The 60,948-nt window shown below is 44.3% G+C and overlaps 3 protein-coding genes and 1 pseudogene across 5 annotated transcripts; 2 read left to right on the top strand and 2 right to left on the bottom strand.

The window, feature by feature from the left end:
- The first annotated feature begins 744 nt into the window (after window positions 1-744).
- Window positions 745-4,965, top strand: LOC110152751 (pulmonary surfactant-associated protein A). 2 transcript variants are annotated; one of them, XM_020916532.2, is made up of 5 exons: window positions 745-853; window positions 1,678-1,872; window positions 2,142-2,261; window positions 3,002-3,079; window positions 3,533-4,965. In XM_020916532.2, exons 1-5 carry the CDS (start codon window positions 766-768, stop codon window positions 3,907-3,909), a joined length of 858 nt encoding a protein of 285 aa, XP_020772191.2. In that variant the 5' UTR covers window positions 745-765; the 3' UTR covers window positions 3,910-4,965. The 2 variants fall into 2 exon arrangements, with proteins under 2 accessions (XP_020772191.2, XP_020772192.2); XM_020916533.2 differs by lacking the exon at window positions 745-853 and adding an exon at window positions 1,307-1,462.
- Window positions 4,966-8,980: 4,015 nt separating this feature from the next.
- Window positions 8,981-14,215, top strand: LOC110152752 (mannose-binding protein A-like). The gene is made up of 5 exons (XM_020916534.2): window positions 8,981-9,148; window positions 11,469-11,658; window positions 12,051-12,167; window positions 13,043-13,117; window positions 13,756-14,215. The coding sequence occupies exons 2-5, from the start codon at window positions 11,478-11,480 to the stop codon at window positions 14,127-14,129; spliced, it is 747 nt and encodes a 248-aa protein (XP_020772193.2). The 5' UTR covers window positions 8,981-9,148; window positions 11,469-11,477; the 3' UTR covers window positions 14,130-14,215.
- Window positions 14,216-19,980: 5,765 nt separating this feature from the next.
- On the bottom strand, window positions 19,981-24,670 carry LOC139036076 (2-iminobutanoate/2-iminopropanoate deaminase pseudogene; annotated as a pseudogene).
- A 2,879-nt stretch (window positions 24,671-27,549) lies between these two features.
- On the bottom strand, window positions 27,550-37,435 carry LOC110152750 (pulmonary surfactant-associated protein D). Of its 2 annotated transcripts, XM_070470934.1 has the most exons (8): window positions 37,328-37,435; window positions 36,705-36,906; window positions 32,266-32,382; window positions 31,877-31,984; window positions 31,448-31,555; window positions 30,970-31,086; window positions 30,263-30,346; window positions 27,550-28,124 (listed from the first exon to the last, which is right to left on the bottom strand). In XM_070470934.1, exons 2-8 carry the CDS (start codon window positions 36,901-36,903, stop codon window positions 27,748-27,750), a joined length of 1,110 nt encoding a protein of 369 aa, XP_070327035.1. In that variant the 5' UTR covers window positions 36,904-36,906; window positions 37,328-37,435; the 3' UTR covers window positions 27,550-27,747. The 2 variants fall into 2 exon arrangements, with proteins under 2 accessions (XP_070327035.1, XP_070327036.1); XM_070470935.1 differs by lacking the exon at window positions 31,877-31,984.
- Between the last annotated feature and the right edge of the window lie 23,513 nt (window positions 37,436-60,948).

The raw sequence follows: 60,948 nt of genomic DNA, 5'->3' as shown, positions 1-60,948 counted from the left end.
AAAGATATCGCCACTGTGGGTCATTAGACATCACCATGGTCAAGACAGAAACCATGGCTTCCTGCCCTGCCTCCCTACCACTGAGCCGGCCAAGGCAAAGGAATGGGGACCCTACCAAGGGTTCACCTGTGCCAGTGAACCACGTATCCATCAACTCAGCCACAGACCCCAGAGGCAGGAGTTGGGAGGCTCAGTAGTGAGCCATGCCCCTTGACAGACAGCTTGTTCCAGCTCAATCTGATGATCCCTTGGCTTGAGACATGACCTCTGCGTGGTTTAGAGCCACAGGAATACTTCTAAGAACCAAAGAGGCTCTGGAACTGGAAAGGCCCCAGCAGACAGCCCTTTACACCACTGATCTGTCTCTCTGCTCCCCTGGGTAAAGAGTCCAGCCCTGGTATGTTCTCTCCTACTGGTGGATTTTGTGGGGGTAGTGATCCCAGGAGTGTGAACATGTCACTAGCCAGGTCCAGGGGGCTGAGACCCAGGAGGAGGAAGACTTCCTTTGCCACAGGCCTCCTTGTAAGTGCTCTCGTCCTTCACTGTGTGGGAAACTGGATGGATGGAGGGAGAGTGGGTGACCTCTGGCCCATGGGAAATTTCCCTTCTTATCGACCTGGAGTTTCTCGTTAGCAGGTTTTCTAAGTGCCTCTCCAGCCTGAGTGCCTGTGAGGAAATGTTACTGAGTAAACAAGATGGCAGCTTCCTGCCTGGCCCTTCTGGTGTAGAGGCCCTTGTGACAGGAGCCTCTACAGGGTGGAGAGGATGCCTGGTGGCCTACATCTGTATAAATGGCACCATCCACCTGGCCACCCTGCTCTGGAGGCAGGGAGCACGGGCTGTGTTCTTGCAGGTGAGTTTAGCCCCATCCTCTGGGTCTTCCCCAGGGTGAACCAGCCCACCAGGCACAGGCTTCACTACAGGTCAGGTGGGAAGGAGGGTCCTCCCCTATACTACTAGGAGCTATTCCACAGAGTCCTAACTATGGGCGCAGGATGATAGGCTTGCAGATATCCTCATTCTTCACTGTGCTCCTAGGCCAGGTCCCTTCTCCCCAAGGACTCAACAGGGCCTGCAGGGTGGGGTCAGGGGAGAAACAGCCTGCCAAGGAGAAAGGGACACCAGAGCAGGGAGGAGGGGACTCCCCATCATTGACCAACTGGGAATGGCCAAGCCGTGGGCCCTGGTCATTTCTCCTCATCCTCAGGATCGTGATCCCTCAACTCAAAAGGAGGGCACCTGAGAGTATGAGGGACAGAGAGAATGAGTGAGTGAGTGACCACTTCCTTCCTCCCAGCAGCCTGGGAGGTCCAGGCCAGGATCGCCTCCAGGGCAGACGTGTTAGGGGAAGCCAAGAGAGGTAAAGTGACTTCCCTGTGGTCACACAGCGAGGAGCAGAGACTCTATTAGAATCCAGGTCCTCTGACTCTCCAGAGCTCTTTACAACCCCTCACCTAACCAGGTACCATACCACCTTCAGCCAGGGGGATGGGGCATGAGACCGTGTTGGGTACCAAATGATGCTGGCAGTTTCCAAGAAAAATTTGGGTCTTTCCAGAGTTCCTGTCTGTACCAACCCAGCCCTCAGGCCCCAGCATGTGCTGAATCTTGACAAAGCAGAGCAAGAGGAGACCCTCATTAATGCTTCAGAGGGTCCATGGCCCTTCTCTTCTGCAGGAGGAGCTGCTGGAGCAGGCGCCATGCTGCTGTGCTCTTTGACCCTTACCCTCCTCTGGATGGTGGCTTCTGGCCTCGAGTGTGACATGAAGGAAGCTTGTCTTGGAAGTCCTGGCATTCCTGGCACTCCCGGATCCCATGGCCTGCCAGGAAGAGATGGGAGAGATGGTATCAAAGGAGACCCTGGGCCTCCAGGTACTGAGTGGGAGCTGGGGGACAGTGACCTGATTTCAAGGGGACCACCTGCCCAGCTGAGTCCAAGGGTCCGGGCTGGGTCCAAGGGTCAGCTGGTTGGTGGGTATTTCCTGGGACCTTTAGACTGGAACAGCCCTGGATGGTCTATCCTCACGGTGCCCGTGGAGGGATAGGCAAGTCAGCCTGGCTGAAATGGAGGTCCAGTCACATCAGCCCCTACTCATTGTGGGTGACAGATACCATACATCCTCCTCTCCCTCTCTCTGCAGGCCCCATGGGCCCCCCTGGAGGAATGCCAGGCCTCCCTGGGCGTGATGGGATGACTGGATCCCCTGGCCTCACTGGAGAGCGTGGAGAAAAGGGAGAGCCTGGTGAGAGAGGTCCTCCAGGTGAGCTGGATGGGGCCAACAGGCAGAGGTGACTGGACACTGTGCCCATGTGTTCAGTTACATGAGGAATGATGGGGGTCAGACAAAATTGTGCAAGTTCCCAAAGGGCATCCATCCCAGAGGTGCCTGTGGTGTGGGTCATAAGTGCAGAGTCTTGTGGAAATTGAAAGTTTTCTGTGCATTACAACTGCTGACAGGGAGATACAGGACATCAGGTGTGGGAAAAAGAATGGTGATGGGAGGAGGGGAGACACTTCCTAGGGCTGAGGTATATGGGATCACATGGACCAAGGAGCTGACCGATGATGAAATTGGGGACCCTGCTTGCCCAGGGGACCTCTGGAGTTCTAGGTTCCTTACTATTCCTTATAGCAGTAATCAGGGTTCATCAGAGTACAGAAAGAACCACATTTGCTCTTAATGGAGGGTGGGAAAGGGGCCCTGCCCAGGAACTGGAAAACTCCACAGACATGGACAGACAGATCCATGAAATGACATGGAAGGGAAGAAGAGCAGGGAAGGGGCAAGCAGGTGCAAGGCTGCACTAAGGGACAAGTGTGTAGGGAATATGGAAACACACTCTGGCCTTGTGGACCCTTATGACCTGGGGCCTGGGCAGTGGCTCTAGACAAGTGACGGGCAGAATTCCGGGCTCGCAGTTGATCTCAAATCTGCTTGGCAGCAAGTGGGGTTGTTGTTGACCTGTTGATCCTCTCATCTTGCTGTGGATCTCTCTACAGGCTTTCCAGCGTATCTAGATGAAGAGCTCCAGGGTACACTCCATGAGATCAGACATCAAGTTCTGCAGTCACAGGGTGGTAAGGGATCCCCCTTGGGGCTTTATATGGTAGGAGGTCTCCCATTAGTTCTCCTCATCCTTAGAACCAGGCTCCAGAATCTAGAGACTTGATGAACAAGTGTAGATGTGGAAGTCATGTTTTAGATGTTCTTAAATGGCCAGAGGTGAGAGAAGTAGGCACGAATTAGCTCCCTATGTCCTGGGGAAGCAAGGTCCCTAGCAATATTGCTTTCTTTGAATCCCAGGAAATTGCACAGTTTATGACACATAATAATAAGTAATTGCTAAATGGGTGAATGAATAAATAGAATCATGAGAGCATAGTGGAGAATCCAGAAAGACTGGAATTGGAAGAGGGGGGGATGACAGAGACAGGCAAAGATAAGGAGATTGGGGAGAACACAAAGGTGGAGAGCCTGAAGGGAAGGAAGCAAAGATGTCAGTGGCCTGACCTGGGTTCTTCTGCTGTCAGTCCTCAGTTTGCAGGGGTCCATGCTGGCAGTGGGAGAGAAGGTCTTCTCTACCAATGGGCAGTCAGTCAATTTTGATGCCATTAAAGAGTTATGTGCCAGAGCAGGTGGACAGATTGCTACCCCGAGGAGTCCAGAGGAGAATGAAGCCATTACCAGCATCGTGAAGAAGCACAACACTTATGCTTACCTGGGCCTGGTCGAAGGCCCCACCGCTGGAGACTTCTATTACCTGGATGGAGCCCCTGTGAATTATACCAATTGGTACTCAGGGGAGCCTAGGGGCCGGGGTAAAGAGAAGTGTGTAGAGATATACACAGATGGTCAGTGGAATGACAAGAACTGCCTGCAGTACCGACTGGCCATCTGTGAGTTCTGAGCAGGCACCAAAGCCACAGGATGGACAGAGTCCTATCTTTCCTTCCAGCCTCCATCCTGGGGATCCACCTGGTCTACGGATCAGGTGCTATAACTCCTTTGTGGCTATCAGAATTGAAGGCACTCTTGAGCATTCCACTCCTGGGTGGATCCTGACTCCTCCCCAATGATCACTAATCAGTCTGACTCCCCTGGAAGCCCTTCTCAGCATTGCACTCCTGGCAGCCACTCTAACTTTGCCCTTCTGCAAGGGACAGAGGTTTCTTTCCTCTTCTTCTTGTCCAGTTCCTTTATTTACAGATGGCAACAGGAAGGTCCTGGGGTGAATGTTCCCTCCAAAGCACCACACAGGGTGCCTGCTTCCTGGCCCCCTCTACTCTGTCATTGCAGCTCACTGCTTGCCCAGCCTCATCAAGATTTAGCAGTTCTGCTCAAGCACAATGATAGGTGGACTTCTGGGAAATTTCACACATGTGGAGCTAAGGATACATTTGGGTTTATCTATCAACCTGAGGTCTGTGGGGAGGCATCTTGTTCGGCTATGAAGTCAGAGGGCCAGGTGATACTTCAGCATGGTGGCGGCCAGCTCATTCCGAGTGATTGGCATGTATTATCCACTTCCTTGAGTCTTGGGTGTCAGCCAGCACCTCTAAGGAAGATCTCACCCCCACCTTAGACATTACCCAAATAACTGCCTGCTGATGAACACATTCCCCACCTCTTCAAAACTCAGTGAGGAGTTCATGCCACTTGTCACACCACCATTTATTGAGCACATACTATATACCAAGCACCATGACATGCACTTCTAAGACATCTTATATGATTTAATCTTCACACAGTGTCATGGGATGGGCATTATTTTCCCCAATCTTTTATACAAGGACACTGAAATTTAGAGAAGTTAAATGTTTTGAATTTTTTTTTTTTAACTTGAAGCAATTGGCAGAGGCTGGTTTCAAACCTATCTACCTGGACCTGAAGCTTGTGCTCATAACTACCCCGCCTTCTCATTGAACAGAGATGATTCAAGTGTAATAAATCATGAATGTGTTAACATGAGTTTCCACTGCTTTGGTTTCAAGAAACATTTCTGTATTTTTAGAAATCAAGTTAACTCTGGCTCTGAACCCCTACTTACCTGAAAAGTGGGAAGTTCAATCTCAGGTTAAACTTTCTTTGTTGGGTGATAGGGGCCACCTGGTTCCATCCTGGAAGCATGTTGGGCACCATCATTCTCTCTACCACCCACACATGCAAAAAATAAGAGAAAAAGTTACTGCCTACCTTTCACTTTAAGAAGCCACCACTCTATGGCCAGGGTGGTGATGAATCAGAAATTAGACAGATTTTAATGACAAAGCTAGGGGCAATAATCATTTGGACTATGTTTTAAATCAACCCCAGAAAGTTTGCATTCTTAGGAGAAATATATGTAAATAATTTTGAGACTGTGTATTAGTTTGAGGAAAAGAGTGAGCCTCAAGTCTTCAAAATTATACCTATCTATAAGATTATTAAGATTCTTGAACTTGTTATAAAATTAGTGAGTTACATGGATACATTTCTTAATGTTGAAGAATTGCATTCCTGGAATATATCCAACTTGGTCTAATGGCTCATATTCGCATAACACTTACTATGTGCCATATATTATACTTGTACTAACTCATACAATCCTCATTAACCCTAATATATAGATGCTATCATTATGCCCAATTTAAAAATGAATCAGTTCATTTGCTCAGTTGTGTCCGACTCTTTGTGACCCCATGAACTGCAGTATGCCAGGCTTCCCTGTCTATCACGAACTCCCAGAGCTTACTCAAACTCATGTCCATCGAGTTGGTGATCCCATCCAACCATCTCATTCTCTATGGTTGCCTTCTCCTCCCACCTTCAAATCACTCCCAGGACCAGGGGTCTTTAAAAATGAATACTGAGGCACATATAGGTTAAAATGACTTTCCAAAGATCATGTAGCTAGTTCGTGGCAGAAATGGGCTGTAAATACAGGAAGTCAGAGTCCAGGGACTGGGCTATTAACCATTGATGCATGACTAGATTTTAATAACTATTTTTTACTTCAAGCTTCCTTGGGGGCTTCATATTTTCCCCACATCATTTAATTATCCTGATATTAGTGGCTACTTGGGACATATTCTTCTCACATTTAAAGCTGCTGTTCCCTGAGTATCTGCTCATGGTCACAAAGCCAAGTCAAATACCAAAGGGGTTGGGGTGTTCACTCCACACACTCTAGTGGGAGATGCTACAAGGTACCATGGCAAAGGGCATGGCTATGTATCTCTATGAAAAGAAGGCATGGAAAAACAGGAGCAATCATTCAAGCCACTGTGGACCTATCTGCCAAATATATTTGATTCTCCAAAGAACAAGGTTTTTGAAATTTTATTAATAGCTCTATAGTTATTTCCTTCTACTAGCTCATTAATTCCACTGCTAAATTTTTACTTATACCTTTATTATTCCTTATTTATTCCTTACTTACACTTTTACTTTTATCTTAAAATTTATTTACTTATTTGGCTGTGCTGAGTCTTAATGGCACATTAAGATGTGGCACATGAGATGTTCAACTTTCATTGTGGCATGTGAATCCTTACTTGCCGCATGTGGGATCTAGTTCCCTGATCAGGGACAGAACCTGGGCCCCCGCATTGGGAGTGCAGAGTCTTAGCCACTGGACAAACAGTGAAGTTCCACTTATACTGTCTTTTTAAAACTGTCTGTTTATCTGTTGTCCAGGGTGACAGTCTTCAGAGGCCTATTTTTGAGTCTTGTATCAGTCAGATTTCACTCTGCTTACTTCTCACTGCGTTTGGTAGTTTTTACAAGGTAGATTCAAACTGACCTGACCTCCATCTGGGAAAATTCTGAGTGCCTGGGTTAAGGGTAAGGTCCTTGATTGTTTTTATGTCCCCACAGTACACTAGATTGTGATGAACTGCGACACTTGAAAAACAGTTTTTCATCTTGGCATAAAGGGAAAAATTCAATAATAATAATCATAGCAAAATAATACTAATAAGCATAAATTCAAATGCCAGATCTATGAGAGGACAGGCTTATGGAATCCTCAAGGGAGGATCTTTATTCCTTCCAGAGTCAAGTATTTCTTATTGTCCCTTTGCTCACAGTGCACACCCCTCCCTCCTCCTGTTCCAAGCTCTCCCCTCCTTCTATAGCTACCTTTCCTCTAAATCTGTAGCACAGATAGGGTCCTGAAAGTGAAAGTGTTCGTCACATAGTTGTGTCCAACTCTCACAACCCCATGGACTGAAGCTGGCCAGGCTCCTCTGTCTGTGGAATTCTCCAGGTGAGAATACTGGAGTGGGTTGCCATTCCCTTCTCCAGAGGATCTTCCCAACCCAGGGATCAAACCCAGGTCTCCTGCATTGCAGGCAGATTTTTTACCATCTGAACCACCAGGGAAGCCCACATATAGTGTCCTAGTTGTATGTAAATCTCTGTTTCAGATTTCCACCTTTCTGGGAGGTCTGCTCATTTGCTGTAAGGTTTAAGTGTTCTTTGTCCTCTGAACCTAAGGGCCCTTCAGAGTTATGTCAATGGCATCAGGAAACACAATCCTGGTGTGTTGGTGGGAGGCGGCAATGTTCTCTACAGTGGGTTCCTCTCAGCGACTGGCAGGCTCCTTGATGACAGGAATCTGGGAGGCTTGCTGAACAGGGCACGGTGACTTGAGTACACAAGGACCAATGACCCTTGAGGAGCCAAATCACCAATCACGAAGTAGAGTCAACGGGAAGTGGCCCCATCCCCTGAGACAAAGCAAACCTCTAGAGTTGCTTTAGTTGTTAGAATAAGTGTTTCAAAGAGTGGGTGTAAGTTTGGGGGAAGGCAGGAATTAAAAGTTGCATCAGGGACTTGAAAAAGGCCGTTTGATCAGGCTCTGGAAATAAGAACCGGATGCTCCTGGAAACCCAGGTGCGGAGGAGCCATGGACTGGTCTGGTGTCTGCCCTGCTCAAGGTCTCTGCTTCTCTCCTCACTCTGTCAATGGATCCTCTCTGTGTGCCCAGCACTGAGTTACACCCTGGAGACAAGGAGGTGAATCAAAGGCAGCTCCTGCCCTGGAAAAGAGAGCACAGATATCAGCTCTAGGTGGAGGGAAGTCAAGAGAGCTGCTTTGAGGACACAATGCTGGAGGATTCTTTTGTTTCATAATGTTTATTGAGCAGTGATTCTGTTCCAGGCCCTCTTATAGGTGGGGATGTAAGATTCCTGTTCTGATGAACTTTTTGTTCTAAAGGAGTGGGCTGGTCAATACATATGGCAACCAAAGAAATAAGAAAATTTTACATAGAGATGGACTATAAGCAGATAATTAAAACAGAGAACTATAATTTTGTGATAAGACTTTCTCCAGTGATATCACTTAAGCTGAAATCTGAATGACAACAAGTAATTTTGCAAAGATGGAGAGAAGTGTTCTTGGCTAGAACACCTAGTACAAATGCCCATGCTCAACTCTGAATTTGAGTTATTTACAAATACTTCCTCTCCTTGTACCTAGGCCTGTGATGCACCCAGCGAGGACAGATAAGGGATGTTCTGAATGAGAAAGGGATGAGGTGACTTCATGTTGTAGGTCTTTAACCTCTTCCCTCCTACCACAGTAAACTAAATATGGATGAAGGGGTGAACTAGCCAGAACAACTAACACAGCAGTGTGTACCTGTATGTGTGTGTGTGTGTGCCTGCCTGTACGTGTGCGTGTGCATGAGCATGTGTTTGGTAGGATGTGTATGCATGTCTCTCCCAGAAATAACTATTGGGAAAGGACAACCTTCTGTGATTCTGATCCATGATCTGAGAATCTGTGATTCTAGATGATCAGATAGCTGAGCAGTAGAGATGGATGTGTGGGAGGGAGCAGTAGGAGGTGTCTGGGGTGCTGCAGTAGAGAGCTGCCCAGTGCTAAGGTGGAGAACCCACCAGCAGCCCTGGAAAAGTGCCCAGGATATGGCAGTTCTAAGGATGGTTGTTCATTAATCTGGGGTTGAAGGCCAGTCCACCACTGTCTCTGCTCACTAGACTAGTCAGGGCTGACATTGCTGAGGCATCTGCCAAAGGCCCAGGCTGGAGGACCAGCTTCCCAGCCACAACCTCTGTGCTCTGAGGAGGCCCTAGTAGGTCATTCGTGGAGGAGAGAAGTGGAAGCCTGGGACAAGAGTCTGGCCATTTGACTTGATCCTGGTGAGTTCCAGGCAGGGGCTATGGTGGGGTCATCAGGCTCTCTGAGGGCCTCTGTCTCTCTCTGACCTGGGGCCTTGTGCCCTTCCTGGATCCAGTTGACCATCTGCAAACTAAAGGTGGTCTTTTCAGCCAAATGGAAGGATGGAAATGGGGTGTATAGGGTAGCAACATGTTTAGCTCTGGCTTTGGTCTCTAGCATAATCAGGGGGAGATAAAGAAAGGAGAAAGGTGAAGATCTGATCGAGAAAACTCCCTTCCTGGACTTCCCCAGCAGTCCAGGGGTTACCCACCAGTGGTTCCATCTCTGGTCCAGGAGTTAGGATTCCACTTGCTGTGTGGTACAGCCAAAAAGAGAGATCACTTAATCCCCAAATTCAAAATCCTATAAAAGAAAGACATTTCCCTTCCAACTCATTGCGTCTTACTGAGTCCTGGAGGAAAGAAAGGTTTAAGAGAGCTGACAGGCCAGGGGAGGCAAGGACAGATGCAGTAGTCATGAAGAAGCTCCAGGGACACTGGGGTTAGAGGCCAGAGATAAGCAGAGGGGGAAGCCCATGGCGGCTGGGCTCTGAAGGCTTCCTGGAAGGGGGCCAGCTCAGGCAAAGACTGGATGGGGATCTGATGGCTGGATGGGTCGCAGAGCCAGAGAGGCATCTGGGAAGCTCGCAGAGAATCCTGCCAGGAGGAGGAACATGAGCTGACCCCACTGGGCCCAGAGTGAACAGAAATTTTAGAAGCCTGGGTTCTGGCTGGACAAATGGCCTCTCCATGGAAAATTCAAACGAAGGGAAGGAGGTAAATATGTCTCAGTTGGCTGGGATCAATGACCAAGAAGCCTCCATTCTCAGGGTCACAATAAGGTTCCATACCTCAGGGCAATCTGGGTCTCTAGTCCCAGCAAGTGCCTGTCACAAAATAGAGACTTTATTAAACAAGATGATTGACAGACTGTTGGGAAACAGCTGTGGTTCTGAGGGTGGTTGGGACACTGGGGTGTAAAATAGATTTTTATGTGAAATGAGACAATGGATGTTGTAGAAACAGGTGCCATCAAGCAATGGGCCTTGTGGGACCTTGGATCACCTGCAACAGTTTTGAGTCTAGCTTTCAGGTCCATAGGAGGGGATAGAAGGGGGAAATTTAGGCTATGTAGACCTTCAAGAAACGGAGTTAAGACAGCAGCCAAAGCTCATGCCAGCAATGAGCTCTCTTTGCTGGGCCATCACCTGTTCTAAAAGGGACAGGGCTTGTGTGTCCTGTGCAGACCCCATGGGCTCCATGTTTTAGGGGTGTCTAAACTACCAAGCCTTGAACCCACAGGGCAAAAGAGCCCCAGGGAAAATGGGCCCCTATCAGATTACTCTTGCATCTAAATTTGTGTTAGCACTAATCTAACTCTAATACAGTTTACTTATCCTAGTAGTAGTTTTCCTAGTAGCTTAGGAGTAACTCAGAGCCAAGAGTTGTGATATTTCCCTGTGTCAACTGCCCTGAGCACAGGGCCCAGCACATCAGTTGTTGTTCAGTAGCTCAGTCGTGTCCAACTCTTTGTGACCCCATGGACTGCAGCATGCCCGACTTCCCTTTCCTGCACCATTTCCCAGAACTTGCTCACACTCATGTCCACTGGGTGAGTGCCACCATCCAGTCATCTCATATTTTGTCACCCTCTTCTCCTCCTGCCTTCACTCTTTCCCAGCATCAGGGTCTTTTCCAATGAGTCGGTTCTTAGCATCAGATGGCCAAAGAATTGGAACTTCAGCATCAGTCCTTCCAATAAATATTCAGGGTTTATTTCATTTAGGATTGACTGGCTTGATCCCCTTGAAGTCCAAGGAACTCTCAAGAGTCTTCTCCAGCACTGCAGTTTGAAAGCATCAATTCTTCGGTACTCAACCTTCTTCATGGTCCAACTCTCACATCCATACATGACTACTGGAAAAATCATAGCTTTGACTATATGGACACTTTTTTAGCAAAGTGATGTCTCTGCTTTTCAATATACTGTCTAGGTTTGTCATAACTTTCCTTCTAAGGAGCAAGTGTCTTTTAATTTTATGGTTGCAGTCACCGTCCACAGTGATATTGGAGTCCAAGGAAATAAAATCGGTCACTGCTTCTACTTTCCCCCCTTCTGTTTGCCATGAAATAATAGGACCAGATCTTAGTTTTTTGAATGTTGAGTTTTAGGCCAGGTTTTCCCACTCTCCTTTTTCACCCTCATCAAGAGGCTTTTTAGTTCCTCTTTGCAGAGGTGGTGGCAAATGTTGGCTAAACAAAATAAGATGAAACTATTTTCCTCAACTCTCTTCATTCTAAGGTAAGGATCATGTTCCTGTTTTCATCACTTCCTGTCCTCCTGTGTGTGGTGACAGCAACCTTCTCAAATGCAAAAGTGGGTGAGGATGCTCAGAAGACCTGTCCAGTGGTAGCCTGTGCCATCCCAGTCACTAACGGCACCCCAGGAAGAGATGGGCGAGATGGACCCAAGGGAGAAAAGGGAGAACCAGGTAGAGGACAGGCCACTCCACCTTCTTAAACCTTTACCCCAACAGGAGAGTGTCCTATCTGAGGGATCTAACATAGAGACAGAAGGAGGCTCACCTTTCATTATGGTGGGTGCCTGTGGAAGGGCATTCTCTCTAAAGATGCTTCTCTGGCTCTCCAGGGTCCCTCATTGCCACCCTGGAATTGGCGATGTATGGTTGTCCTTAGAGAAGGGGTGTCTTGTCTGCTCAGGGAGCTGCCTTAGGACAGGCCATCCCCGGGATGCAGGAGGATCTTTCTTCCTTGGGTCCTCACAAGTTGAGTGGCAGTTTCTTGGGGTCGATCAACTATTGAGCTTTTGGAGAAAGAGTATGAGCGACAGCTACCTCATCATATTTCCTTCATCTTCCAACAGGGCAAGGGCTCAGAGGCTCACAGGGCCCTCCAGGGAAAATGGGGCCTCCAGGAAATATAGGGAATCCTGGGCTTCCAGGACCGAGGGGCCACAAAGGAGATCGTGGAGATAGCTCGGGTAAGGAGCTCACCCCAGCATGTAGTAGGGGCTGAGGGGGCGCAGGCCCTGGGAACTCCAGGCCAGGTGGGAGGTGCCCCATCTCCTGCTGCCCCGCTGGGAGCTGCTCAGCTCTGCTTCCTGACCCAGCACTCTGTTCCTCTCAGTTCCTTGGGGCCTGAGGGGATTCCCACTGGTGCCTGGGTACAGACCTCCAAGCTCCGCCAGCTGCTCCCTCAGCAGGCCACTGTAGGACCTGTGCCCTGGCCTTTCTTCAGCTGCAGCAGTCCAGTGCGTGGTTCCAGGCTGCAAGGATGGAGATGGGTCTTCTCTGCTCTTACTTTATGTCTGTTGTCATAAGACTGGCGTGAAAAGTGTTGGCCTCATAGGATGCCTGGATAATGGGGGACGTCATAGCAACTTAGTTCAGAGTAAAACAAATTCAGTAACAACAAAACCAAAATGATGACCTCTTACTAATATTTATCCACTGGCCTATCAAAATAACAAATGGATTTAAGAGTCTGCCTACAATAAGAAATTAAACTAGGATTAGGAAAATTTTTCAAAAAGGAGAATAATTTGTTGGGCCTTTCTTATGAATAATTATGATATTTAAGAAATATATGAAGAAAAGGACCCAGAGCTATAGTTTATGGTATTACTATTACTATTACTACTACTATTATTATTATTTCCAGAGTTATAGTTTACAATAGTTACTAAGTATACTTGGGAAGGCAGGAATACATTTTATTTTCCTTTTGCTTCTTTTTATTTTTTTATTTTTCTGGAATACTTTTACTATGCTAATATATACATGTATTTTCAAAATACCCTGCTCTCCAATTTAAGGTCTTCTTCTCAATAAACATCCTCTCCCTATTGCTTTATAGTTGCCGAGGCTAAGCTGGCTAGCTTGGAGGGACAGATAAGGAACCTGCAATCAGAACTGGATCACGTCAAAAAATGTAAGCTTTTCTTCTGTTGCCAATGTGTTCTGGATTCTTTTATCTCCAGAGGACTCTAGGTTTTGGGGGAAGGGTGGAAAAGAATTTACATGTATGACCACTTATTATATACCAGGGCTAGGTTGGTTGTCATTTTCTTAATAATACGATTTCATTCAATCCTCTTGCCAGCCCTATGTGTGGGTATTACACCCATTTTATTGACAGGTGAGAAAAAACTAGGTCAAAGAAGTGTGGATAATTAATTCACCAGCATGCAGTTAGGAAGATAGAGGAGGATGGAGTGGAGGTCTGCTGACTCTGGGATCTTTGCTCCTTTCTCAGCACCCATGGGTCTCAGATGGGTATCCATGCCTCTTTCTCACCCTGGTGCCTACACCTGGCAGTGGGGCTCTAGCATGTTTTCCTAGGTTCACCAGTAAGGGGACAATTTTTCCAGATATTTGTCCTAAGGATGGGATATTGTAGAAGATCCCTGGCTTGCTGCCAGGGAGTTGACTTCACCTTCTTACCAGGATCTCACCAGAGGTGGTGAAGAATGGGGCTCAACCCCAGATTCCCAGAGAAGGGCTTTTTCATCTGCTGTCCAGGGCTGGGCTCTAAGCCAAATCAACTCCACCTACCCTTTATGATTTCAGTGCAAACCTTCTCCTTGGGCAAGAAGTCTGGGAAGAAGCTGTATGTGACCAATGGTGAAAAGATGCCTTTTTCCAGCGTGAAGGCTCTGTGCACGGCACTTGGGGCGACTGTGGCCACACCCAAGAATGCAGAGGAGAACAAAGCCATCCAGGACATGGCCCCAGACACAGCCTTCCTGGGCATCACAGATGAGGTGACCGAAGGGCAGTTTATGTATGTAACCGGAGGAAGGCTAGGCTACAGCAACTGGAAGAAGAATGAACCCAATAACCACGGCTCAGGGGAGGACTGTGTGCTCCTCTTACGAGACGGGCTCTGGAATGACATCTCCTGTTCTTCTTCCTTCTTGGCCATCTGTGAGTTTCCAGCCTGAAGAGGCAAGTTCCTCTGCTCCCTCAGTGATTCCCTGCTGAGCCCTCTGCTGCTTTGGAAGAGAATTCAGTGCTTATTTTCCCTCGACCAGTGTTGATTCATTCCTTCTTGGGGCTGGGAGGAAAGTGAAGGGGTGTATTGGATTGCGGGAGGAGGAAGTGAAAAGAGGCTGACCAGTGGGGCATGAGGGTTTCTGGTCCAGTCCATGGCAAAGGACACCATCTGTGCTGCCTGAGAGCACAGCATTGGGTCAGAGTCAATTACAGAAAAAGCAAACAAACTCTCTCCGTTTTTAGTGAGGACACTGCAGCGCAGCTGATGGATCAGTGGAGGACCACATCTGTGTCCAAGCAAGCATTAGTCTCAGCCTCCAAGAGATCCAATTCCCATTTTTCCAAGTTGCCACTACTTGGTGTCAGAGTCTCCTTCCTTCCAATGGCTAGCCCAACCCTGTCTACAACATAACTGTTGTTTTTAGTTATTCATGAGCTACCCCTGAAAATCTTTCATTGCCAAACTATAACATCTGGCATGGGTAACAATGAATAGTCCTAGGAATCCCTTCACCTGCTCAAGTGGATGTGGTCTCCCTATAGCCACTGGGGTGATCCTGAGGACAAAGGGCAGCCTTTCCTTCTTGCGTACTTTTAGGAGACTGATTTGATATTGCAGCATATGCCAGCATCATAGAAGCAAATGGTCAGGCAGGCTGTATCATTCCCTACAGCATCGTTGGTCTTGGTCCCTCCATATTCAGCATCCCCTTCCTTCCGTGACATCCTCATCCCATTATAGATCAATAGGTCTATTATCAGTAAAGACAAGAGGGAAACTTCGTAAAGGTGAGTTTCATACCCTGGAGGGGAAGTTATGCAGCACAGTCCACTGAGCAAATAAAACCTCCCCTCTGAGCAGAGTTCTGACACCATCTTAGTGACAGTACAGCTCAAGACCATGGATGTTCTTGAGCAATCTCAGAGTAGTGGAGCTGAGATTATATAGAGCCCAGGTAACAAACTGGGGGAAGAGAGTGAATTCCGGCTTCAACTGTATGTCAATCACAAAATGAGATCGAAAATATTTTGTGAATGGGCTAAGGACCACTTTCAGTTCAGTTCAGTTCAGTCAGTCATGTCCGACTCTTTGTGAACCCATAAATCACAGCACGCCAGGCCTCCCTGTCCATCACCAGCTCCCGGAGTCTACCCAAACCCATGTCCATCGTGTCGGTGATGCCATCCAGCCATCTCATCCTCTGTCCTCTGCTTCTCCTTCTGCCCCCAATCCTTCCCAGCATTAGGGTCTTTTCCAGTGTGTCAACTCTGCATGAGGTGGCCATAAGTATTGGAGTTTCAGCTTCAACATCAGTCCTTTCAAAGAACACCCAGGACTGATCTCCTTTAGGATGGACTGGTTGGATCTTCTTGCGGTCCAAGGGACTCTCAAGAGTCTTCTCTAACACCACAGTTCAAAAGCATCAATTCTTCAGTGCTCAGTTTTCTTCACCATCCAACTCTCACATCCATACATGACTATTGGAAAAACCATAGCCTTGACTAGACGGATCTTTGTTGGCAAAGTAATGTTTCTGCTTTTTAGTATGCTATCCAGGTTGGTCATAACTTTCCTTCCAAGCAGTAAGCGTCTTTTATTTTCATGGCTGCAATCACCATCTGCAGTGATTTTGGAGCCCCCCAAAATAAAGTCTGACACTGTTTCCACTGTTTCCCCATCTATTTGCCATGAAATGATGGGACCAGATGCCACAATTTTAGTTTTCTGAATGTTGAGCTTTAAGCCAACTTTTTCACTCTCCTCCTTCACTTTCATCAAGAGGCTCTTTTAGTTCCTCTTCACTTTCTGCCATAAGGGTGGTGTCATCTGCATATTTGAGTTTATTGATATTTCTCCCAGCAATCTTGATTCCAGCTTATGCTTCTTCCAGCCCAGCATTTCTCATGATGTTCTCTGCATATACGTTAAATAAGCAGGGTGACAATATATAGCCTTGACGTACTCCTTCTCCTATTTGGAACCAGACTGTTGTTCCGTGTCTGGTTTTGACTGTTGCTTCCTGACATTCATACGGGTTTCTCAAGAGACAGGTCAGGTGGTCTGGTATTCCCATCTCTTTATGAATTTTCCACAGTTTATTGTGACACACAGTCAAAGGCTTGTTCATAGTTAATAAAGCAGAAATAGATGTTTTTCTGGAACTCTCTTGCTTTTTCTATGATCCAGCGGATGTTGGCAATTTGATCTCTGGTTCCTCTGCCTTTTCTAAAGCCAGCTTGAACATGTGGAAGTTCTCAGTTCACGTATTGCTGAATTGTTGTATCCCTGGCAGCATTCTTCACTCAGTCTAGGATTGGGGTAACCACCTCCCTAAATTCACTTTCCAGTTCTTATCAGCAAGCAGTGGGGTCCATGCTGAGCAGCTCAAGAAAACATGGAGTTAATCTAAAATGGATTCTCATGAGTGTCCAAAGATAGAAACTGCAGTTAAGCCAGGCTTCCCAAGACCTGGAACAAGAGGGAAATTATGGATTCAAGAAGACTTTCCAGATAATCTCTCTCACTCTCTCAAGGGCTGCAAGCAGGCTGTTTTCCTTTTCTAAAGGGCATATGATGACTGAGATCTCTTGCACAGGGGACCTAATTAAGTCAGCTGCTCCAAGGACAGACCTCAGGGGCCACAGGCAGCACATTTCCATTGGGACTTCAGGACTCTGAGGAACCTCTTGAGTCTTATTGTTTGTTCTGATGGAAGAGGCATCTTCACCATGACATGCTGGCTCCCTGGACCTCAGTTTCCCTATCTGCAAATTGGTCTGTAATGGCTTCTCCTTTTTAAAGCTGGATGAATCCATGATCACACATAGTTTCAGACCTACAGGGCCCATCTCAGGGGCAATGCTGCAGGATCCAAGGATTGTCTTCCATTTTTTTTACCTGATAATTTTTTCCAAACTCATTGTGCCCTGAACAACTTATCACCAATTCTTAGGTTCACAGAAAGTCATTCTGAGTGAGTTAGAATAGCAAATACTCCCTGCTCTTAAGATGGGGACTCTGAGTTTAAATTGTGTCTGTAAGTCAATTCTCTCCTGTTAAACTATAGATACAGGTTTCATTCCTGGACCAGAATGAATATAACTACCAAAATTTGCAACATTCAAGCCCAGGCTCCAGCCTGGATCCTGGATCCTAGCACAGTAAGACCTTGCAAAAACTGCAGGGCAGTCTTTGCTTGGAATCTTCCAGCTCTGCTGTTCTCACTTTTAGCCATGTCCAAACCAGAGGATAGGGGTCTGGGGTACCAGCTGAAGGCCTAGCATTCACTCTCCTCAAATCCCCTTCCTGCTCAGGACCAGCCTGCCTCCCTTCTCTGCGGCTGGCACCAGGGGTCACAGTTTGCTCATTGCTGTCAAGGTTGTTTGCTCATTATTATGTAACTGAACTGTGCTTTAGAACCACCCAGGAATCAGCGATTTTTTTTCTTGTTAACCAGGAAGGGATTGTTTATTATCATGGCGCGTAGGCTGGAGATGTCAGGAAGCAGACTTTGAAAATCGATGTTGTCCTTGTAACCCTCAGTGCCTGGTGGGGTGCTGGGAGGAGAGGAGGAGCTCGGTGCAGGGCTCCACCTGGAAGGGGAGCCCTGGTGGGGCAACCTGGTGAAGAGGAGACGCCTACAGACCCAGACCCGTGGTTTGTCCAGGCAAATGCAAGTGTCATGCTCTAAAGAAGTAACAGGCAAATAACCATTCATTAGCCTAACAAATGCCTCAGGCTGAGCCAGCTGCCACTGACCCCAAATCCAGCCTGCCCTGTCCTGGCAACCACAGTGCTTAGAGCAGCGACCTGCAGAATTGCCTGGAATGTTTGACAAAGTCACAGGATGTCAGCTCTGCTCTGCACCCAGTGAACCAAAGTCGTGGAAATTTGTTATCTTCATGAGACCTTGAGGTGACCAAGTGTGTTTGGTCAGTTTGGGAAACAACTGTCCCACAAAACAGCATCACCACCGCTGCCTTCTGCCTCCCCCTCACTTTTGCAGGAGGCCTCGAGCCAGGAAGCCAGACTTCCCCTTTCCTTGTAGACCCTTCATGAAGTGAAGAGAGTCCTGCTTCACTCTGCATTGATAGACCCCCAAATCATCTCCTTCAACTGATTGATACCCCACTGATAAAAAGCAGCTGCTGACCAAAATCCTTCTCTGTGCGTTTCCAGGATCTTCCTGGACATCAGGGAGGGGTCTAGGCCTGGAATGGCCCTGGGGAGTGTCAGAGATGGTGAGGCCCTGGGCAAGTGACACTCTGCCTGGGAAATAGTGTGTACTTGGATCGGGGGGTGTTCATTGTGTGTGTGTGTGTGTGTGTGTGTGTGTGTTTGTATATGAAAACCAATAGACTCAGCGCTTGAAGTTCCGGGCATCCTGTTGTTAAGGGGCTTAGCCTTTGCCCTGCCCTCAGCCTGTGTCCAAGCTGCTCTCCCCACTTCCCTCACTGAGGGCCACTGGCTTTGGGTGGTTCCAGAGGCTCTGGGTAAGGTGTGTAGGTGCTTGGTTATGGACTAAAGGGTCTGGAAGTGGCTGCAAGTTGTGTGCTGAGAGCCCCAAGGGCTCAACAGAGATTATCTGGGTGCTAATAAGATCCTCCACCCCTGCCTGGTCTTGCATTGTAATCACCACTATCGATTGCTCAGTGCTCAGTCACGTCCGACTCCTTGCAGCCCCATGGACTGTAGCCCACCAGGCTCCTCTGTTCATGGAATTCCCCAGGCAAGAATACTGGAGTGGGTAGCCACTCCCTTCTCCAGGGAATCTTCTCATCCCCCACCCCAAACTCCTTATCTGACCACCGAAGCAAGGTTGGCCCAACCCCAGTCATCATTGCAATGCCCTATTTATTTTATTTTTAGCAATTATAGTTACCTGAAATCATCTTGACCATTAACATATCAGTGTGGATATGCCTGGATACATATCAATACATATCAATGCCTGGATACAAACCTGGCTCTACCACTCTGTAGCTGTGTGCCCCTGAGCAAGTCACACACACTCTGCGCTTTAGTTGCCTTCTTGGTAAAGTGGGGATAGCAGTACTGCCCACATCACAGGGATGTCGTGAGGGGTAAATGAACTGATACAAGTAAGGCACTGAGAACAGTATTAGCCTGCAGTAAGTGCCGTGCAAGCATTTGTTCTCGCTGCTCTTGTATTACCACACTACCACTCACCTCTGTAGTTCCAGCTCCTAGAAAAGGACTCACTCAGTTGTGTCCGGCTTTTTGCGACCCCATGGACTCTACAGTCCGTGGAATTCTTCAGGCCAGAATACTGGAGTGGGTAGCCTTTTCCTTCTCCAGGGGATCTTTCCAACTCAGGGATTGAACCCAGGTCTCCTGCATTGCAGGTGGATTCTTTACCAGCTGATCTATCAGGGAAGCCCAAGAAGTCACATACACACTCAATAAAGTTGAATACATAAACAAACAAATGAATGACTGAATCTAAATCCTCCCCCAAAATGTGTGATACGATTCCCTTCTCTGGAGCGTGACTCAGCTTCAAGCTGGATCCAAAAGAGAAGTAGCCAGATTTGTTTTGGAATATGGCTCTGGGCACAGCCTCCTTTCTCAAGTAATGGGGTTCGGTGACTTTGTGCCCCAGGAGCTGAGGCCTCCTGCTGCCCTCTGCTGGTGTCTCTAAGACAGGGTCAGCAAACAAATATTACAAGGAAGCCAGGTGAGAGGCAGGGTTCTGTGAGAACTTTGAGACTTCACATGATCCCGTTCCCCCCCTCTTCCCCCTTCCCCCTGGTTGCTCCACTCACTTGGAATGCCTTTCCCTAAAAGCCCCTACCTGCAGGGCCAGATCCAGATACCCCACGCCCACACGTGTCTCCAGCACCCTGGACTCACCAGCTTAAGACCACACTCATGTGAACACTCTGGACCAATACCCTAGGGCTTTGGGCTAAATTCCAGATTAGAGAGAAAGCAGTGTCACTTTCCTCCTCCCTGACCAGGAGCTGTAACCATCCAGAGCCCCAAGGCAAGGACATCAAATCTGACCCCAGGCCACGAAGTTAAAAGTGAGGGAGGGCTGAACTGAGATGCCAAATTCCCTTCATCCTTGTCCTGTCTAATTACGACCAGTACCTGAAAGGAGATGAATGTATTGCTTTAAAGTTCTTTTTCATGTTTGTGTTTACAGCATCTTTCTTATCTCTACTGCTCTGCTTCTTAGTGTTTTGTCTTTTTTTTCTTATATAGATTTATCAGGATACATTTTTCTTATTTGACTTTAAACTGTCTGGTTTCTGGGTTAATTTATCATTTCTTTTATTTTTAAAATATTTCATTAATTTCACTTTTATATTTATTTGTTTTGTCCTTTTGTTGTTGTTGTTTTTAACATTTGTTTCAAAATGATAAACTGTTCAATTATTTTCAGTTCATATTTTTATGGTTTTAAAATTTTTAATGGCAAAGTAACATATATTTTCCTCTGAGAATACCTTTAAGTATAGATTGTAGATTTTTGGATACTTGTTACTATTTAATATGAATTTCTTTAATTACTACTAAAATTGTGCATTTTTTCATGGTTCCATACTATTGGCCATCATTATTTCTTCTTTTATGAATTTTCTCTTTTAATTCTCACTTATTTTTTTTTGTACTTAGATATTAATTTTTTGTGTAGATATATTAATGTTTTATTTGGGTTTTTGTCTCTGATAGTCTTATTTTTTTTAATCTGGATGCCAATTTATTTCCATTAGAAAAATACTATCTATATAAAGTTTGGTCCAGTTTCTTTTCCTTTACATTTTTCATTCAAACTTAAATGCTTTAATTTTACTCAGGTAAAAGTAGAATCATATATCTGACATGAGAACTAAATATTTCACATCATTAAATTAACAGGATTTGATTGAATTAGATGTGCTCTTTATTTCTCAAGAATAGTAACTCATCTTTCCTACATGTTATTTCCCTTTATTATTGTGTTTCTGAGAATTATGTAATGCATATCTGTTTTCCCACATCCAGACATGATGTGGATTTCCACATTTCCACATCTGTAATATGAGTGTTCTAAAAGTATAATTTATAACATCAGTAACTAGATTCATCATTAATCTTCAATTCATGTTCAATCCTCCTTTTTAAATGGAATTTCCATAATAATTTCAGATATTTTAGTCAACCTTACACCTTCCAATGAAGATTGTAAAAATGAAGACATTAATCTAAAAATCTTATTTAAATTTCAGGCTGAACGACACTGGGCCCACTTAGAGTGATGCTGTCAGGAGAGGTCCTTCCACAGCTATTGCTTCAGTCTCAACCCGGCCTCCTTTGGGCAAAGCAGCAAACTGCTACTCTGAAAATCTTGTCTGTAAATATCACTGACAGTATTGAAGTCATTTATGTCAGCCAGCAAAACAGTTGTTTTTAACCACAGTTGTGAAGGCACAGCCTGCTACTTTCGGAATTTTACCCATGTTTGTGAGAGGTTGTTTAGCCTCTTTCTGCCTAGCACAAGCTGTCTACCTGCAGTGTCCATGCCTAGCTGTCCTGAAATGTTTATGGTCCTGTCGACTAACACAGCCTGATTGCCGGGACCAATGGCCACTGCAGCTTTAGTGGTGTAGATCATGTTTCCTTTTTTTTCCAGTTTGTTTTTATTTTTATTTATTCTTTAAAAAAATTGGAGAAAAATTGCTCGACACTGTTGTGTCAGTCTCTGCTGTACAACACTGTGACTCAGCCATATACATACACATACCCACTTCCTGCGGAGCCTCCCTCCCCCACGCCACCCCTTTAGGTCATCACAGAGCGTCAGGCTGGCCTCCCTGTGTTGCTCAGAAGCTTCCCGCTAGCTAGCTCTTTTACCCATGATACTGTATATATTTAAAGACAGCACGGCTAGTCCTTTCCCCTTGCCGCCCTTCAGAGACAACTAGCCCATATACTACTCCTTCTTGAATCTCACTGCACTCTCTGACTTAGATTGCTCCAGTCCCTTCTAAGACTGCATAAATCATTGCTTAACATTTTCTTCTGACTTTGATTTTTATACATGACTAAAAGAATCTGATTTCATTTTTCTTCTAAATGCTTAACCTTTTAGCTCACCATTATTAATTGAATGGTTAATCATTTTCCTGCAATTTTAGGAAAAATGAATAAATAAATAGAATTATTTTTATCTTAATTATGCATATATAAGATATATGTGTATAAATATATGTATATTTGGGCCCGCTTTTGGACTTCGTTATTTTTTACATTGTTTTGTTTATTCCTGTGTCAGTAACACACTATTGTAATTCTGTTAGCTTTCTAAAACCCTTTTAAAATGACCAAGTCTATTCTCATTATGTTTTTAAATTAATTTTTATGTCTGTTCTAGGGTGTTTATTCTCTCTCACCAGAGCTTTGGAATCCTTTGATGAAGTCTTCACAGCTTCAATCACTCTTTTTGGGAGATTGAGTCTTTGGAGAATTCATATCGCCCTCATCCTCTTTCTATTCTCTCAGACTCTTTGTAGCTGGGGATGAAGCATCCTAGGCTTGTTCAAAACCCACCACTGGTTTTCCTCTCCTTCCCACCCTGCTCCATCCTTCTGTTCACAGAATGCCTTTGCCTGGCCTGAAGTTGTCATCTGACCTTTTGGCCCTTACCCCTGAATTGAAGTATTCAGGGAGCTGATAAATGTGCAGAAAAGCTGGCAGTGATGTCATGGTGCTGTTTCTTCAGATCAGAGAGCCTGGAAACATCTTGAAATCACCTTCTTCAGTACTGTAAATAGACTTACAAGTAGGAATGAAGGATTTTATTCACTCAACTCTTCCACTTATTCGCTTTGTTCATTCCTTCTCCTTACTAAATAAATATGAAAAGTACCATTTTGCTCAGGCAGGGCCCCCTTGAGTCCCTCTGTGGCTCCAGGTTGTTTCAGCCAGGCAGTCTGAGAGACTGCTCTGCTTAACTGAATGGAGATCAAATATGTGAATATTCAGAATGTATCCAGTAAGGATGGGCTACAGAGGATGTAGTAACAACTCTAAAACATACTCAAAATCCAAGTAGATCTAGGTGTTCTCCAAAGGGCATTTGTTTTCCATGCATTTGCTCAGGTGTCCAGAATCCTGGGTTGTCCAACCTTATAATCACCAACATTTCTGTGCTCAGCACAGAAAATTGGGCATTTCAACAATGTTCACTGGCCTTAATCTTCTTCTATCCAGGAGGAACATATGTCACAGGGCAATGCCTGCCTCCATAAGGCCTCTCTTATTGAAACATTAGTGAAAAACAGTAAAATCTACCAAAAGATACCAGTCATTAGTTATACAGAGGCCTAATAGTCCCAGACAATTCAACTGAACAATAATGAATATCTAGGTCTCTGAATATGGTTTTTCCAGTGGTCATGTATGGATGTGAGAGTTGGACTATGAAGAAAGCTGAGTGCTGAAAAATTGATGCTTTTGAACTGTGGTGTTGGAGAAGACTTTTGAGAGTCCCTTGGACTGCAAGGAGATCCAACCAGTCCATCCTGAAGGAGATCAATCCTGGGTGTTCATTGGAAGGACTGATGCTGAAGCTGAAACTCCAATACTTTGGCCACCTCATGTGAAGAGTTGACTCGTTGGAAAAGACCCTGATGCTGGGAGGGGTTGGGGGCAGGAGGAGAAGGGGATGACAGAGCATGAGATGGCTGGATGGCATCACCGACTTGATGGGCATGAGTTTGAGTAAATTCTGGGAGTTTGTGATGGACAGGGAAACCTGGCATGCTGCGATTCATGGGGTCACAAAGAGTCAGACACGGCTGAGCGACTGAACTGAATTGAACTGAACTGAGGTCTCTGAATATATTGGTGCCTCCACAGGAAGAAGGTTCTCTATTCTCCTGGTGAAAACACTTTATAGTCCATTCACTCGTTTCCAGTTTACACTTTGAGCACCTTCAACACCCATTGCTGAATCACAATTTTACAACTGATCTCTAATGTTAAGGAAGTTCTGAGCTTTAGTATACATGAAGGCATGACATACCTGAATAAATGTTTGGCATATCAATTAATATTTTATTTTTTCTGATAGGTACCTGGTTTCTTTGCTCTACTATATAAAACACAGGTAACCTGAAATGGTCCAGCACACCATTAAGCTTGAATAAAGGACATCTAAAAGGTAAGAGTGATCAAGAATGTTCTGAATGTTTTGAATGTAAACAACTCAAATGCCAGTGTTGTATATCAGTGAAATTCAGAACAAAGCTAGAATCCTAGAAAAGTAAACATCAGAGGGGTTCCCATAGGGTGTTCAGTATAGGGTGTGGGCTGGACTGGTGACAGGACGATTGAGAACCAAGAGGCAACTATAGAATATACTTGAGAACATACTATAAAACAGGGGCTTCCCTATGTGGTTGTCCCCACTCCAGACATGGAAGGATCCCAGCTCGCTCCCATGATGTCAGCTGGCATTGTGAGTGTCATAATATCTCTTGACAAGAGGCCCACAGCTCTGGCTTCACTTGGCACCTAGGCTACTAAACTAGGGTCATGGCTACTATGGCTGGGGTGGGGCTGATATGATTGGAGATCCATGTTTACATTTGTTCATGACTGATGGTGTAAGAGGGAGAGACCTCTGTGTTCAAAAATGGTTAAAACCCTGCATTTTCTGAAATACGCCTCTTTCCTCTGCTTTAACTGAACTGTGTCTACAGAGCCCAAATGACTCTCCTTGCTTATTCTCTGTGCTGGAGAGATGCAAACCAGACTCCCATGGCCCATGGTGCAGGTTGATCTGAAGCTTCTTTCTCAGCATTTGTCAGCTTCAGCAACACAGATTTTTTTCTTCCTGTGGCATCACATAGTTTCCTCTTATCAAGACATAAATATGGCTTACATACTGGGATGAGTAGTGATCACCCACAGAGCATCCGCCCAGACCATCAAGACCTCCCATGTATCCCAGTGGCCATGTTGGATTATGAGGTTCCAGAGTGAGTTGATTGGCTCAGAGGTGGGCATCTGAGACAGGCAGATGCATTTTCACATAGTTTTGAATTGATGTTAAGCAAGAGAGCAAGAGTTTCTGATCTTTGTGACACACAAGAGACCTGGATACAGAGCATTTGATATGTAAAGAAAGGAAAGAGATGAGGATGGGCAGAGAGAGGCAGAAGCCAGGGAGGTGGCACAAGGTTGCTTGCCACCCGCCTCCCCCCACCCCCCCACCCATTCCTTCTAAAGTCAATTCAGAATTCTGTGTTCTCAGGGAAAAAAAATTACTTCCCTTCGGCTTAACTAGATCCAGTTGTTTTTCTTATTTGCAATAAAAACAGGCTGCTCTAAGCTCCAGGCCTTTGTACTGGAGAGCTGTTTGCTCACTGTTGTGTAACTGTTTATATTTCAGAAACTGCCAGGAATTGGGGATATTTTCAGTAACAGGAGAAAGATCTTAGCAGAAGCCTGAGCTGCATGCTGTTGAGAGGTGTGGCTTTGTTTTCAGATATGCTGTTCCATATATGCAGTGTAGCTGCAAGTGTGTTGGGAAGAGGGGTGGGGCTTGGGGGTCTATTCAGAAAGGGCCAGAGAGGGCAGCTCTCCTGGTCCCTGGGAACAAAGGAAAGAGTGGCTGGTTTCCTGTCTGGGGGAGGATATGCATCACCCCCTCACATGAGCGTGTGGTTCATTCAGGCCTCATTATAATTTCTTAACCACAGATGTCATTTAAATCTTTCTTCACAGCACTTTGTCAATAAAATCAACTAAATATTAAAATTTAAACTAAACTAAATATAAAAATTTTTGATCTAAAAATTTACAGGCTGAAAGGATAAACTCTGGAGTCACATGGCCTTTTTCAAAAGTGAGCAGTAGCACCAATGCTACCTGTACAAGTTCTCTTCCTCTCTGTGTCTAGGCTTCCTTGTCTGTAAAATGAGAAGGGTTTGACTAGATTATCTCTGAGGCAGAGTGGAGATGAACACCCCCAGAACTGCCAGGCAGGAAGAGGTTTGGGGATGAAACTGAATATGGCTCTATACACTCTTTGCTTGAGATTTCAAAAGGGATTAGGATTGTGCAGATGGTATATTCTCCCATGAGCCAATAGCAGTCACATTGTCAAGGGTAGAGAGAGATCCTGGGTGTTCAAGGGTGAGGGTCCTATTGGGGTGTAAAGCCACTCAATCTGGCCAGAGAAGCTGGTACCTTCCTGCCAGGTCATCCCTCTATACCTGTGCAGCTTCCTAGGCTCAGAGCTTGAAGCAAGAGGCAGCCACTGAGAGACCTCCTGTTAGGGGAAGCACACTGATTGAAACCCTCCACCCTGGCCAGGCACCATAGTAACTATGTGCATGAGCTGTTTTACAACAGGAGGTCCTGGTAAGGATCACGGGACTAATAAGCCTCCACCAACTGAAAGAATTCGGGAAAGGCCAAAATCAGACACCACATGTCCGACCACCTCCCAGAATCCTTCTCTCTGGCATTTATCTTGGCTGAACAAGGTGTGCACCACCAGGAAGGACTCTTGAGTCAGAATGATTGGCTAAAGACAACCCAGAAACTAATCCCATCACGATAAAACCCTAGACTGCAAGCCATGTGACAGAGCAGTTCTCCTGGGTTCCCCTACCCTACTGCTCTCCACCCAGGTGCCCTTTCCCAATAAAATCTCTTGCTTTGTCAGCATATGCGTCTCCTCGCAAAATTCATTTCTGAGTGTTAGACAAGAGCCCAGTTTCGGGCCCTGGAAGGGGTCCTCCTTCCTGCAACACACCCAGCCCCAGGGCTACAGCATGCACTGGCTAGAGAAGTCCAGGGTTTGGGGAGAGGTCTTTTCTTTTTTTTTTCCATTTATTTTTATTAGTTGGAGGCTAATTACTTTACATCATTGCAGTGGTTTTTGTCATACATTGAAATGAATTAGCCATGGATTTACGTGTATTCCCCATCCGGGTCCCCCCTCCCACCTCCCTCTCCGAGAGGTCTTGAACAGAACACTACCTGAGGGAGGCATCAATAGAAGGAATTTAAGCTATGGGAGAGAATGAGCCCAAGCCCGGAGTGAGTGTGAGGAGAGAAGTGAGCCAGAACTGAGGCTCCCCACCTCCTCTGTGGACTGGTCCAGGAGGAGAGAGAAGGGAAAGAGAGTGATGCTGAGCAGCCAGGAAGATAAGAAAACCGCAGACAGGAGAGGAAAAGGGAAGGAGGAGGAGACAGTGATCAGTGGGGTCAAATGTAACCGATGGTTGGTAGAGATGGAGGGATGAGGCAGAGACACTGAATTTTGCAAGAGGGGAGAGTTGGAGACCTTCCTTTAGCCCTTGCTCCTGGGAAGGGAGGCTGCCCCTCTTTTTCTCTGACCAATCTTTCTTGTGTGAAGCCAGTTTCGAACTTTATTCTGAGGGATGTATTCCATAAGAGCCCTGACTCTGGCCTTATCCTGTGGCTCTGTGGAGAAGCCCTGGCCAGCAGAGTGTCACCATTTTATTGAAACACTGGAAAAATGCAGCTCTGGGGACTGCCCCCGACCCAACACACACACTGTGTGTGTGCGTGGGAGGAGCTCAGAACTCGCAGATCACGAGGCGCTGCTCACCACAGAGCTTGTCATTCCACTTGCCATTGGGGAAGATCTCCACACAGTTCTCTGAGCCACCATCATTGTTGGGCTCCTGGGGGGCCCAGTTGGAATAGACCAGGGGCTCCCCCGTGGGGTAGATGAAAGTACCCTCCTTCCTGGTGTCGGTCATGCTTAGGAAAGCAGACTTGTTCTGGGCTGTGGCCAGCTGAGTCAGGGCCTCATTCTCAGCTGCAGAACGTGGAGAGGGCAACTGTCCTCCAGCCTGTGTGCAGATCTGCTGGGCATCCTGAAATGTTTTCTCAGAGCCTGCCGTCTTAAAGATCTTCTCCCCAACACTCCGGCCATCAGGGAAGAGCACCGCTAGGGGAAGAGGAGAGTCAGGTTGGGGATGCGGCAGCATCTAGACCTTGTGCTTCAACTGGAGTCCCCAGTCTCCTATCCAGGTACTAGGGCACCAGATAGGAAGAAAGTGAGGCACTTGGTTCTGAGCAGTCCTGGCTCCGTGATGTGCTCTGAGAGTGGTGCCGTGGTCTCCAGGTACAGGTGAGGACCCCGGAACTCAGGTGCTTATGTAAGAGGCCCAAAGTTGCCCAACTGTTAGATGTAGACAAGGATCAGACCTTTCTTGAGGTAACACTAAAGCTTGCACTTTCTGTTCCTCCCTGTGTTGCATGCCAGAATCAAGTTTTCAGTTACTCTGTAGGTTGGAATGACTTTGGGAGGGAAATGACACCATGCAGCCCAGGGCGGTTCCTGAAAGTGGGGGAAATACCATGCAGGGGGCTCACTCCAACCCCTCCATGACGATTGGGCGCATGGGGTTGTCACAGGGAGTTCTGTGCTATCTGAAGGGGTGAGGGGAAGGAGAAGATGGGGGTGCATCTGAGAACTGCTTAATATTGGCCTCAACATGCTTGTGGATGATGCAAGTCACTCAGCCTCCCTGGACCACTGGGCAGTATGTGTAGAAATAGCAGGCAGGATGGGATCAGTACTAAAGACAGCCCTGTTTTGGATCCAGAAGACCATGTATTCATCCTCACCTTGGCAATGATGGTCCAGGTGGACACAAGAAAGTCACTTCCCTTTTCAGGGTCTCATTCCTTATTTCTAAAGTAGGGGTATACTGTATAACAGTATCCTCTGTGTGACATAAGTATCTCTTCTTATTGTAACCTGTCCCCATCACTCTGACTTCTAGGGTCATACATGGAAATTTTTAGGGCTCCTTGGACTGTTTAGGAACCCAGGCTGCACACTGACCATCTGCCTTTCTCTGAGTAGCTTCAACAGGGACTCAGGGAACAGATTCTCTCTAGGGGGTCAGGATGGCACCCAGATCAGCCCTGAACAGGTCAGAGTAAGTCCATGTGACACTACTGGGTTTACATCACATGCATCTGGGTGGATGTGTATTTGTATGAGTGAATGTGCCCATGTGTCTATCTGAAGATACACGGGCAGACTTAAGGTCCATCTGGATAGGAGAGCCTATGTTTACACGGTGCTCATGTATGTAGATGGTGTCACATAGGTGATGGTGTTTAAGTACACACGAGTGTAGCCAGTGCATATGCCCACGTTCTCTGTTTGCATCAGTGTGCACATGCAGGAGTAAATACGTATGCAGATACGCTTGTGGAAGGAGGAAGACATACCAAACGCTGGCAACTCTCATCCTTAACTACTTTGGTACTTAGTTTGCTTTAGTCCTTAGAAGCCAACAATATGTCTCAGCAGATCAGGCCCCTTTATGCTCTGCTCCTTCAGAAAATTTTTTATCAATCACTGAGTTTGGATGAATGATGTGAATGCAAAGCTGTCCTCAGGCAGAGCAGAGGAGGAGGGACAGTTGGTGGAGAGTCCCAGGGCACAGGGCACTCAGGTGTGTGCTCCCAGAGGCCTCTGCCTGCTTAGGATCCAGGCTTAGGGAAGAATCTCTGCTTCAACACCACAAGAGGTGCAGAGGGAGTCCAGCACTGGCCAGAGACTGGAGGCAGCCTGCTCCTGCCAGATCTACAGGCATGTTTAGGGAGAGATCCTTGGTGACCACATACTAAGGACATGTCCCCAGCAGCCTTGAACCCCACATGAAGCATCCCATCCCCACTCCCATGACCAGTCCTGGATTCTCTGCTGCCCTGGGTTGTGTGGCTGCTTCTCTGTGCACTTGCATACCTGGTCCCACAGAGGAAAGACAAGAGTTGGGTGTTCCCTTGTCTGTTGTAGGGACCTGCCCAGGGTATGCCGGGATAAGGTCTGCTGAACTGGTGACACTGACCACTTCTCCTTGTTCCGTGTGTCTACTTGCAGATCCTGGAGCATGGCTCTGTCCCAGCCCTGTCCTTAGCCCCACTCCTGCCCCAGGTCTAGGTCAGTCCCAGTCATGGTCCCAGCAAGTCCAATTTAGACCCAGCCCAGCGAACTGCAAGCCAAGCCCAGACCCAGTCTGAGGCCCATGATCAGGGCCTGGCTCAGGGTCAGGTCCAGGAACTCACCTTTCTTATAGTGAGAGAAGGCATTCTGGAGGCGTTGTAGCTGTCCCTCTAAGATTGCCACCCGCTGCCTGAGAGCATCGACCTCTGCAGGAGAGAGAGGCCAAGTGAAGACAGGTCCAGAACAGTCTGGGGTCACTCAGAACCCAGGCCTCAAGGGAGGAGTGTCCAGGTGGAGATGCAAGTTGGGGGTGAGGTGGAACAGGTGGAGGTGGAACAGACCCCTGGGAAGCCCACCTCTGCTGACCTAGCTGGCCTCTGCTTCCATGGGATTTCCTATGTTTCTCTTGTGAACAGTATCCCCTGAACAGGTCCCTGCACCTCACTGACAGTGAACCAGATGTCATTTTAATTCCAAATTCTAGGAATCTGATAGCACTTCCTTTTGCAGTGCAGGGGGTGGAATGGTTGTAGGAGAGGAATAGACACAGCTTGAATAATTTTCATCCATTGAGTTATTTGATGTTCAAGGTTATCTGATGAACTGGAGAGGGAGGTTAGCTTGTCATAGAGATCAGATAGAAAATCTGCTCAGGGTGTCCTCAGCGAGTCATAGAGGCTAAGACCAGAGTCCACCTTGCCAGCCACCCTGTCAACTTTTCCTGCTTCTACCTCCATCTGTAACTTAATGGGTTGCCTGAGAGGAGAGCTGAGGTGAATAAGGTCACTTCCCTGCCCCACACCCTAATGGGGCCCCAAGTCTTCCTTACCTGCAAGCCCACTCTCACCCTTTGCTCCTCTTTCTCCAGGAGTACCTCTGTCTCCCTTCAGTCCTGGGGGGCCCCTGGCACCTGAAGGCCCCTGTGGACCTATGGCTCCAGCAGGCCCTGGGATAAGAGAAGTAGAAATGGGTGAGTGCTGAATATATATTTCAGCATTTTCGCACCCACTCCCCACCCCCAAACATGGAATTCATAACCCCCAGCCAAAGACCCTCCACCTGTACAAATGTCCCTCTGTGCCTGAAATCTGTCCTTGCATCATCTCTGTACACTGACTGTCCCATAACCTGACAACCAGCCTTCCCTGGATACAGACAGTCCCTGCCACTCTCACCACCTTCTCTCTGGAGACAGACAGTTCCCAGAGCCCAACACTGGCTCTCACCCTGGAATGCCAGCTCTGACCTGGTGGCTGGTGGGGGTGGGCACAGGGGAACATGAGCCCAGCCCCACGTCCATTGCTCACCTGCCGCCCCAGCACGTCCAGGGGCTCCAGTCTCACCAGGGGCACCTCTCTCTCCTTTGAGACCTGCGGGGCCTGGGGAGCCCTGCATGCCTGGGGCACCCACTCCTCCTGCAGAAGGAACACATTGGAGAAACACGGCTGAGAGTGTGCTCAGCAGGTACCATTTCCTCAGCAGTGCAGCTTGTCACGCACAGCTCCAGGTGAGAGAGCGACCTGGGAGACTGCTCCTGACCGCTTGGTCTCTTCCAGGAACAGTATCGGGAAATTCAGTCAGTGTGGGAAAGTTGAGGGTGAGGCCCAGGCCAGGCTGACCAGGTGCGGAGGATCCAGGCTTTTTCAGGCACTGTGCACGTACCTTGGTCCCCACCAGGGCTGCCCATATCACCCCTCCCGTCTCCCTCCCTCACCCACCACACACCACCCTCCTACCTTTGGGCCCAGTCTCTCCTTTGGGGCCTGGTGTGCCTGGAGGTCCCATGCTCCCCTGCTTCCCTGAGGGGCCCTCTCTCCCAGCTGGACCAGGCATGCCTGGAGGCCCTGGGGAAAAGGACCAGCCCGGTTAGTGACACTGAATCTCCTTGGAGGTAGAAGTGCTTAAAAGATGGAGCTGTAATAGAAGTCAGACAGGCAGCCTCCTCCTAAAGATGTTGCCCCCACTCCACCCTCCCCAGGAGCTCCAGTCTTCTCTGAAATAACCTCGTGCCACCTTGAGAATGACCTTCTTCCTCTTCCTGGGGTGGAATCTGTGCACGCCTACTGCCGTGTCCTAACGCAGCACCCCACCTGCAGACACCTGCATTCCACGCCCAGCTGCTCACCAGGTGGTCCCGGGTCTCCCTTTGGTCCGGGTTCTCCAGCAGAGCCATTGTCCCCTCTCGGCCCAATGGGGCCAGCTGGTCCAGGCATCCCTGCTCGTCCTGCAGGGCCTGGTGAACCTGTGGCAGCAGAAGAGATGGACATAAGGCTGATCCCGGCCCAGGAGGAGCCAGCTACCTGCAGAGTCAGGGCCCTGGCGTTCTTTCAGGGTTCTATAGGGTCTATAGACACTCCCCCTCCAGGTGACTGGTCCAGTGGTGATCTAGGAAATCCGTATCCACGTCTCCATTTTACAGGTGAAGGAACAGGCTTGCAGAGTTGGAGGCAGATCCAAACCTAGACCCACCTGACTTTGCATCCAATGCACCTGCCCCTGCCTCAAGGCCATGGTATTTATGGCAGTTAAGTCTGTCAGCTTTTACCCCGGACCATGGACTCCCTGCCCTCCCACTTCCAAAACCAACATTTCTGTCAGAAATGACACCTGACACTTAGCACCAGAGAAATAGAAATCAAAAGCACAATGAGCTGTCACCTCACACTTGTCAGAATGGCTATTATCAGACAGCAAATAAGAAGTGTTGGAGAATGTGGAGAAAAGGGAAACTTTGTGCAGTAGGGATGTAAATTGGTACAGCCACTATGGAGAACAGTATGGAGGTTTCTCAGAAAGTTAAACCTAGAGCTACTGTATAATCCATCAATTCCACTTCTGAGTATTTAACTAAAGAAAATGAAAATACTAACATGAAAAGATATATGTACCCCCAAGTTAATTGCAGCATTATTTATGGTAGCCTAGACATGGATGCAGCCTAGAGCCCAAGTATCTGTGGATGGAAGAATGGATGTAGAAAATGCAGGGTGCATATACAATGGAACATTATTCAGCCATAAAAGGGAATGAAATCTTGCTATTTGCAGCAATACTGGTGAACTTTGAAGGCACTGTGCTTAGTGGAATAAGTCACAGAGAAGGGTGGTACTATACGATCTCATTTATATGTGAAATCTAAAAGAAAACAAACAGAAACAACATATTCACAGATACAGAGAACATATTTGTGGTTGCTAGAGGTGGGGTTGCAAAGTGAGCAGAATGGACAGAAATCTTCAAAAGGTACAAATGTCCAGTTAAAAAAAAATTGAGTCCTAGGAATAAAATGTACAGCAAAGTTACTATAGTTAGTAATCCTGGGTTGCATGCTTGAACATTGCTGAGCAAGCAGATCTTAAAAGTTCTCATCACACACAAATTGTAACTATGTGTGTTGATGACTTATTGTGACAATCATTTCACAATATATGCAAATATGAAATCATATTTCATCTATCTGAATCTAATATATTATAGATCAATTCTATTTTAATATAAAGAAGAGAAAAAACTATGTAACATGTTTTTAAAATTAAAGAAGATAGTCAAAATTAATATGCATCATTAAGTGATAAATGTAGGTTATAAATACTCTATTTAATATGGTTTGGTTTCTTCAACATGTCCATGCATGTATCAGGCATGTGCACATGTAACACACATTGAAAAAAACCACAAGAAGAGCATATACAAGTGTTAACAGTTGTTTTTTCTAAGGGGCACAGTTCAAGTAATTTTAATTTTCTTCTTTTTGTGATTAGTGACCACATGTTAATTGTCTTCTAAAAATGATCAAACATTTTAAAAAATCACATTAGCTTAAGAAGGCTGCCTAAGTCTGAAATTATGAGAGATTTACCTTCAAAGACTAAAGGGAGAAATGCCTATTGATTCAAGAATTATACACTCAATTCTGTGAGTTTGATTATTCTTTTTTCATTGAGATGAAATTCACATAATATAAAAATAATCTTTTTTTTTTTTTTTTTTTTTACTGTGATGTGTAGCTTTCAGGATCTCAGGTCCCCAATCAGGGATTGAACCTGAGGCCTGGCAGTGAGAACACCAATCCTAACCACTGGACCTCCAGGAATTTCCTATAATTAGTCACTTAAAGTATACAATTCAGCAGCATTTAGAACATTGACATAATTGTAAAACTTCTCTTTATTTTAAAACTATTTCATTAATCCCAAAGAAAACCTCATACCCATTTATCACTCCATCCCTGCCTCATCCAAGGCCCTGGCTACCACTGTGCAGATAACCTGTCTCTGTTACCTATTCTGGATATTTTATATAAATACATACAATATATGACCCTTTGTGTCTGCCTTTTTAAACTAGGAGTGACATTCTTGAGGATCATCCAATTTGTAGCACATCTCAGTACTTCATTCCTTTCTATGGCTGAGAAATGTTCTATAGTATGAATACAATACATTTTCTTTATTCATTCACTGTGGATAAATGTTGATAGACACTTGGGTTGTTTCCATCTTTTGACTGTTGTGAGTAAAGCATTCATGTGCAAAAAGACAACAAAAGAAATCTGTCAGTTACTACTAACTTGTGCATTCACTTATTTGTTCATTTCCTCATTATTTCATTTCTCTGTTCACTGAGAAACTATCTGTGGAACATAGCTTTCTGCCTAGCACTGAGCAGGATGTAAATGTTAGCACCAGGTCCTGGTCTGCAAGGAATCTGTCATCAAGTTTTAAACTGTGAGGCACAGGTAACAAGTGAAGAAAACAGCTTATGAGATGTCCCTCATCCTATCCCAGTACCCCCAACCCATGCATATACTCAGAGGAAACAGGACTTCAAGGTTGAAGAGGATTCAGAGACCTGGAGAGGAGAGGTGATATTTCAGATCTGGAAACCATTCCCCCAGGGTAAGAAGGGCCAGGCTTGCCTGGGCCAAGAATGTGCAGGTGGTGGGAGACTGGTGTATTTGATGGGTGGTGAGAGCCTCTGTGCTGGACATGTGTCCTGCTCTTAGTTCCAATTCTCACTAGGCAAGCAATGGGAGCCTGGAGGATGGGTCCCACATCCCAGACCCCCTGGTACGCTGTGCTCAGGCAGAGACACTTGGGCTCTGGCTGAGCCTCTGCTGGGCTCTCCCCTGGCTGGGTACCTTGGAAGCAAGTCACTCCTTAGAAGGGACCATTAGAGGTTGCCCGTCTTTGTGCACAAACCATGGTGGCCATGAGAGCAGGGAGATAGATGAAGGGATACTTTTCAATTCAGGGCCTCTCAGGGAGCTAGAGAGAGCTGGCATCTTGAATACCACCCCTCATCTGAGATCACTTCTAGGAGGCCTTCTCTAGCCCCAGCCCATTCATGTTGGGAACTACTTTCTCTCTAAAAGACAGACTTGACTCTTACCCTACAAATCTTGGGGATACTATGTATTCTTTTCAACTTTAATGTTGTTCGTTTCTTTCCTCTCCAATTGAAGAACAAACTCCAGAAAGATAAAAGACCTCAGTTGATCCCTCCATAGCCCTGGCCCAGGGCCATGGTGGTCCCCTCATCCTTGTCGCTGGTTCATCAAATTCTCACTTCTTGCCAGTAAAAACCAGATCTTCTCCTGTGGGGCAGTGTTTCCAGAAAATTCCCTTAATAATCAGTACATTTGGAAACCTGCAGGAGAATTAAGCTGGTTGGTACAGCAGAAGGATAAAACTTTATCTTGAAGACCCAACAAAGAAATGAAGCCTTGGCTCAATTCTTTGTCACTGTGTGGTCGATATTACTTCCCATCTACAGATGATTAAACTGAAACTTAACACTGTCATCAGTTCAAAAATATTTAACATTCTGCAGAGGCAACATTTAATAAGAATGATCAACAGTTAAGTTTTGGAGTGTGTGTGCTCAGTCGCATCTGACTCTTTGTGGCTCTGTGGATTGTAGCCCAACAGATTTCTCTGTCTATGAGATTCTCCAGGCAAGAATAATGGAGTGGGTTGCCATTTTCTATCCAGGGGATCATCCCAACCCTGGGGTCAAACCTACGTCTCCTATGTCTCCTGCGTGTGTGTACTAAGTCGCTTCAGTCGTGTGTAAATCAACGGACCACAGCCCGCCAGGCTCCTCTGTCTGTGGGATTCTCCAAGTGAGAATACAGGAGTGTGTTGCTATACCATCCTCCAGGGAATCTTCCTGACCCAGGGATCGAACCTGCATCTCTTACATCTCTTGCACCGGCAGGCAGCGCTGGTGCTGGGAAACCCAGCACTACCTGGGAAACCCAAGAGATCTGGAGTAGGGGCCTCTGAATATCAGTTTCATTGTACATTCTTGGGGGTGGTTAGAGTCAGAAGATCCTAGGGGAGGAATCAGGACAGCTGGTTATGGAGCTAGGGGCTTGGGCAAGCCAGTCTTTGCCAATCAGTAAAGGCATGTCTCAGGTGGACTGAAGATCTGGGGGAAACCCACCCACTTGGGAAGCCCATCTTCAAGGTTTCCACAGCACAAGATCCAGAGTTTCTGGGTTAGTTACAATTTCAGTGCCCACCCCTTCCCACCAGGACAAGCCCATGGACACAGTTCTACCTGGATCTCCCTTCTCCCCCCGGGGGCCTTCTCTCCCATCTCGTCCATCACGACCAGGCAAGCCACCCTCCAGGGGGCTACACACAACCAGGGTACAGGCGTTGGCCAGTGTTTTCTGGGAATAGATCTTCATTTCTGCTCCCAGGGATCTCCAGGGCTGTGTGAGCAGGAGCAGCACGGAGAGCGGGAGGAGAAGCATGTCCTAGGCAGAGGAACAGAAAGAGGGGGTGCTCTTGGTCCAAGGACGAGGACTAGGGCTGGCCCAGCTCCTGGAGGTCAGGAGAAGCCCTTCCCCCATCTCCTCTCCCATCCTCTGGGGCCAAGAGTAGCAGGGCTCCAAAAGCAGTTTAGGGAAAGTTAGGATAAGGTCTGGCTAGGGAGGACATGAGTGGACCAGCTGGACCTCTGAGCTGGTCTGCCAGCAGCGTGAATCTACTCTCAGATGCTCTGTGTCATCCCTTTTTGGGCTTGTCATCCTTGCCAGGGGCACTGTGGCCAGGATGTAGAATTCCTCACTGAGGCCATTGTCACACCAGGAGGGACTCACTGAGGGCCCTCGGGTGGGACCCTTCCCTCTCTGGGCCTCTTTATCCCTTTTTATACCAGGAAGTTGGTAGCTTTACCTCTTACAAGGCTGGCTTGTCTCCTCTCACTTGCTGCTCTGCACAGAATAGTGCTGGAGTCTGCAGCGCTATCTGAAAAAAAAGCCAGAGTCCTAATGCCTGGTGAGGTTTGTCCTGAGCACAGAATGGTGCATGACTGCTTATTTGCCAGGATTGGTCATTCCTGGGCTCCACCAGGAAAGTTCCTGGCACACCTAGAGTCCTGCCCAGACCTCCTGAGAGGACCTGGACAGGGCCTCATGGAAGAGGGGACGTTAGAGATGGGTGCCATCAGGGGGAGGCTGGCTTCAGAGGAGGAAAGCCGATGTCCAGTAGAGCTTCTGGCAACCATCAGAAAGGGACTCAGGAGCTAAGTGAGATCACGGTGGGTGCAGGACATGGGTCACTCCCAGTGTTGGGCTTCTTTCCTTTCTCAGAGAGAAACTGTAAAGTTTTTAGCATGGAAAAGAATCATGGGAGTTGCAGAGACCTGGAAGAAATCCCGAGGGACCTGTGCAAAGGACCAAGGGTTGCCAAGCAGGCTGATGTAGTGGGAGGGAAGGGGTTTCCTGGCCAGAGAAGTGCTTCCTTCCAAGAGGAAGATGACATGCACTTTACCAAAGGGACTTCCAGACAATGGCATCAGAGATCTGGTTGGATGTCACATTCAACTCTCCCCCTCTCCCTGTCCTGGAAACACATCTCCCACCAAACCAAGGGAGCAGAGTGAAGTGCATCCCTTATTACCCCATTTTCTCCCAACTCCAACACTGACCCTCCTAGAGTGGCAGATATAGACACACCCTGCCTTCTTCAACCACCCACATAGACAGGGAGATATTCACCAAAAATTGGAAAACAAATTAAGAGGCAAAGACAGAGATACTCACAGTTGCTTCCTTCTAGGGCTCCAGCACGTCCAGGCAAATTAGAGTTCCTGCGAGAACTGGCTCCTTATACCTGTCCTGTAACCTGACTCTCAGCCCCAGGTTCCTGAAAACTCTCTTCAAGAAGTAGGGTAATTTCCTTCCTTATTGACTCACTCAATTGCACCCTCACCTGGGTTCTGGACTCCTGCCACTGAATTTCATAGGACTATACACACCTTAGAGTTCAAAGCACACCCTCAGCCCAGGATCTCATGGGTACCCCGCTTCAGCCTTGTAAGTAAAATGGCAGCATCAGTGTCTGTATTTCATGATGTCCAGGGATCCAAGGTCCCAGAGAAGACCAGCAAGTTGCACAATGACCTACAACTCTTGCAAAAGCAGCCTGGCTCTGCAGAGTCCAAGAAACAGCACCTGCTGTGCCCACTTCTCTTCCTCCTCATCTCAACATTTCTCCTCAGACACTAGGAAAGAGCTGGGAGCTGCTTGGCCAATCTGAGCAGAAGTGGGGCAGGTGAAGGGCTGCTGAGGCAACAGCCTGTGGGAGACCGTGTCTGTGGGAGCTGCCATCTGGCAGGGGTCACTCTTTTGCTTTCTGCTGTAGCTCTAGGACAACTCTCCACTTGCCTCAAGATGGCTTTCTATGCTCTCTGTTCATCCCCTGCCCAACCCTCCTTCACTCACATGACTATCCAATTCTCTTCATTACAGGGCTTACTGGTAACTGCCTACATACTTGCTGCCCCAGACACTGGTTTCCCTGGTAACTGATGAGCAAACTGACATCAACTTCCTGTTAGACTGGTGGGATCCTCCCTCAAGCGGTGAAGATTGCCTCCATGTCCTTCCTCTTCTCTGCTGAACATGGTTGCACTAAGACCCTTCTTTTCTGGACAGGTAAGATTCCTTATCTAACAAGCCATGGACATCTTTGTCCCTGTCTCCTAGCTCTTGCTTTGGTCTCAAGGCTGGTCATCAACACGCATGCACACCTGCAGGGTGCAGCCCAACAACTGGTGAGTCAGCCAGAAGGCTGCAGGTAATCCCGTGAGTGCCGAGATGTTGGAGAATGAGGACAGGGAAGGGAAAGTTGTGGGGATAATTGCAGGGTGGCCATCCCCTAGCATGTGGGTTCCTGTGAGAGATATCTTTCTCGTCCATTAAGCTGATGACATCCTGCTAACCTCAGAGGCTCTTCCCAGTTTAAAAGTAGCAGCCTGGGCTTGTGCTTCACCTGACTGCCTGGGAGGTCTTGTGATACTGGCAAAACATAAGAGCCTTTCTGGTTTTATTGTTTTCTACAAAATACAAACGTACCCCTGACCCACCACCCCTAAACAATTACAGGCTTTAGGGACACTAACTGGGACAAGCTTGTGAATTGGCCATGGTCAGTCACCCTGAAGGGTTTGGTTGGGACCTGTGGCAATGGCAAAATAAAAGGAGTACCCTCTGGGCTTCTGGTCCCAGGTGTGGGAGGGGGCAGTGATATAGTGTCAAGGAACAATGCTCTGTGCAGCCTACATGCTTTACAACAGGTGGAAGCTGTTACAGTGGGCCTACTCAAGTTGCTGAGCAATGCAAAAAAACACTGCTTTAGTGGCCATGAAGTTCAGGAATGGGCTGATAAAAATGCCATACCCTGGCATTTCCACCTGTCCTACAGCCCTACTGCTGCCGGGCTAATAGAAGGATGAGTGGACTAAGTAAGCAACAACTGACAGAGGAAACCCACTGTCTCAACCTGTGAACCAAGAGGCTAGCTTAAGTCACAGAACTTGTCATTAAATATTCCAGGAGCAGTCAGCACAGGGCGTACCTACATCGTGTTAACCCAGAGGCAAATTAGTCAACATCATTGGAGTTCAACTGTTGACCACCCAAGTATCATTGCCAGCTAAGGATCAGGAGAATAACTCACTTTTGCCCTTGCCACAGGATCTATCCCCAGGGGAACATACAGTAATCGGCCCTGGGACTAAAACTGGCAGAAAAGTCCCAGGTGTTTGGGGTTTGCTGCCCTGTGGGGATTAAGACTAGAAAGGAACTTACAGATTTCATCTAGACCCAGCTAAGAAGACTAAGAAATTATTCAAGGTCCCCTACTAGAGAAAGGCACCATTATATTAACCTTGTGTTCTGTTACACCCCCTCCAGTGTCTGACACTGGCTGAAGAGGACAGAGGTTGGACAGCATAATGGTACTGCTGCTGCTGCTAAGTCGCTTCAGTCATGTCCAACTCTGTGCGACCCCATAGATGGCAGCCCACCAGGCTCCCCCATCCCTGGGATTCTCCAGGCAAGAACACTGGAGTGGGTTGCCATTTCCTTCTCCAATGCATGAAAGTGAAAAGTGAAGGTGAAGATGCTCAGTCGTGTCCCACTCTTAGAGACCCCATGGACTGCAGCCCAGCAGGCTCCTCTGTCCATGGGATTTTCCAGGCAAGAGTATTGGAGTGGGGTGCCATTGCCTTCTCCGTAATGGTACTGCAGCCAAGCACAAAAATCGTAGTCAAGGGTGTTAATATGTCACAGTGTTGTCACTGTTCGTATTTTGCTTAATGTTCTTGATCTTCCCTGCATTGAGCCTATTAGACACCTTATATTTCATGTCTAGTCTGAGTGGAGGGATCTGTTTGCAGATAGAGCAACAATGATGACCTCAGTCCAAAATGAACCTGATGGCTGGGTCTAGAGCGATATGCTATTGTTGTCCTCAGGAATTCCATGAAAAATTGACCTGATAAATGCCTGTCTCCAAAGGTTGCCTACCTTTTGGACTCAGTATTCACTAGCTGTGGTTGTCTGTGTTGCATTTGTGGTATCTGTTTGTGGTACACCTCTATATACCTGAGGGCAGGAATACTGTGGAAGAGGGGTGGACCAAGATATTAAGGGGTATGCAGGTTGTGTAAGGATGGACTGTATGGTCAGCCCAATCAAGATGGCTGTTCTCTTGCTCTTTCTACACTTCCCTGCTTGACAGTCCCTGCTCCACTCACAGGACTATCCAGTCCTCTTAAATACAGGGCTTAATTAGTAACCACCTACATGCTGGCTGCTGCCCTAGCTGCAGGTTTCCCTGGTAACAGATAAGCCCAGCTGACATCAATTCCCCCTGTAAATGGTAGGGGGACACTTTGACACTTCTCCCCAGTGCCAAAAATTGCTGCCATTTCCTATCCACTATAAACGGTGGCATGTCACTCTAGGAGTTTCTGTTTAAACATGTAAGATGCCCTGTCCAATAACCATTGATGTCTTTGTTGCTGTCTCTCCCTCTTACTTCAGTCTTAAGGCAGGGCATCTGCAAAGCACAAAGGCCTGTGAGGTCCAGCCCAACAGCAGTGGGCAGGTTGCTTTGGTTTTGGTCTCTGGGAACTGTCAGGGGAGGTCTGGCATTGAGGCCTTCTGCCAGAGCATTCACAGACCCACTTCTCCTCTGTTCTGGGTGCTGAGCTCTTTGATTCTAAAATTCATAACAAGGGCAGGAAAAAGGAGACATGGACATCAAAAGAAGTAAGATTCCACTGTTTCCCCCCTGACCTGTCAGGCAGAGGGCAATGTCTCTGAGGCCAAATCTTGGAGGTTCGATTTATACCTTTCATCTCGTCCTTGCAAACTACATGCAAATTCAGAGCAACTGTCCACACCAGGCTAGGAGTGGCTTCTCCATTGGTTGGCTAGAATGGAGGGCTCCTCATATAGTATCGCTTATCTTGTCCTTTCATTTCCTTAAAGCTGACATCGTAGTATTTCCCATTTTTTGATTCTTAGGGGAAATAGTAATCTGCCTTCATTTCACTACCCAGAGTACTCAAGTCCTCAGGTATACAGGCATTCCTTAAAACCTTTCCCCCTCTGCTAAGAGTTGGGATCCAAATGAAAAATCACCTTCTCTGGCTCAGATGCCTTTCCTGGTTTAGGCATGGATTGAAATTCATGCCTTCAGTGAATTCATGCCTTCAGTGGGCACATGCCCACTTGATATGACTATAAGCTCATCTCTTATGTACAGATGTTCAGAAATAAGCAGCCATGTCCTGAAGAAAAGCACCTGAGTTAGAATCACCACTCTTTCTTCAGGCTGTATTGGGAGAGACACTTTTCTGTTGAGGCTGAATTTCCATTCCTTCCATGCAGAACAGAAGAACACAGGGTCTTGCAAGCCAGTTGAAGCAGAATCATAGGTTTTTGGATACAAATGACTCTTTCAGAGACTCCAACCACTATCTTCTTAGCTTTTGGAGAACAACAGTTCTCAACCAGGGAAAATTCTGTCTCAACCCCAACCAAGGATGAGCCCAACGAACTGAGACGATTAGCTTATCCCAAGGGGTAGGGGAGGGTGGATTTGGGGCAGGGTTTGTATGGGCTCCTAGGGCTCTCAAACCCAAGATCCTTGTAACCAGTATACCTCTGTTTCATAATCACTTACTTCAGAACTTACCAGAGAAATGGTCTTGTACCTTGGAGATAAGGAATAAAGGAATAAACCACATGCCCAACCAGCCTGATTCCTCATTATTTTATGCACATTCCTTCTTGACCATCCATTCAAATTGAGCCTGTACCACTCAGCCACTTAAGGCTATATGTATTCCCAGGGGATAAACATTATCTACTAGGATTTGAGTAAATGCTATTTCATACACTTCAAAGGGAAGCAAGAGAAACATGTCTTCTTGAGAGTTCAAGAAGGGGTTGGTACAAAGGCACAAAGAACCTCCAACAACTGGTTGCCCAGTGGTTAGAATTCCTGGGTTTCACTGCTGTGGCCTGGGTTCAATTCCTGGTCAGGGAACTGAGATCCCATAAGCCACATGGTGCAGCCAAAAAAAGGAAAACAAGTCTTCTCCCCAGTGTACCCTCTTTGAAGTCCCTGTAACCCATAGCTTATTGGTTTGTTTCTTAGTTTTTGGCCATGGAGCAAGGTATGGGGGATCTGAGATCCTGACCAACAATTGAACTCATATCTCCTGCATTGCAAGCAGGATGTCTTAACTACTGGACCACCAGGGACGCTCCCCCATAGCTTATTGGCTACTATAACATTTGTAAAAAACCCAATCTCTAATAAATTGCTTTACTTTATTTGTTGGTAGTCTGTCTGAATATGGCTTCCTCTAGATTAACTATTTTCTTTCTAGCTGTCTCTTAGTCACTAGATACATTTTTTTCCCTTTTTTGTATGAACTATTCCATTCAAAATTATTCTACCAGTCCATAAGCTGTCCTGTGTCAAAGCCATCTGAAACAGTAGTGCAAAAAAGGAATCCTGGTCTGAAAACTGGCAACATGGGTATTATTTTATCCAGAGTCCACATAGTATATATTGTTCATTATTCTCTAGTGTTGACTATAGTCATCAAGGACAACATCCCATAATCAAATTGACCCTGTTGCTTACATTCTCTACAATGTCCTCATGTGACTTCATTTTCTACTGTGAGATGAATATCCAGTACAGGTCCCTTCCCCATCAGTGAATGCACCAAACCAAGTTTTCCTCCACTGGTAGAAGATATAGACAAATTTATTTTTATTTAATCCTTCACATTGTATAATATAACTTGCAAAAATTGTTTAGCAAAATACTTGATATAAAATATTGATTCAAAATTGCTAGCCCAGATTATCTCTTTGCCTTGATCCTGAGAGATAATGAAAGAGAAATTCAAGCATACTTGGATTCTAGTTTCTGGAATGTAAACGTTTCTTTTTTAAAAAATTGAAATATATTTGACACACAGCACTGTGTATATTTCAGATGTACCACATATTAATTTCATATGTTTATATATTGTAATATGATTGCCATTGTAGTGATAATAAGCACCTCTATCATAAAACAGTTATAATTTCTTTTTAGTGGATGGAATATTAGGTTCTAGTCTCTTAGTTTCATTATAATAGGATATTGTTTATATTCACTAGGTATTTGATCTCTAGGACATATTTACTACTTGTTACAAGTTTGTACACTAAAAAAAATATTCTAACCCTTCTCCCTGTCATCCCATAGTAACCATTTACTCTGTTTTTTGAATTTGTTCTTTTCTAGATTCCATGTATAAGTGGTAATTTAGAGTATTTGTCTGTCTCAGTCTGACTAATTTCAGTTAGCCTAATGTCCTCAAGATCCATCCATATTATTGCAAATGGCAGGATATATTTCTTTCTCATGGCTGAATAATATTCCGTTGCACATATGTGTATCAGTTTAGTTCAGTTGATCAGTCATTTCTGACTCTTTGAGACCCCATGGACTGCAGCATGCAGGGCCTTCCTGTCCATCACCGACTCCCAGAGTTTACTCAAACTCATGTCCATTGAGTCGGTGATGCCATCCAACAACCTAATCCTGTGTTGTCCCCTTCTCCTCCCACTATCAATCTTTCCCAGAATCAGGGTCTTTTCTAATGAGTCAGTTCTTCACATCAGGTGGCCAAAGTACTGGAGTTTCAGCTTAAACATCAGTCTTTCCAATGAACAATCAGGACTTATTTCCTTTAGGATGGATTGGTTGGATCTCCTTGCAGTTCAAGGGACTCTCAAGGGTCTTCTCCAACACCACAGTTCTAAAACATCAATACTTTGGTGCTCAGCTTTCTTTGTAGTCCAACTTTCACATCCATATGTGACTACTGGTAAAACCATAGCCTTGTCTAGATGGACCTATGTTGGCAAAGTAATGTCTCTGCTTTTAAGTATGCTGTCTAGGTCATGTCATAAATTTCTTGTAAGGACCAAGCATCTTTTAATTTCATGGCTACAGTCACCATCTGCAGTGATTTTGGAGCCCCCCAAAATAAAGTCTGCCACTGTTTCCATGGTTTCCCCATCTATTTTCCATGAAGTGATAGGACCTGATTCCATGATCTTAGTTTACTGAATGTTGAGCTTTAAGCCAACTTTTTCACTCTCCTCTTTCACTTTCATCAAGAGGCTCTTTAGTTCTTCTTCGCTTTCTGCCATAAGGGTGGTGTCATCTGCATATCTGAGGTTATTGATATTTCTCCCAACAATCTTGATTCCAGCTTGTGCTTCTTCCATCCCAGTGTTCCTCATGATGTACTCTGCATATGAGTTAAATAAGCAGGGTGACAATATACAGCCTTGATGTACTCCTTTTCCTATTTGGAACCAGTCTGTTGTTCCATGTCCAGATCTAACTGTTGCTTCCTGACCTGCCTACAGATTTCTCAAGAGGCAGGTCAGGTGGTCTGGTATTCCCATCTCTTTCAGAATTTTCCACAGTTAATTGTGATCCACACAGTCAAAGGCTTTAGCATAGTCAATGAAGAAGAAATAGATGTTTTTCTGGAACTCTCGTGCTTTTTTGATGATCCAATGGATGTTGGCAATTTGATCTCTGGTTCCTCTGCCTTTTCTAAAACCAGCTGGAACATCTGGAAGTTAATGATTCATGCACTGTTGAAGCTTGACTTGGAGAATTTTGAGCATTACTTTACTAGCATGTGAGATGAGTGCAATTGTGTGGTAGTTTGAGCATTCTTTGGCATTGCCTTTCTTAGGGATTGGAATGAAAACTGACCTTTTCCAGTCCTGTGGCCACTGCTGAGTTTTCCAAATTTGCTGGCATATTGAGTGTAGCACTTTCACAGCATCATCTTTCAGGATTTGAAATAGCTCAGCTGGAATTCCATCACCTCCACTAGCTTTGTTCATAGTGATGCTTCCTAAGGCCCACTTGACTTTGTATTTCAGGATGTCTGGCTCTAGGTGAGTGATCACACCATTGTGATTATCTGGGTCATGAAGATCTTTTTTGTACAGCTCTTCTGTGTATTCTTGCCACATCTTCTTAATATCTTCTGCTTCTGTTAGGTCCATACAATTTCTGTGCTTTATTGAGCCCATTTTTGCATGAAATATTCCCTTGGTATCTCTAATTTTTTTGAAGAGGTCTCTAGTTTTTCCCATTTTATTGTTTGCCTCTATTTCTTTGCATTGATCACTGAGGAAGGCTTTCTTATCTCTCCTTTCTATTCTTTGGAACTCTGCATTCAAGTGGGTATATCTTTCCTTTTCTCCTTTGGCTTTAGCTTTTCCTCTTTACTCACTATTACTACTCAGTAAGGCCTCCTCAGACAACCATTTTGCTTTTTTGCATTTGTTTTTCCTGGGGATGGTCTTAATTCCTGTCTCTTGTACAATGTCATGAACCTCTGTCCATAATTCATCAGGCACTCTGTCTATCAGATCTAGTCCCTTGAATCTATTTGTCACTTCCACTGTATAATCATAAGGGAATTGATTTAGGTCATACCTGAATGGTCTAGTGGTTTTCCCTACTTTCTTCAATTTAAGTCTGAATTTGGCAATAAGGAGTTCATGATCTGAGCCACAGTCAGCTCATGGTCTTATTTTTGCTGACTCTATAGAGGTTCTCCATCTTTGGCTGCAAAGAATATAATCTATCTGATTTTGGTGTTGACCATCTGGTGATGGCCATTTGTAGAGTCTTCTCTTGTGTCGTTGGAAGAGGGTGTTATGACCAGTGCATTCTCTTGGCAGAACTCTTTGCCCTGCTTCATTCTGTACTCCATATTTGCCTGTTACTCCAGGTGTTTCTTGACTTGCTACTTTTGCATTCCAGTCCCCTATAATGAAAAGGGCATCTTTTGGGGGAGTTAGTTCTAGAAGGTATCAGTTCAGTTCAGTTCAGTTGCTCAGTTGTGTCCGACTCTTCGCGACCCCATGAATCGCAGCACGCCAGGCCTCCCTGTCCATCACCAACGCCCAGAGTTTACTCAAACTCATGTCCATCGAGATGGTGATGCCATCCAGCCATCTCATCTTCTGTCGTCCCCTTCTGTCGTTCCTTCTGCCCCCAATCCCTCCCAGCATCAGGGTCTTTTTCAATGAGTCAGCTCGTCGCAAGAGGTGGCCAAAGTACTGGAGTTTCAGCTTCAGCATCAGTCCTTCCAATGAACACCCAGGAATGATCTCCTTTAGGATGCACTGGTTGGATCTCCTTGCAGTCCAAGGGACTCTCAAGAGTCTTCTCCAACACCACAGTTCAAAAGATCAACGCTTTGGCATTCAGCTTTCTTCACAGTCCAACTCTCACATCCATACATGACCACTGGAAAACCATAGCCTTGACTAGACCGACCTTTATTGGCAACGTAAAGTCTCTGTTTTTTAATATGCTATCTAGGTTGATCATAACCTTCCTTCCAAGGAGTTAGCATCTTTTAATTTCGTGGCTGCAATCACCATCTGCAGTGATTTTGGAGCCCAAAAAATAAAGTCTGGCACTGTTTCCACTGTTTGCCCATCTATTTCGCTTGAAGTGATGGAACCGGATGCCATGATCTTAGTTTTCTGAATGTTGAGCTTTAAGCTAACTTTTTCACTCTCCTCTTTCACTTTCGTCAAGAGGGTGTTTAGTTCCTCTTCACTCTCTGCCATAAGGGTGGTGTCATCTATGTATCCGAGGTTATTGACATTTCTCCTGGCAATGTTGATTCCAGCTTGTGCTTCATCCAGCCTAGCGTTTTTCATGATGTGCTCTGCATAGCAGTTAAATAACCAGGGTGACAATATACAGCCTTGACATACTCCTTTTCCTATTTGGAACCAGTCTGTTGTTCCATGTCCAGTACTAACTGTTGCTTCCTGACCTGCATATAGCTTTCTCAAGAGGCAGGCCAGGTGGTCCGGTATTCCCATCTTTTTCAGAATTTTCCACAGTTGGTTGTGATCCACACAGTCAAAGGCTTTGGCATAGTCAATAAAGCAGAAATAGATGTTTTTCTGGAACTCTCTTGCTTTTTCGATGATCCAGCGGATGTTGGCAATTTGATCTGTTTCCTCTGCCTTTTCTAAAACCAGCTTGAACATCTAGTTCACAGTTCACATATTCCTGAAGCCTGGCTTGGAGAATTTTGAGCATTACTTTACTAGCATATGAGATGAGTGTAATTGTGCAGTAGTTTGAGCACTCTTTGGCATTGCCTTTCTTTGGGATTGGAATGAAAACTGACCTTTTCCAGTCCTGTGGCCACTGCTGAGTTTTCCAAGTTTGCTGGCAAACTGAGTGCAGTACTTTCACAGCATCATCTTTTAGGATTTGAAATACCTCAACTGGAATTCCATCACATCCACTACCTTTGCTCATAGTGGTGCTTTCTAAGGCTCACTTGACTTCACATTCCAGGATATCTGGCTCTAGGTCATAATCACCATCGTGATTATTAGGGTCGTGAAGATCTTTTTAGTACAGTTCTTCTGTGTATTCTTGCCACCTCTTCTTAATATCTTCTGCTTCTGTTAGGCCCATACTATTTCTGTCCTTTATCAAACCCATCTTTGCATGAAATGTTCCCTTGGTATCTTTAATTTTCTTGAAGAGATCTCTAGTCTTTCCCATTCTGTTGTTTTCCTCTATTTCTTTGCATTGATCACTGAGGAAGGCTTTCTTATCTCTCCTTGCTATTCTTTGGAACTCTGCATTTAAATGGGAATATCTTACCTTTTCTCCTTTGCTTTTTGCTTCTCTTCTTTACACAGCTATTTGTAAGGCCTCCTCAGACAACCATTTTGCCTTTTTGCATTTCTTTTCCTTGGGGATGGTCTTGATCCCTGTCTCCTGTACAATGTCACGAACCTCCATCTATAGTTCATCAGGCTCTCTGTCTATCAGATCTAGTCCCTTAAATCTGTTTCTCACTTCCACTGTATAGTCATAAGGGATTTGATTTAGGTCATACCTGAATGGTTTAGTGGTTTTCCCTACTTTCTTCAGTTTAAGTCTGAATTTGGCAATAAGGTGTTCATGATCTGAGCCACAGTCAGCTCATGGTCTTATTTTTGCTGACTGTATAGAGGTTCTCCATCTTAGGCTTCAAAGAATATAATCAATCTGATTTTGGTGTTGACCATCTGATGATGTCCATGTGTAGAGTCTTCTCTTGTGTTGTTGGAAGAGGGTGTTTGCTCTGACCAGTGCGTTCTCTTGGCAAAACTCTATTAGCCTTTGCCCTGCTTCATTCTGTACTCCAAGGCCAAATTTGCCTATTACTCCAGCTGTTTCTTGACTTCCTACTTTTTCATTCCAGTCCCCTATAATGAAATGGACATCTTTTTTGGGTGTTATTTCTAAAGGTGTGAGGTGATAGCTTATTTTGGTTTTATGTTTATTTTTCTGGTTAAGTACCTGAACATCTCTTCACATACCTGTTAACCATTTGCATGTTTCCTTGGCAAAATGTCTTTCTTCCCTTTATCTATTTTAAAATCAGATCATGGTATTGAGTTGTATGAGTTCTTCATATTTTTTGTATATTAACTGCTATATTTGCTTTGCAAAAATTTTCTCCCATTCTATGGATTGCTTTTCATTTAATTGCTTTCTTTGCTGTGCAGAGGCTTTTAAATTTGTTATAGTCACATCTGTTTTTGGTTTTTTGCCTTTGTTGTTTGTGCTTTGGTGTCATATTTAAAATATGATTACCAAGACTAATGTTGAGGAACTTCTACCCTGTGTTTTCTTCTAGGAGTTATGGTATCATTTAAAATCTGTGATTGGTGTCAAGTTAACATTTTTTGTGTGTGTTATAAGATAGTGGTCCACTTTCAGTGTCCTGCATGTGTTGATCTGGTTTTCTCAACACCACTGATTGAAGAGACCATCCTTTTTCCACTGGGTGTTCTTGGCTTCCTTTTCAAATATTTTGACCATATTTGGATGGTATCCTTCTTGGTTCTGAGAGGGTAACATGCAGAAAGGCCAGGGGTCTCCAAAGGGAGGAAATAGATAACAAGTGTTAGACATTTTTTATCTCTCTCTTAGGTAGCAGGAGGAAACAGTGTCAATTTTTTTTGTTCTCTATACAAATTTAAAAAGAGGTTTCTCTTAAAATTCTGTGTTGCCATGACCACACCTGGCTTCACCTGAACTTAACTTTTCTCAAACCTGGAGCTGACTAATGCATTTTTTTTTATGGAAATGGTTGTCTTAAGCTATGTTAATGAGCTATGTATTTACCCTAGACTCTGTCTTTCTTCAAGTCCATTCCTCTTAAGACTCAGAACTGATAAGGGCTCAACAAACCTCTGTGTTTTACACATATATTGTTCTCCTAATCTATGTTAATGAATCTATATATTTACTTGGAAACCTGCCTTTCTTCAAGATTCATGTCAATCATTTTATAGCCAGGGATGACTCACCCGGTGCCAGTGTTATCTCAAAATGTATGTTGTGGGTGAGGGGCCTGGTGCCAGTCTGAGTTTTGAGACATTTCCTTTCTCCAATTAACAGCTCACTGATAGGTATATAACATACTTCAAAAGGCTAGCAAGGAGGCACTCTTTCTGCCCCCTTCTGATGTCTATGTCAGAAGCTTTCTATATCTCTTTTGTACTTTAATAAAACTTTATTACATAAAAGCGCTGAGTGATCAAGCCTCGTCACTGGCCCTGGGTTGAATTCCTCTCCTGCAGAGGCCAAGACTCTTGAAGTCTTTCAGGGCTCAATGACAACCTTTCAGTTCCCCATTCTGCTCTACTTGTCTGTATGTCTATTTTTATTCTAGAACCATACTGTTATTATCACTATAGTTTCGTGTGGAGTATTTTGTAATGAGGCATGTGATACCTCCAACTTTGTTCTTCCTTTTTCAGGATTGCTTTTGATATGGGAAGCACAGTGACTGAAAACACCCGCCCTGGCCAGACTCTCTAGCAACCATTTGCATGAGTTGTTTTATGACAAGAGTTCTTGGTAAGGAACACGGAACTAATAAGCCACCACCAACCGGGAGAGTTTGAGAAAGGTCAGAAGGAGACGCCGCGTGTCTCTCCACCTCCCAGGATCCCTCTCGCTAGCATCCATCTTGGCTGAGTGATGCGTGCACGACCAGGAAGGACTCTGAGTCAGAATGATTAGCCACAGACAGCCCGGAAACTAATCCCATCACCAGAAAATCTGAGACTGTGAGCCATGTAGCAGAGTAGGTCTCCTGGGTTGCCTACCCTGCTGCTCTCTGCCAGGTGCCCTCTTCCAGTAAAGTCTCTTGATTTGTCCCCCACATGTCTCCTCAGAAAATTCTTTTCTGAGTGTTAGACAAGAGCCCACTCTTGGGGCCCTGGAGAGGGACTCCCCCTTCCTACAACACTTTGACTATTCAGAGTCCTTTGTGATTCCATACAAAGTTTTGGATTTTTTTTTTTCTATTTCTGTGAAGCATGCCATTAGAATTTTGATAGGGATAGAACTGAATCTATAGATGGTGATCTATATCTATAAATTTATTGTCTATCTCAAAATCTATGACCATTTTAGCAATATTAGTTCTTTCAATCCATGAACATCAAATATCTTTCCATTTGTTTTTGCCTTGGATTTCTTTCAACAAAGTTGTGTACTTTCATTGTACAGATATTTTACTTAAGTGTTTAAAATTTTTTCTAGGCGTTTTATTGTTTTAAGCTATTAAAATGGGCTAGTTTCATTTATTTCTTTTCAGATATTTCTTTATTATAGAAATGATTTCTGTATATTGATTTCTTAAATCTTTCAGCTGTACACACTTTGTTATTTCCAACAGTTTTGGGTTGTCTTTGGGATTTTCTGTATGTAATATTATACCATCTACAAATGGTGGCAATTTACTTCTTTTTTATTTGGATACCTTTCATTTCTTTGTCTTGTCTAATTGCTCTCGCTAAGATTTCCAGTACTATACTGAAAAAGAATGATGAGAGTGGGTATCCTCGTCTTGACAATGATCTTAGAGAAAAATCTTGTACTTTTTTACCATTGAGTGGAATGTCAGCTGTGGGTTTGTTGTATGTGGCCTTTGTTATTTTGAGATATACTTTTTCTATGCACAATAAGTTGAGGATTTTTATTGTGAAAGGGTGTTGTATTCTGGCAAATACTTCACCGGCATCTATTGAGGAAATCAGGACTCCTTGGTGGCTCAAATGGTAAAGAATCTGCCTGCAGTGCAGGAGACCTGGGTTCGATCCCTGTGTTGGGAAGATCCCCTGGAAAGGTAATGGCAACCCACTCAAGTATTCTTGTCTGAACAGTTCCGTGGACAGAGGAACCTGGTGTGCTACAGTTCATGGGATCACAAAGAACAGGACCCGATTGAACTACTAAGTTGCCCATTGAGGTGATCATGTAACTTTTATCTTTCATTGTATTAATGTAAAGTATCACATTCATGGATTTGCATATGTTGAGCCATCCTTACATCCCAGGGATAAATCCATTGGTCATTATGTATAACCCTTTTAATGTGTTCTTAAACTTGGCTTCCTATTATTCTTTGTATCTATATTCATCGGGGATATTGGTCTATAATTTTCTTTCCTTGCACTGTCTTTGTACTCTGGCTTTAGTATCTGGGTAAGGCTGGCCTTGTAGAATGAGCTTTGAGGTATTCAGTTGTTTTGAAATATTTAAAAAGAATTGGCATTAATTCTTTCAATATTTGGTAGAATTCACAAGTGAAATAATTCAGTTCTGGGGTTTTCTGTGTTGGGCTTTTTAAAAATACTATTTTTTTTTTTTTTTTTTTTTTTTTTTTTTTTTACCTTTTCTTGGTCTATTTAAAATTTTTATTTCTTTCTGATTCAGTGTTGGTAGGTTCTTGTGTTTCTAGGGATTTACTCATTCCTACTAGGTTATCTAAACTGTTGGCATATAATTTTTCATATCCTCTTATGATCCTAAGTATTTCTACAGTATAAAGTTGTGATGTCTTCTCTTTCTTTATAATTTAATTTATTTGTGTTTTTATGTTAGCTAAAAGTTTGTTAATTATTTAAATTCTTTGAAAAACCAGCCCTTTGTCCCACTGACCTTTTGTATTATTGTCCTGGCCTTTATTTCATTTACGTCTTCTTTGATCTTTACTATTTCCTTCCTTCTGCTAACTTTGAGCTTCGTTTGTCCTTTTTCTAGTTCCTTGAATTGTAAAGTTAGGTTGATTATTTGAGATCTTCTAATTTCTTAATATTTTCAGTTATCTTTAAAACTTTCCTTTTAGAACTGATTTTGCAACACTCCCTAGGATTCAATATGTCTGTTTCCCTTTTCATTTGTTTGAAGATAACTTTTTATGTCTTCTCTGTTTAGTTTCTACAGATTTGTAGCTTATCCAGCTTTCCTGTTGTTGTTGATTTCTAGTTTCTAACCACTGTGGTCAGGAAACATAGTTGGTATCATTTCAATCTTCTTAAGTTTGCTAAGATTTGATTTGTGTCCTATCATATCATACCTGGGAGAATGTTCCATGTATAATAAGAAGACTTTATTTTGGTATTGTTGGATGGAATGTTCTATATATGTCATGTGCACTTAGCCTAAAGTGAGGTTCCATTCCAATGCTTTCTTGGTAATTTTCTGTCTGTGTGATCTACCCATTCCTGACAGTGGAGGACAGAAGCACCCTACTATTGTGTTTTTTCATTTTGTTTTAACCGCACCCAGGGACTGAACCCATGCCCCCTGCAATGGAAGCACAAGTCCTTACCACTATACTGCCAATGAATTCCCCCTCCTATTTTTGCTATATTGTTGTCTACTTCTTCCTTCTTTTTCATTCAGCCAGCTAATTCTTTGCCTTTTGGTTGATGAATTGAATCCATTTATATTTAGAGTGATTTTGACACATAAAGATTATTTCCATTTTATTGTTTATCTTCTGATTGGTTAATACTATCTCTTCTTTCTTTCCCCATCTGTTTCAGCCTACATTTACACATTGGTGATTTCCCATGGAAATATTCTCTGCTCCCTGTGTTTTACGAATCTACTTTAAATTTTTTCTTTTAGTTACCATGAGTGTTATTTAAAACAGCTAGATAAAACAGTACATATCACACTGATAGCAATTTATATTTATTCACCTATAAAGGCTCCATCCTTTTACTCCTCTCTGTTATATATTTGATGTCAAAATTTGCTCTGTTTATGTAGCTTATCTGTTAACAAATTATAGAAGCTATAGCTGTTAATACTTTTTTTAACCTTTATGCGATATAGTTCAGATACCATTCTAATATAAAATGACAATTTTCTGATTCTGTCTATATTTTACCTTTACCAGAGTGCTATGTACTTTCATATGTTTTCATGTCATTAATTAGTATCTTTTTATTTCAGCTCAAAGAATTTTCAGTATTTCTTGCATGTAGATCTAAGGTGAACGACTTCAGCCTCTGTTTAGGAAAGCTTTTATTTTTCAATATATCAAGGATAACATTGCCAGATAATGTATTGAAAGGTTGTTGCTGAGCCATGAAAGATGCTAGGATTCTTGGCCTTCAGAGGAGAGGGAAAGGCATTCAATCTGGGGCCCATGACATGGCTTGATCACTCAGGGCTTTTGTGTAATAAAGTTTTATTAAAGTGTAATAAAGATAATAAAGTTTTATTATGTTTTATTTATAAAAGAGATAGAGAAAACTTCTGACATAGACATCAGAAAGGGACAGAGAGAGTGCACCCCCTGCTATTCTTTAGCAAGAATTATATAGCTACTAGCTGGCTGCTAATTAGACAAAGAAATATCTCAAAACTCAGAGTGACACCAAGGCCCCTCACCACAACATGCATTTTGAGATAACATTGGCACAAGGTGAGTCATCTCGGGCCATAAAATGATTGACATGAATCTTGAAGAAAGGCAGATTTCCAAGCAAATATATCGTTTCATTAACATAGATTAATAGAACAGCTGTATGAGTAAAACATACTGGTTTGTTGAGCCATTCTCTGCTCTGAGAGGCTTCCATGGTGGCTCGGTGGTAAAGAATCTGCCTGCCTACAATGCAGGAGACCTGGTTCAACCCCTGAGTCAGGAAAATACCCTGGAAAGGGGGAAGGCAAACCACTCCAGTATTCTTGCCTGGAAAATCCATGGACAGAAGAGCCTGGTGGGCTAGAGTTCATGTGGTCGCAAAGAGTCAGACACAACTGAATGACTAACACACACACACACACACACACACACATCTGTTCTGAGTCTTAGGTGCAACCAACTTGAAGATAGACAGAGTTTAAGGTAAATACATAGTTCATTAACATAGTTTAAGAAAAACTTTTCCATAAGAAAAATGCATTGATTAGCTCAAGGTTTGAAAGAAGTTAAGTTCAGGTGGAACCAGATGTTGTCATGGCAACACAGAATTTTAGAAGAAACCTCCTTTTAATTTTGTATAGAGAAGGGGAAAAATCTGACACTTGTAGTTTGTTGCCTCCTGCCACTTAAGAGAGAGATAAAAAATGTCTGACACTTTCAGCCTATTTCCTCAGTTTGGAGACCCCCTAGCCTTCCTGCCTCTTACCCAATCAGTATTCTTGTCTTTTTTTTTTTTTTTTAAACTCAGAAATTTTATTTCAATATGAAGTTTCAATAGTAGATTGTATATTCTATATAAATACAACCCAAATTTTACTTTCTTTTTTAGCTAATGGTAATCTATTTAAAGTGATAGATTATTTATAATATTCTGAAGGTTCTGGCTATTCAGGTAAAACTTAAATTTAGCATATAAAAAACAGCTAATAAGCACCTACTGTCAAGTATGAGTAGCAGGAGATACACAGATAAATGTTAATGTTATCTATTAGAATTGCTTGAAAATTGATTTTTCTGGTATATTTCACATAATGATTCTAAACTAATAAAAATGTTTAGTTATACCGAGCACCATATTTCTTTTTTTTTTTTTTAATTTTTATTAGTTGGAGGCTAATTACTTTACATCATTACAGTAGTTTTTGTTATACATTGATATGAATTAGCCATGGATTTACATGTATTCCCCATCCCAGTCCCCCCTCCCACCTCCCTCTCCACCCGATCCCTCTGGGTCTTCCCAGTGCACCAGGCCCGAGCACTTGTCTCATGTACCCAACCTGAGCTGGTTATCCGTTTCACCCTAGATAATATACATGTTTCAATGCTGTTCTCCTGAAACATCCCACCCTCTCCTTCTCCCAGAGTCCACAAGTCTGTTCCATACATCTGAGTCTCTTTTTCTGTTTTGCATATAGGGTTATCGTTACCATCTTTCTAAAGTCCATATAAATGTGTTAGTATACTGTAATGGTCTTTATCTTTCTGGCTTACTTCGCTCTGTATAATGGGCTCCAGTTTCATCCATCTCATTAGAACTGATTCAAATGAATTCTTTTTAATGGCTGAGTAATATTCCATGGTGTATATGTACCACAGCTTCCTCATCCATTCGTCTGCTGATGGGCATCTGGGTTGCTTCCATGTCCTGGCTATTATAAACAGTGCTGCGATGAACATTGGGGTGCATGTGGCTCTTTCAGATCTGGTTTCCTTGGTGTGTATGCCCAGAAGTGGGATTGCTGGGTCATATGGCAGTTCTATTTCCAGCTTTTTAAGAAATCTCCACACTGTTTTCCATAGTGGCTGTACTAATTTGCATTCCCACCAACAGTGTAAGAGGGTTCCCTTTTCTCCACACCCTCTCCAGCATTTATTGCTTGTAGATTTTTGGATAGCAGCCATCCTGACTGGCGTGTAATGGTACCTCATTGTGGTTTTGATTTGCATTTCTCTGATAATGAGTGATGTTGAGCATCTTTTCATGTGTTTGTTAGCCATCTGTATGTCTTCCTTGGAGAAATGTCTGTTGAGTTCTTTGGCCCATTTTTTGATTGGGTCATTTATTTTTCTGGAGTTGAGCTGGAGGAGTTGCTTGTATATTTTTGAGATTAATCCTTTGTCTGTTGCTTCATTTGCTATTATTTTCTCCCAATCTGAGGGCTGTCTTTTCACCTTGCTTATAGTTTCCTTTGTTGTGCAAAAGCTTTTAAGTTTCATTAGGTCCCATTTGTTTATTTTTGCTTTTATTTCTGAAATTCTGGGATGTGGGTCATAGAGGATCCTGCTGTGATTTATGTCGGAGAGTGTCAATCAGTATTCTTGTCTTAAATGTTAATTTTCAGCACTCTGAATATGTCATTACACTCTCCCTTCAGTTCAGTTCAGTCACTCAGTCATGTCCAACTCTTCGTGACCCCATGGACTACAGCATGCCAGGCTTCCTTGTCCATCACAAACTTCTAGAGCTCACTCAAACTCATGTCCATCGGGTCAGTAATGCCATCCAACCATCTCATCCTCTGTCATCCCCGTTTCCTCCTGCCTTCAATCTTTCCCAGCATCAGGGTCTTTTCAGTTCAAAAGCATCAATTCTTCAGCACTCAGCTTTCTTTATAGTCCAACTCTCACATTCATACATGACTACTAAAACCATAGCTTTGACTAGATGGACCTTTGATGACAAAGTAATATCTCTGCCTTTTAGTATGCTATCTAGGTTGGTCATACCTTTCTTGCAAGGAGCAAGAAAGTTAGTTTCATCTTTTAATGAAATTAAAAGATGCAGTCAGCATCTGCAGTGATTTTGGAGCCTCCCAAAATAAAGTCACCACTGTTTCCATTGTTTCCCCCATCTATTTGCCATGAAGTGATGGGACACAATGCTGTGATCTTAGTTCTGAATGTTGAGTTTTAAGCCAACTTTTTCACTCTCCTCTTTCAATTTCATCAAGAGGTTCTTTAGTTCTTCTTCACTTTCTGCCATAAGGGTAGTGTCATGTTCATATCTGAGGTTATTGATAATTCTTCTGACAATCTTGATTCCAGCTTGTGCTTCATTCAGCCCAGCATTTCTCATAATGTACTCTGCATATCAGTTAAATAAGCAGGGTGACAATATACAGACTTGACATAACTCCTTTTCCTATTTGGAACCAGTCTGTTGTTCCATGTCCAGTTCTAACTGTTGCTTCCTCACCTGCATACAGATTTCTCAAGAGGCAGGTCAGATGGTCTGGTCCCTTTCAGAATTTTCCACAGTTTGTTGTGATCCACACAGTCAAAGGCTTTGGTGTAGTTAATAAAGAAGAAGTAGATTTTTTTGGTACTCTAGTGCTTTTTAGATGATCCAAGGGATGTTAGCACTTTGATCTCTGTTTCCTCTGCCTTTTCTAAAACCAGCTGGAACATCTGGAAGTTCATGGTTCATGCACTGTTGAAGCCTAACTTGGAGAATTTTGAGCATTACTTTGCTAGCATGAGAAATAAGTGCAGTTGTGTGGTAGTTTTAAAATTCTTTGGCATTGCCTTTCTTTGGAATTGGAATGAAAACTGACCTTTTCCAGTCCTGTGACCACTGCTGAGTTTTCCAAATTTGCTAGCATATTGAGTGCAACACTCTCACAGCATCATCTATTAGGGTTTGAAATAGCTCAACTGGAATTCCATCATCTCCACTAGCTTTGTTCATAGTGATGCTTCCTAAGGCCCACTTGACTTTGCATTCCAGGATGTCTGGCTCTAGGTGACTGATCACACCATCGTGATTATCTGGGTCATGAAGATCTTTTTTGTATAGTTCTTCTTAATATCTTCTGCTTCTGTTAGGTCCATACCGTTTCTGTCCTTTATTGAGTCCATCTTTGCATGAAATATTCCCTTGGTATCTCTAATTTTCTTGACGACATCTCTAGTTTTTCCCATTTTATTGTTTCCCTATATTTCTTTGCATTGATCACTGAGGAAGGCTTTCTTATCTCTCCTTGTTATTCTTTGGAACTTTGCATCCAAGTGGGTATATCTTCCTTTTCTCCTTTGCCTTTAGTTTCTCTTCTTTTTTCAGCTATTTGTAAGGCCTCCTCAGACGACCATTTTGCTTTTCTTTTTCTTGGGAATAGTCTTGATCACTGCCTCCTGTACAATGTCACAAACCTCCATCCACAGTTCTTCAGCCACTCTATCAGATCTAACCCCTTGAATCTATTTGTCATTTCCACTGTACATTTGTAAGGGATTTTATTTAGGTGATACCTCAATGGTCTAGTGGTTTTCCCTACTTTTTTCAATTTAGGTCTGAATTTGGCAATAATGATTTATGATCTGAGCCACAGTGAACTCCCGGTCTTATTTTTGCTGACTGTATAGAGTTTTGCCTGGAGAAGGACATGGCAACCCACTCCAGTGTTCTTGCCTGGGAAATCCCAGGGACAGGGGAGCCTGGTGGGCTGCCGTCTATGGGGTCGCTCAGAGTCGGTCACGACTGAATGACTTAGCAGCAGAGTTTTGTCATCTTTGGCTGCAATGAATATCAATCTGATTTTGGTATTGCTCTACAAGCAAGTCTAGTGGTGATGAATTCACTCTGTTTTTATTTGTCTGGGAAAGACATTATCTCTTTCTTTGAAAAGATTATTGTTTCAGGGTAAAGTATTCTCTGTTTAAATATTTTTCTTTCAGAACTTTCAATATATTATGCCCTTTCTCATGAACTGCAATGTTTTGCTGAAAAATTTCCTGATAGTACTATGGGAGTTCTCTTATATATGACAAGGAGCTTCTTTATTGCTGCTTTCAAATTCTCTTTGTTCTTGATTTTGATAATTTGATTATAATTTGCCTCTGAGTAATCTGCTTTGGGTTGATGCTATTTGGTGTCATTTGAGCTTTATTAGTTTCGTTGTCCATTTTTCCTCCCAAGATTTGGGAAGTTTTCAGCCATTTTCTCCTTACATATAACCCTTTTTTTTTTTCTCTCTCTCTCTCTCTTCTATCACTGAGACTCCTGTAATGTGTACAGCTTGGAATACTTGATAGTATTTCATAAATCATTCAAGATTTCCTTAAAAAAATATTGAAAGCATGTGAGAATTCAAATTATGATAGAGAAAAAAGAGTAAAGAATGTGAAAAAATATAGGGAGATTGTGGGTAAAGAATATAAGATAAAGGAGGCTTGTGAAATCAATAATAGACTCTCTAGAGAAGTCAATTTATTGAATTGAAAATAAGAAAGGATGAGTTGGTGGAGAGAATAGTTTAGGGGAAAAACAGCAAATGATAAGTGAGAAGAAAGAATATACTCAAAGAAATGAAGAGTATAGAAGTATTCATGCATAGAAACATCACAATATAAATAAAGAAGAACAAAGAGGAAGAAGAGAAAAATGTGAAAAACACTAAAATTGCAAAAATGTACATCAATAAAAACACAAAGCAATAGAAGACCTATAACATTGTATAACCATAAAGGGAAGAACAAATGATGGGAGAAGCAGACATGATATATAAAACACAAAAAGAATATGTGAACAAATGTCATCTCTACAGAACTAGTCCAGATTAGTAAATGATGAAGAAATAGATAAACAATAATGGAAGAGATGTTAAAGGAAACAGAATAAATGTAAAACCTAGAGAGGACTGCATTCTTACGATGAATAAAATGGACCTAAGGACAGTAAAGAGAGATCAAGAATGAAAGAATAGCAGTGATGTATGCCAATTATTTCTCAATGAAACAAAAATATATTTTAAAAACAGAGCTAGAGAATTGAATGGAAATTATAATTATAATGCTTTCTGTGTACAGCAAAATGCAGAAATGAATTAAAAGAGCAAAAATAGTGTGAGAGAACACAAGTGAAAGCAAAGTAACTGAAAAAATAAACCCATGTGAGGCTATCAATGGAGGGAAAAGGTGTAGCTCAAGAAATGACAGAGATACACCACTACTATTCAACATAGTGGTGGAAGTTTTGCCCACAGCAATCAGAGCAGAAAAAGAAGTAAAAGGAATCCAGATAGGAAAAGAAGTGAAACTCTTGCTGTTTGCAGATGACATGATCCTCTACATAGAAAACCCTAAAGACTCTACCAGAAAATTACTAGAGCTAATCTATGAATAT

The sequence above is a fragment of the Odocoileus virginianus genome, chromosome 7 (genome assembly GCF_023699985.2).
Source record: "Odocoileus virginianus isolate 20LAN1187 ecotype Illinois chromosome 7, Ovbor_1.2, whole genome shotgun sequence".
NCBI classification, from domain to species: Eukaryota; Metazoa; Chordata; class Mammalia; order Artiodactyla; family Cervidae; genus Odocoileus; species Odocoileus virginianus.
Note: the sequence above shows the minus strand (reverse complement) of the source record. Positions and strands in the feature narration are given on the sequence as shown.

What these genes read in the sequence shown, in the direction of transcription:
- LOC110152751 (XM_020916532.2), top strand. Translation starts at nt 766, where the DNA reads ATGCCTGGTGGCCTACATCTGTATAAATGGCACCATCCACCTGGCCAC. An exon ending in AGGAGACCCTGGGCCTCCAG is followed by an intron (nt 1,873 to 2,141) that starts GTACTGAGTGGG and finishes CTCTCTCTGCAG; the next exon opens with GCCCCATGGGCCCCCCTGGA. An exon ending in AGTTCTGCAGTCACAGGGTG is followed by an intron (nt 3,080 to 3,532) that starts GTAAGGGATCCC and finishes TTCTGCTGTCAG; the next exon opens with TCCTCAGTTTGCAGGGGTCC.
- LOC110152750 (XM_070470934.1), bottom strand. Translation starts at nt 36,903, where the DNA reads ATGCTTCTCCTCCCGCTCTCCGTGCTGCTCCTGCTCACACAGCCCTGG. An exon ending in GGGAGACCCGGGACCACCTG is followed by an intron (nt 31,985 to 32,265) that starts GTGAGCAGCTGG and finishes CCTTTTCCCCAG; the next exon opens with GGCCTCCAGGCATGCCTGGT. An exon ending in GGGTGAGAGTGGGCTTGCAG is followed by an intron (nt 30,347 to 30,969) that starts GTAAGGAAGACT and finishes TCTCTCCTGCAG; the next exon opens with AGGTCGATGCTCTCAGGCAG.
- LOC110152752 (XM_020916534.2), top strand. Translation starts at nt 11,478, where the DNA reads ATGTTCCTGTTTTCATCACTTCCTGTCCTCCTGTGTGTGGTGACAGCA. An exon ending in GGGAGAAAAGGGAGAACCAG is followed by an intron (nt 11,659 to 12,050) that starts GTAGAGGACAGG and finishes ATCTTCCAACAG; the next exon opens with GGCAAGGGCTCAGAGGCTCA. An exon ending in AGATCGTGGAGATAGCTCGG is followed by an intron (nt 12,168 to 13,042) that starts GTAAGGAGCTCA and finishes ATTGCTTTATAG; the next exon opens with TTGCCGAGGCTAAGCTGGCT.